The 59,645-nt window shown below is 39.8% G+C and overlaps 1 protein-coding gene across 9 annotated transcripts; it reads right to left on the bottom strand.

Annotated features, from left to right (window-relative positions):
* Nucleotides 1-19,962: 19,962 nt before the first annotated feature.
* On the bottom strand, nucleotides 19,963-40,961 carry TIAL1 (TIA1 cytotoxic granule associated RNA binding protein like 1). Of its 9 annotated transcripts, none has more exons than XM_044749882.2 (13): nucleotides 40,779-40,961; nucleotides 38,029-38,090; nucleotides 34,031-34,127; nucleotides 29,094-29,243; nucleotides 28,800-28,854; nucleotides 28,560-28,647; nucleotides 26,582-26,657; nucleotides 25,312-25,420; nucleotides 24,675-24,770; nucleotides 24,480-24,564; nucleotides 24,112-24,235; nucleotides 23,636-23,775; nucleotides 19,963-22,792 (listed from the first exon to the last, which is right to left on the bottom strand). In XM_044749882.2, the coding sequence occupies exons 3-13, from the start codon at nucleotides 34,040-34,042 to the stop codon at nucleotides 22,666-22,668; spliced, it is 1,062 nt and encodes a 353-aa protein (XP_044605817.1). In that variant the 5' UTR covers nucleotides 34,043-34,127; nucleotides 38,029-38,090; nucleotides 40,779-40,961; the 3' UTR covers nucleotides 19,963-22,665. The 9 variants fall into 9 exon arrangements, 8 of the variants coding, with proteins under 8 accessions (XP_044605817.1, XP_070338368.1, XP_070338358.1 ...); XM_070482267.1 differs by having other exon boundaries at nucleotides 29,094-29,192; XM_070482257.1 differs by lacking the exon at nucleotides 40,779-40,961 and adding an exon at nucleotides 38,599-39,227.
* Nucleotides 40,962-59,645: the final 18,684 nt, after the last annotated feature.

Raw genomic sequence — 59,645 nt, 5'->3', positions numbered from 1 at the left:
TGCTTCTTTTTCTCCTCGTGTATCTGGCTTTGTCTCTAAATTGGCCTTTATTTTTAGCTGTACTAATTGCTATTTTTCTAAACCGCTCCCCAGTCGTCGCCCCCCGCCCCCCCGCCGACCCATCCTTTTGCAGGATTTTCACTAGTTGGCACTTTCTTTTATGTGTTCTGTTCTGCGCTTCCCGTTCCGCTAATTTTTCCTCCCTCCCTCAACCCACCCCCTCGGTCCCAATTCCACCCCGTCGCTGGCCTTCTATGGTTGCTTCTCATTTCTCTCTCCTCTTCCGCCCCGAGTCTTTGTAAGTATTTCTAAGCGCTCTCCCTCTCTGCCGCCGAGAGCGGCTTTTCTGGCTCCTGAAGGTTACAGGGGTTTTCAGCTGCAACTCGAGAAGACCACGGTCGCCAGGAACGGGGAACCCAGCGGAAAAGCTCGATTTTAAAAACGTCTGCCCCTGTCGTTGGCCTGCCCGGGCGTGGGCTCTCCGCAAGCTTCCACTCCGTTGTAATGGGATCGAGCTGATACTATAGGCAGCAAAAGTAGAACTTTTCAACTCTGGAGCCAAATGAGGTCGCTGCATTCTCATAACAATAACAAGGGAATTTGTGCAACACACCCCGCCAGAAAACTTCTCTGGAGACCGGCGGTAATTACAAGTAATTCTAACACAGGAAATAAGGAGACCGGCACAGTGGGTAAAAATTGGACATAGGTAAATGTTATGCCAGTTGCCTGGTCCACCCTCGCAGTGTCCTGAAAAACCCTGGTGTGGCCTAGGACGCGCTTATGAATCCCTCTTGAGCTAAGGCAGCCAGGCCGTTCTGAAATGAAGGGAAAATAGAACAGCTTCAAATCACTTTTACTGTGCTGTTGGCTTATCAGATGCTGAGTAGAAAAATAAAGACCCATGGTTAAAGTTTAATGTACACAGTTTAAAATTTTTGTTTCAGGACATCAAAAGACTGTCCTCACAGTTCCTAAAGCTTGCCAAAAGAACACACACACACACACACACACACACACACACCCACACACCCACTCCCCACGTGATTTAGTTCTGCCTGCCCGTGGTCCCTGGGCTGGAGGTGCTTGCCATCTACACAGCATCGCCCACTTTCCTGAGCTCCTCTCAAGCCTTCACAAACAATGGTAGCCAATCTGGGCAAGAAGAGAACAAGCAGTTTGGCCCCTTCCTTACCTCTGCTTGTTTCACCTGCTGTCTCACAACTTTCATTCAGACCAGACGAGGAGCAGAAGCCCAGGATGTCTTCCAGCAAAGCAGAATTTCAGAGTGATCACTGACTTTTTAGAGTTATTTTTTTATTCTATTCAGAAACTTAAAAAATTTACTAAGCTGTGAATATATTATAGAGTCTCACAGAATAAAATATTTTATATAAAATATATTTTAGAGCCTCTTATAAAGAATATTCTAGGCTATTTGAGGCGGGTGAGATATAAAATAAGTAGATAAATAAGTGCCTGACTTGGAGTCGAGAGACCTGGATACCAATCCCCGCCATTTAGCAGACCAGCTGTGTGTCCTTAAACACAGCCTCATGGGACTGGACAAGGAAAGGATGCCACCTACATTCTAAGGGTATGTGTTCACCAGCAATAAACGACACCACCTGGCACAGTGCCAGCACATGTAGACATGCAAAAGCGTACTGGAATCTGAATTACTCTCACTCCCCTTACGACGCTGTTGCAATACACTTTACGCACTCTGAAAAGTGGCATTTTTAAAAGAAATTATGTGAAGTTGGCAGGATTAGTAAATGTGATGCAGCTAATACACAGTGAAGGGAGGAAAGTGCATTGTTACAACCTCTCTGGAAGGCAAGAGAGGAGAGGTCATATTTGGCAACATGTATAAGAGCCTTCAAAATGTTTATATCCATTGGACCAGTGAATAATTCTACCACTGGTAACTTATGCCAAAGGAATAATAAGAGATGCAAAGATTTATGTGTAGACTTGAACATCATAACTCTTCTTTTATCAGTGCTGTTTATAGTAGCTATAAATGCTCATTAGTGGAATTACTAAATTGCAGTATATTCCTATGATAGAATATTTAACAGTTGTAAGAACTGTGTGAAGAATATTTGGTGATGAAGGAACACGCTTATGATGAAGTCTTCATTGTAAAAATCAGCACACACATATAGAGAAAATTTTCAGTGGGCGAGAGGAGGAAATATAGTAGATTCATGTATAGAAAGCTTACGGGAAACTATACCAAAATGTTACTAGTATTTCTCTTTAGATGGTGGGATAATGGGTAATTTTAAACTTTCATTATTATATTCTCCTGTTTTGCAAAATTTCTGTAGCGTATATCTTTTAAGTTGGGGAGAATCAGTAGTTGGAAACTGGTCAAAATCTCTACTGGGTTTAATCTACGAATGTTTAAGTCCCCATTTTTACATTTAGTTTTTCTTTCTTTAAACTCTCAATTTCCCATGGAAGCAGCAAGCAGACACCAACTGCTTTTCCCGTCTTTGATCTCCCTTGCATTTTTTTTTTTTTTTTGAGGAAGATTGGCCCTAAGCTAACTACTGCCAATCCTTCTCTTTTTGCTGAGGAAGACTGGCCCTGAGCTAACATCCATGCCCATCCTCCTCTGCTTTATACATGGGACACCTACCACAGCATGGCTTTTGCCCAGTGGTGCCGTGTCTGCACCCAGGATCTGAACCGGCAAACCGTGGGCCGCCAAGAAGCGCAATGTGCCAAATTAACCACTGTGCCACTGGCCCAGCCCCCCCCCCTTTGCATTTCAAGTCACACATTCATGGCGTATCACAGCTGGAAGGATCCTTGGAGATCAGCATATTGTACTGCAGATCAGGAAACTGAGGCCCAGACAGCTTTAGCTAGGACATGATGCTGGGTTTCCTGAGTCCTAGGCAGGTGGTCTTCCTAGGACAGCACTTTGTATCTTGTGCCATGCTGCATCCATGGAGATGCACCTAAACAGGAAGATCTTTCTGTACATTTAAGATTCTAATTGGGAACAGGGCAGATTAATCACATCAGCATGCAGTCATACTTGTATTTCTCCAATCTCAAAACAAAAATGAAACTCCGCTATTGCCCTATTTCACTGAAGCACTTTTCAGCAAAGTGCCTCAAATGAGTTGTCTGTACTCAGTCTTCCATTCCTCTCCATCCACTCTCCTAAACCCTCTCTGGTCTGACTTCCATCTCCACCACCCCACTAAACTGCTCCTGCAAGGTCACAGTGACTCCCACCTTGGGAAATCCAAGGGTCAGTTCCATCTCTGTCTTACTTGACCTACTATCAGTATTTGACCCTGTTGATCCATCCCTCCCCCTTGAACCACTTTCTTTCTCTGACTTCCAGGACACTATGCTCTCTTAGTTTTTCTTCTGCTACATTTGCTGTTCCCACTGCCACCCCTCCTAACTCTTAAAGGTGGGCGCCACATGTTTAGTCTTTGGATCTCTTCTCTTCTCTTGCACACTTACTCTCTTGACCATCTATCTCATCAAGTCTCATAGCTTTTAATACCATTTTTTTTTTAAAAAGACTATTTTTTAGAGCAGTTTTAGGTTCATGGCAAAACTAAACAGAAGGTACAGAAAGTTGCCAGATACCCCTTAACCCCCAACACACACAGTCTCCTCACTATCAACCGTCCCCACCAGAGTGGTACCTTTCTTACAACCAATGAGCCCAGATGACATATCGCTATCACTCAAGTTCATATTAAATACCATTTTTATACCATAGAACTCCCACATTTCTGTCTCCAGCCTGGCCCTGCCTGCTTGACATCTCTTCTTGAATACCTGATAAGACATCTCAAACAGAGTGTGTCCAAAATGCATCCTCCTCTTCCTGCCCACACCGGCTCCACCTGTAGCCTTCTCATCTTGATTAAAGGCGGGTTCACCCTTCCAGTGGCTCAGACCAATTATCTTGGAGTCATTTCTGCTCATCCTTTTTCTCACACCTCACATCTACTCCATCAAGTAATCCTGCAGGTCCTACCTTCAAAATAAACCCAGAAGCCCATGCTTGCACCATCCCTATCTCCACAACATCACCCTCGTCCGAGCCACCACCCAGTGCCTGGATCACTGCAGCAACCTCCTCACAGGTCTCCCCGCCTCCACCCAGCAACCAGAGTAAACAAAGGAAGTCTCACCGTCTCAACCCTCTGCTCCAAACAGCACTGGCTCCCATGTTGTCCCAGGAGAAAGTCCAAGATTTTATAAAGACCGACAAGGCCCCACGTGCCCAAGACCTCCTCCAATCCCCTCTGACTGCCTTTCCCACTTTCCGCCCTCATCTGCTCCTGCCAAAGCTCCTCTTTATCCCTCAGCGCTCCCCCACCCCCGCCCCCACCTTGTGACCTTTGCACCAGCTGTCCCCTCTGTCTAGAACACTCCACCCTGGGTATGCACGTGGCCCATCCCCTCGGTTTCTTCAGGTCTTTATCGCAATGTCACCTCATCAGTGCTTAAAATGGCGGCCCCCGCCCTGTCCTTCCACGCCCCTTTTTCCTTCATCCCTGCCGTTTCTCCATAGCACATATCACCTTCTAATGTGCTATATTTACTTATTATGTGTGTTGTCTGTTTCTCCCTACGGTCCTACCTTCACCCTGCCTTCCATTCACCCTGGAATGTGAGCTCTGCTGTCCCAGCGCCCAGGAGAGGGCCTGTCACACAGGAAGCACTCAACAAAAATGTGCTGATGAATCAAGAGAAGAAATAGTTAGCTCCTCTCTCCCGAAACTCCACTAAGATGACAGAAAAGGCATTAAAAATAAGATGGTTTTTTTTTTTTTAAGATTTTATTTTTTCCTTTTTCTCCCCAAAGCCCCCCAATACATAGTTGTATATTCTTTGTTGTGGGTCCTTCTAGTTGTGGCATGTGGGACGCTGCCTCAGCGTGGTCTGATGAGCAGTGCCATGTCCGTGCCCAGGATTCAAACCAACGAAACACTGGGCCGCCTGCAGCGGAGTGCACAGACTTAACCACTCGGCCACGGGGCCAGCCCCAATAAGGTGTTTTTTTTTAAAAAAAGATTTTATTTTTTCCTTTTTCTCCCCAAAGCCCCCTGGTGCATAGTTGTATGTTCTTCGTTGTGGGTCCTTCTAGTTGTGGCATGTGGGACGCTGCCTCAGCGTGGTTTGACGAGCAGTGCCATATCCGAGCCTAGGATTCGAACCAACGAAACACTGGGCCGCCTGCAGCAGAGCACGCGAACTTAACCACTCGGCCATGGGGCCAGCCCCAAAAATAAGATATATTTTTATAATAAGGTATAATCCCACCCGGACAAGGTTTACAGGAATGGAGGCAGTAATGGAGAAGAGATTTCAACCAACCTGAAGCAGATAGAGAGGCAGAAATTGATTTAAAAGGAACTGCAATCCATATGCAGGCAGCTGGGTGCTGGGAAGGAGGCCAGTTTACCTTGTGAGCCTCAGATGAGCCCCAAACTGAAAGGCACAGGGCACAGATAGCAGGGCAGGCAAGAGATGGACACAGGGGTGAGATAACAGTCTGTATAAGGGGACTCGGGCACCCTTCCACCCCAGCCCAGGAAGCCAGAAATTATTGTGAGAAATATGGAAGCACAGAGGCTGTGGGCGTAGGGACCCCTGGCCGAGCGAGCTGAGGTGCAGATGAGGCTCTGGGCCAAAGGAGAGTGAAGTGAAAGTCTATGTCTAGAGCTGTGAGGCTCCTTCCCCTCCCTGCGCCCAGAAGCCCAGCAGCCAGATGTGCTAGAAAAATTTAATATCTCCCTCCAAATAAATAAATAGATAAAACACAATAGATATTAACATTTAGGGGTTCCCCAAAGTTAGCATGCCCAATCACAGAGAAATACACTGTCCTCATGCCTCTTCCACATTCATACAGCTTTTGACACCTCCCTCTCAAAAGGAGGGGTATACAAGATCACAGACATTTAAGGAATGCCTCCAACATGAGAGAGAGAGACGAAAGTAAACAGAAGATAAGAATTCAGGGGAAAAGCAACAGAGAGAGTAGAATAAGTCTCTTTTTAAACTATAATTATCTTAGAGAGAGAGAAGCTATTGCGCCCATAAAACAAGAAAGAAAGGTTGGAATATAAAAAACAGAGAACAAAATATTTCAAAAAAGGCTTGGAAGAAAGTTGATGAAATCTCCTAAAAATCAGAAGAAATGAAGAAATGCACAATAAGACAGAAAGAAAAAAATTAGAGAATCAGTCCAAGTAACAGGAGTTCCAGAAGGACCTTAAAGAGGAAATAGTAGAGAGGAAATTAAAGATGTAATTCAAGAAAACTGCCCAGATTGAAGAAAAGATCTCCAAACTGAAGGAGCCCACAAAGTGGGCCTATAACAAAGTACACCAGCGTGAGACTTCAGAACATAGACAATTTCCAAAAATCTTACAAAGAGCACACTGCTGGTGGGAATGTAAAATGGTACACCCACTTTGGAAAGCATTTTGGAAGTCCCTTAAAAAGTCAAACATACACCTAACATATAAGCCAAGCATCCCGCTCTTAGGTATTTGCCCAAGAAAAGTGAAAGGATACGTCTATCCAAAGACGTTACATGAATGTTCATACCAGCTTTATTTGTAATATCCCTAAACTGGAAACAACCCAAATGTCCATCAACAGTTGAATGGATAAACAAACTGTGGTACAACAGAATGAATAAAAAATAATGAATTATTGATATATTCAACAATATGGATGAATCTCAAAACAATTATGCTCAGTGAAAAAAGACAGCCCCAAAGTGGTACATACTGTGTAATTCCATCTAGGTAAAATTCTAGAAAATGCAAACTCAACCATGGTGACAGCAAGTAGATCAGTGGTTGCCTGTGGATAACTGGGAGTCGGGGTGGGGAGTGGGGTGGGAAGGCTGGATTTCAAAGTGACACGAGGAAAGTTTTGGGGTGATGGATATGTTCATTATCTTGATTGTGCTGATGGTTTCGCAGGTGTATACTTATGGCAAAACTTAAATCATATACTTTATGTATATGCATTTCATTATATGTCAATTATACGTCAATAAAGTTGTTTGTAAAATCACTTATGAGTTGAGAATGTAAAATGGTGCAGCCCCTTTGGAAACTGCTTGGTAGGTCCTCAAAAAGTCAAATATGGATAATAAATAAATAAATAAATTCACAGTATAACTCAGAAATTCCATTCTATATATCTACCCCAAAGAAATGAAAATAAATATCCACACTAAAACTTCTACACGAATGTTCACAGCAGCACTATTGATAATAGCCAAAAAGTGGAAACAACTCAAATATCCATCAACTGATGAATAGATGAACTCATGTGCTATATCCCTTTAATAAAATATTATTTGGCAATTAAAAATGATGAAGTCCAGATGCATGCGACAACATGAATGAACATAAAAAATGTTATACTACGTGAAAGAACTATCACAGAATACCACATAATGTATGATCCTATTTATATAGTAAAGTCCAAAATAGGCAAATCTGTAGACAGAAAGTAGCGTAGTGGTTACCTAAACCTGGAGACAAGGGGAGAATGGGGAGTGACCGTTCACTGATAGGTACAAGCTTTCTTTCGGGGATGATGAAAAAGTTCTAAAATTAGATTATGGTGATGGTTGCACAACTCTGTAAATATACTAAAAACCATTTAATTGTAGTTTTAAATGGGTGAACTCTATGGTATATACATTATATCTCAACAAAATTCTTCAAAAATTTTTTTTTAATTTACAAAGATCAAAAACAGGTCACATACAAAGGTTTAGAAATCAAATTGTCACTGGACTTCTTGGAAAGCTGCTGGAGTATATGCAACAAAAATGAGAAAATGCAAAACGAGAGGGAAACGCAGGCTCCCAGGAACAAGGGACCCAACGTCAGAGACACAGTCCCCGCTGGTATGACGGTTGTGCGGCAGAGCAGGGGAAGCCAGTCCAGGCAGAAGGATGACAGTGAAGGCTCCAGGAGCCTCATTCGATGAGTCTGAACGTTCACAAATTGTATTGACAAGCATTTGATAACTCTGTTGCTGTATGTCGTTAAAATTAGTGACAAGTATATAGAAAACTAAGCAAAGAAAAATCCGGCAATTAGTAACTCCAGGAAAAAAAATTAAAAGTACAAGAAAGAAAACAATCAATATATGCTATTTGTGGTCAGCTTTGACAGTCATAATTAGTAAACATTATTAACTGAAAACTTTGATATATTTGGGGGAGAGGGACTGAGGAGAATGAAAAGTAAGAAAGCTAAACTCTCATCTACCACATGGGAAGTCAGCAGAAAAATCCCGAAACTGTTGCATGAAGAAACACCAGTATTGTATATTGTTCATGATATATGGGAGTAAATATCAGAAGAAACAGCTAAAACTAAAAAATGGCGGCCTCTGAAGAATCAGCAGTATGCCTAGGAGAGGATGGTGAAGCGGAATGCTACTTTTCATTGACTTTTGTTACTATTTGACTTTTTAAACTATTACACATATAGATCAGTTTAATGAAAATAAAAATTAATTTAAAAAAATTCTAGTAATCACCACATGGTGAGTATATAACAAAAGAGGTAAGACTTGGTGATATCAACAGTAATAGTAACAGCTGGGTTTCACTGAGCACTTACCCCATGCTCGGCACCATTCTAAGAGTATTTTAAATACTGTTCTCACGTGACATCCCCCTGGAGGGGTCTCAATCCTGGGACTGCCTCTTGTGGCAGTTGGATCACCAACTGCAAGTAAAACTGTGGCTCTTCGTGGATTAAAAAGCACATTCACACATATTTGCATTTGATCTTCAGTAAACCTTGTGATCTAGGAATTTATGGATGTAGAAACTGAGTCTTAAAGAGGTTTGCAGAACTGCTCAACATCACAGGGACAAGTGAAAATGGAGGGCTGGAAGTCAGGTCTCTCGGCTCGCAGTGCTCCTTGCACAACTGCCTCACACCCAGGAAAAAATGATTTTTAAAATCACTGTCCCAGGGGCCAGCCCGGTGGCACAGTGGTTCAGTGTGCACATCCCGCTTTGGTGGCCCGGGGTTCGCCGGTTCCGATCCTGGGTGCAGACATGGTACTGCTCGGCAAGCCATGCTGTGGTAGGCGTCCCACATGTAAAGTAGAGGAAGCTGGGCATGGATGTTAGCTCAGGGCCAGTCTTCCTCAGCAAAAAGAGGAGGATTGGCAGCAGATGTTAGCTCAGGGCTAATCTTCCTCAAAAATAAATAAATAAATACGTCACTGTTCCAGCTGTTACTCTGTAACACTGTTCTCTTGCGTTATTTTTAAATGTTAAAGGAGAAAAGGGTTTGGCATTTCCAAGAATCTTAACCTGGATTTCACTTCAAATCTAGATATTAAAAAATCCTCTGAAAAGCAAAAAAAAAAAAAAAAAAAAGTGCACTTGCGTACACATCCTCACACATAACACATCTCAGGCATGACCACAACATAACAACAATGTCTTGGGGGTTTTGAACAATCGTACTGCAACATCTCCCACTAAGTGTTGTCCCAGCGTGATCACGCAGACACAATGAGGCAACCTGGCAGCCACCACTGCTCAGTCATGTCCAAAAACGTCTCCTTTGGAATGTCACATTCTCTTGAGAATTTCTAATAGTGAACAGTATCTTGTGGACCTAACTGGTTTTTGGAAACTGCCAAAACCTATCTGATGAAAATCTGCAGAATGAAGTGGGAGATGCAGCAGAGAGATGCTGGTGGGGGGATGTGAGGCACAGCTATAAAACAGTTGGGCCGGTTTACTGGTGTGACTTATAAACCATGCCCGAAAATGGCTTCACAAGAACCAGCATTTGGGAAAGGCTTACAGATGACTACTTTTTAAGACAAACACACATGTCACATTTTGGATATATGAAATCTGGCATGATTAGAAGAGAGTCACTTTTACAATAGCATTAAGTTACATTACTAACGTTTATGGCCATCATATAATACACTCACAAATGTTTCTTACTACTTAATAAAAACAATGGACATTTTGTGAAGTCATCAGCCCCATAAGACAGAATTCAATAAAAAAATTTAAGAAATTATTTTTTTAACCAAAGCCTAATTGATAAAGAAAAATACAAAAGTTTTAATGGTTTTTATTAAAAGTCTTCTGGTTATTCATCTATGCTTATAAACTAATCTCTAAAACTCTTTAAAATGTTTATAAAAATCATAAAATCCAACCAAGAAATAGTTAATCTTCAAAAGATAGACCATTTATCAAGATGTCCCCATTACGATTTGCAAATACCTTTTGATCAGTCATCAAGTTTCACCTAAATGCTATTTTATACTTGTTTTACCTGTGAACGTAGGAAATGTCAAAAAAAGGTAATAAACACGTAAGTCATCTGACAAAAATGCAGAACTGCAAATCATGTTGTTCTCGCTTAAATTTTAGCCAGATGGAAACTTTCCTGAATCACCACTTCCTCGATATACATTGACCAAGTTCTCAGGAAAGTACTTTGGCTCACAAGTTTAGTATTTTTATCAGGTGTTAAAGGAGGATTACACGTGAATTTTTGTACCCTAAAGAACACTGAAAGAATATACAAAGTCATAACTCAGATTTTGAAGATACGTCAGGTGAAAAATACATGTGTGTACACACACATATGAACACATAATTATATGTGCACATGTGTGTACGCATGTGTACACCTATCTACATATTTAAATAAGTTTGTAAGCAAGCTGAAAAGCAGGCAGGGTTGTTGGCACCACATCAGCTACATGAATGCATTTTAGAGACAGTCTGCACAGCTTACATCTCTCAAGAGTAGGCATGAATTCTACACAGAGATCTGGCAATCATCAGATCCAAAGATTTAAGCCCAAAGATCTTTCCATAAAAAGGAGTTGCCTTTATGGGGAGGCAAACACCACACATTCCTGGTTATCTGGATCATGAGATGATCTCTATGGATAAACACAGGAGAATCCATTAATGATACCGAGTTTTAAATGCTTCTAGTCATAAATACCAAAATACTTTAATAACTGTAAATCCCACACATTTACATAATAGGCTGTAAAGCGCCATTTTGGATCCAGCCCATATTTCGAAGGGATTTATGGACACAGGTGAAATTTGTTGCCAGATCCTATTTACAACCTCAAGCAATCTCGCCAGCTGAGGCCGAGCCTATTCTCAGCCACCACTACCCTTAACCTTTTTTAGTCAGGGCCACCAGAAAGTTTTTCCACCCTTAACATAAACAGCAGTAAATTCTCCAAGGGCAAACAAACCATTCTTTACTTTATAGGCTAAATGGACATGTGGCAGGTCGAGGAATACAGACTTTTATCTGCTACGTTCTGCAGGCATTTAGAAGCTCTTAGCATTGCTGAGATTGATGATCCACCTTGTTTCTTCAAGGCTCATATGTTTATCCCACTGGATTAAAAATGCCAGTAGATTAAAATCACTTTATGAGAAAATCCACTAATAAACTAATGATTAGCTGAGACCTTAAACTCACCTAACATCTTAACTAAGTTCTGTCATATAAAATAGTCACTTGATGAGGCAAAGACGTAGTTTCTCAAAAGGAAACTATCTGAGAACGGTTACCTAACAAAAAGAAAGCTGAGTCAGTTTACACAGAGACTCTCATTCTGGCAGAGGGAAAATGAGAAAAGTTTAGAGAGCAGTGACACACCTGAAAAGAAAATAGTATCTAGGCCCAAGCAGTAAGGATTGTTTATTTTTAATGTGACCTATAAAATAAAAAAATTATATACTTTATTGTGGTGAAAATATACAACATAAAATTTTCCATCTTACATTCACATTTATATATATTTACATTTGAAACAGATCTCCAGAACATTTTCATGCTGCAAATCTCAAACCATACCTATGAAACAATTGCCCTTTCCCCCTTCCCTTCAGTCCCTGGTAACAACCATTCTACTTTGTTTCTATGAATTTGACCACTTTAGATACCTCATACAAGTGGATTCATACAGTGTCTTTTTGTGACTGGCTTGTTTCACTTAGCATAATGTCTTCAAGGTTCGTCCCCGTTGCAGCATGTGTCAGACTTGCGTTCAAGGTGGAATAATATTCCCGTTATGCATATACATTTGGTTTACCCATTCATCCTTCGACGAACATCTGAGTTGCTTCCACCTGTTGGCTATTGTGAACAGTGCTGCTATAAACCTGAATGTACTAATATCTCTTCAAGCTTCTGCTTTCAATTCTTTTGGATACACACCCAAAATTATCATACGGTAGTTCTATTTTTAATTTTTTGAGAAACGACCATACTGTTTTTCACAGCAGTTGCATCATTTTACAATCCCACCAACAACGCACAAGTGTTCTAATTTTTCCACATCCTCATCAACACTTGCTATTTTCTGTTCTTTTTCTTTTGGATTAAAAAAATTATAGAGGAGCTGGACTCATGGCCTAGTGGTTAAGTTCAGCACGCTCTGCTCTGGCGGCCCGGTTTGGTTCTCAGGCTTGGACCTATACCACATGTCAGCGGCCATGTTGTGGTGGGGACCCACATACAAAACAGAAGAAGATTGGCACAGATGTTAGCTCAGGGTGAATCTTCCTCAACAAAATAAATAAATAAACTTTTTATACTCACAGTAAAGCTTTCAGTTTAAGTTACTGAAAATTTTTTTTGAAAATTGCGGGGCCAGCTCCGTGGCCGAGTGGTTAAGTTTGCTGGCTCTGCTGTGGCAGCCCAGGGTTGAGATCCTGGGCACGGACATGGCACCAATCGTTAGGCCACGTTGAGGCGGTGTCCCACATCCCACAACTAGAAGGACGTGCAACTAAGATATACAACTGTGTACGGGGGGTTTGGGGAGATAAAGCAGAAAAAAAAAAAAGATTGGCAACAGTTGTTGGCCCAGGTGCCAATCTTTAAAAAAAATTGGAAATTGTTTAAACATTTTTCAAGTATTTAAAAATGTATATAGTTGACTACATCTTTGTTCCCAGAAGTTGTAAAATGTTAAGATCTTTTTGTTAATTTTGTATTTCTACTTAACCTTTCTTTTGAACACCCTGTCCTTCTTCTCGTCCATCAGGGAGCAGATGAGTAAGAGTCCATTCCACAGTAAGCCTAGTAACAGCGGACAGTGGTAGAGAAGGGGAAGGGGGCACATGCATGACGGGGGCAGAAGGGAAGATTTGCATCCAGGCTCACTTCTCTCCTGGAGATTTCCTTTCCAACCACTGCCACAAGCACCTTCAGGAACACCAACAGGAGCTCCTGAAAGGAAGACAACTTGCCTGTTGCCAAAAACAGCTGAGAACACAGAGGCTGCCATCACCAGCAGTAGCCACCTTGGCTGCTAGAGGAAGCTCTCAATGGCCGGCGTGACTTTGGGAGATATCCAAGCAACAAGGCGAGAGGCACAGCAACTGTGCCTTGGAAAACAGGATGACCTACACTGCCTCCTTTATCCATGCACTTATCTTATCCTAACAGATATAACCAGACTGCTGCTCTGACTCTGTACATAATGCATGTTTCCATTCAGTCTCCAGCCCCACTTTATTTGCCATTAAGACCTTTGTATAACGGTTTTCAAATATACCTCATATATACTCACTCATTCATTCAACAACTATTCATTAAGCATCTATCTAATACATAGGCATTCTGAGAGCAGTAAATGAGACAAAATTCCTACCCTTGTGGAATTTATAATCTGGTAGAACTTCATTAGTCAAACAATCACATAAATACATATGTCTATTGTTTTAAGGACCAGAAAGAAAAAAATAAAAGGATAATCAAAGTATAACTGAGAGATCCTTAACTTAGGTGTGGGGATGAGGCAGAGTCAGAGAAGACTCTGCTGAAAAAAATGATGAGCGGATATAAATAGCCAGGTAGACTGTGGTAGAAGAGCTTTCTAGATTAAGAAGGCATATGCAAAGGCCCTGAGGTGGGAAAGCTCAGTGAATAAAAGGAACTGAAAGATAACCAGGGTGACTGGAACTTGCTGACAAAGGAGAGGGAGAGAAAGGCTAGACAGGTGGTAGGCAGGCAGGTGTGCAGGACTGTAAACCAGGACAAGGACTTGGGATTTTATGGTAAGTTCAACAGGCAATTACTTAGGCATTTTCAGGCTATGTGTTAGTAGATGTTTTTAAAAAATTAGTACAACTGTTAAAGAATAATCTCTAAGATTTATTAAGTGAAAAAAGAAAGGTGCAGAATAGTGTATACAACATGCTGCTATTTGGGGGGAAAAAGGGAGGGAGAATAAATGTTCACATGTAAATATGTATCTCTGGAAAAATACAAGACACTGGTAACACCGGTGCCTCCACAGATGGGAACTAGATAGCTAGAAGAGATGAGGGGCAGGAACAATCTTTTACTGTATATCTTTTTGTATCTTTTGAATTATGTATCATGGTTAAGAATTACTTGTATCACAGTAAATTAAATTAAAAAGTCACGCTGGCTGTTGTGTAGAAAAACTAGAAGGGTTAAAAGCTTAGGTAAGACAAAGGTAAGATACCAGAACAGTTAAAATGAAAAAGACTGGTAGTATCTAGTGTTAGCAAGGTGGGGAGTAACTGGAATTTCACATGCTGCATACTGCAAATTGATGCAATCATTTTATGAAACTGTTGGTGTGGGGGATTGGAATTGAACACCCCAAAATGTGTCTCTTTGGCACAAAGATTATTTTGGCCTGGTTACTTTTAAAAACTGGAGACATGAGAGAAACTCTGGAAAGAGGAATTTACTTACCCTTTGTAAGAGACATTTACATTTGTAAAGGAAATCTCCATCTGTAAAGGTGTCTCCCTCTCTGTACCACGAAGAAGGGGGTATGACCTTATCTCCAAAAACTCTTATCAATACAGAAGGCAAGGACTTAAATCTGCGGGATAACCTTACTCTTGTTTACTATGCTTCTCTGGTAATCTCCCATAACTGACCCCTCCACCCCCAACATCCTCCTTTGCCTTTAACTGAGGATGGTATTTAAGATGAGCGCCTCTGCCATTTTGGTGAGTTGCTCAGTTTTCCTGAGTCTCTCTCATGTATACACGTTATAAAGCTTTGTTTGATTTTCTCCTGTTATTCTCTCTCATGTCAATTTAATTCATAGCCTGGCCAGAAGGACCTAGACTGGGTAAAGGAAATGTCTTCCTCCCCTACACTGGGCAGCATCTGCTAACACTATCAGACACATAACCTACAACCCAGAGTTCCATTCATAGGCATACACTCAGTATCTATGCGAACTCACATTCCCCAAGACATTCATAAAAATTCATTACAGTACTATACATAACTCCCAATGGAAAACCAAGTGTTTAATTAAGAGTAGAATGAGTAAATTATGGCACATTCACACAGCACTACAGCATTGAAAAACTCAGGTACATGCAAGAAGAAACTCATAGTAACCAGAACAAAAGAATATATACTGCTTAATTCCATATTTATATAGTTAAAAAATAAACAATCTAATCTATGGTCACAGAAATCAGGCTAGTGGTTATCTTAGGGGAAGAGTGGAGGCTAGAGACTAGTAAACACCACAAAGGCTTCTGGGGTACTGGCAATGTCTTATTTCTCAATCTCAGTGCTCATACATGAATGTGTTCACTTTGTGAAAATTCAGAGTTGTGCACATATGTGTACTTTTCCGTGTAATGTTCTAATTTTTAAAAGTATATATACCAGGTAGCAAGCTCTTGCAGTAGTCCAGCTGAAAGAAGATGGTAGTTTAGACTAGGGTAAGAACAGAGAGTAGATGAAGACAAGATCTACAAAGTCACATGTTTTTGTTTTTAGCTGTTTCCACTTTTGCATTTTGTCACCAATCTAGTAAATGTAATAAAACCATCAGCAAATTTAATGCCAAAACAAACTATCTGCTTGAAAGAGGTAATAAATTTGAGTAAGGTTATAAATACTTTAAGTAAACGCAAGTAATTTCCAGACATATTAGAATTTAAAATCTTTCCATTTGACAGCACAATTAGATTCAGGGCACATTTAAGACCAAACCAAACTAAGAATATAGACTGATAAGGCCTTCAATAAACATTTACCCTTCATGACAGAAGGGCAAACCAAATTTTAAATAACACCATTTTAATTGTGCACTCACACGAGGAATACGAGACCATGAAAGACCAACTGTTAAAATTACCACCTGCAGTTTTCTTAGGACTGCAGCAGGTCTTTTATAGGGTAAGTTGTCTTATCATTCTCACTTAAACAATTAAGAAATTTCCTTCTATTATAACCAGTTTATCAGTAAATACGCTGAAGCACACACTGAATTTAGATGTCTATGTGCTATTTATAATTGCCGCCACAAGAATCTCTCCCAACTTGTCTGTTAGACTCAGATGCTGTCTGTCCAGGAACCCAGTTCTGCCTTGCTGGTAACCCCTTTTCCCAAAATTAAATAACCCTCCCCAAATTATCTGGCACCATGGCCCAGTATAACTCACACTCTTGGAGTGCTATGCAGGAGCAGATATGGTTCCTACCCGGTGCACCCAGGTACATTATCATCAGGAGTGCATCCTAATCACTTTTGAAAGATGCTTGCAAACTATACTGGGTAGCAATCACAGAGATCATGAACTCCAAAAAACTAGTTTTTCTAGAAAATGTCTGACCATGGCCAATAGGATTTTCTTCCCCTGATAACTAGAAGAGGAAAAAAGGAACTCACATCAATTGGTTTTATTTGAGATTACCTTCACACACAACTGTGGAGCCTCAGAATCTGCATTTTGACAAGCACTCAGTTGATTCTGATCAAGTTCTACTCAAGGAAAACACCAGGTGGTGTTCTGATTTTAAGAGGGAAACTAAAATACATGTTTACTTTCACTTCCTCAGTCGCATTAATGCATTCAGCATTTATTGAACATCTATCATATGCCAAGTACTGTTATCAAGTCCTAGGGTTTGTGTAGTTACCAAAAGAAAGTCCCTGCCCCCATGGAGCTTACATTCTAATGGAGGGAAACTGACATAACTGAAGATAAAAAAGTAGCGAAGCAACCCAGGAATGAGGTTATCCATTTTAAAAAATAATACAGACTCCTGGTTACAATAAACTAAGTGTGGATTTTGAGGGATCTCCTAATTCCATCATTTTACTGAAAATGCTCAAAGGCACTATTTTAAAACGGCAGCATTTGCCCAACATTCTAATACACACGTAGATACATTAATAAATAAAAAACACAGCTTAAAGGAAATTGAAAAGAAATGATCAGGTCCAGTAAATAAAACAAAGATGATGGTAATCATTTATTTTCAATAACTTGAGAAGTCTCCTAGTCTTGATAAAATGTGCATAGTCTTAAACTAGTAACATATTAAATATCAGCACACAAGCCCTGATTACCATGCATGGCTTACTGCAACTGCCCAGGATTGTGTATTCCCAGGTCAGTGCTCTTCTCAATCAGGGACTTCTCACCGCTTCATCACTCTAGTCATCTCTCCTTCCCGAGTCTGAATCCTCATTAAACAGGTAACAGACAACCAAGTAGGAGCTGGGTCATATGTTAAAATAGAACCTAGCCAAAGGAAATCAGTTAAAAATATTTTTACAAGTTTAGTCCTCTCCAGAAAGAATCAAAGATTCTTACTTGGGCATTCTCAATTTTGTTTAGCTATGTTGAGACTCATAAGTTAGCTTTATTTTTGTGTGCAAAAGCAATCATATATACCACATATGGGACAATTCAACTCACAACTTTTAACTAGTAAAATGAACTGAGAAAATCTGAAATTTATACAACATTAGTATCAATTCTCACAACAGGCACAGTTGCATATGGCTACATATTTCATGCCCATCTTGTCCAGATGGTTTTGGACTTTTCTTCATTGGTATACCAAAACTCAAGGAAGAAGGAATATAGGAAAAGAAAAGTAAATAAAATCACAGTTGGACAAGTTATGGTATCTACCGGTTGTATACAGGAAAACTTGGTTTACCTCAAAAATGCAGTTCTAGAGGTTCTAGAGTACCACCTGACAACTGGGCTTTTCACAAACTCTTGTCAGTTCACAAGAATGAAGCAGAGTCAAACAGGAGGTCCACCGGCAAGCTAAGCCCAGCTGCAAGACCAACAACTGGACAGCTCAATCACAAGATGACTTTGTAGCATACAATGATCCTGGCTTTCCTCTAACAGTGATCCAACAGCACTTTAGTTTTATTCATGTTTGGCAAACTCTCCAAACTGACTTCAAGATACTACATGTGGATCACTCTCTCAGAGGAACATCTCAGAAAAAGAAGGGTTAGTGAATTTCAAAAATAAATTCAACAATTTGGAAAAGTTAAAGTTTAGCATATGTACTAGAACTGAGTTGGAACATTAAGGAAACCATTTATTGAATGTACACCTTTGGTCAACCATTACCCTAGTTGACATTGTTTAAAAATGAAACTATGAACGTTCTGTGGATTAATCTCTCTTGCCTGGAACAAAAGCCTAACTCAAGCCTAACTCGACAAAAGGGTCAACTACTCTTAGTGCTCCTCCCTCTTTCTTTGCCTAAGATAAAAAATAACCAAATACATATACTTCTCCCTCCTCCATTTCCTAGATAGAAACTGAACTTCTTCCACATTCAGGCAATGCTAAAATCAGAAGTCACTCTTATCCCTAAAAGAGATATTTACACAAAGAACCTTGTGAATTAGTTTCTGGCCTCTCTGTACTAATTTTCAAAATAGATGCAATTTAAGTAGACGGGAGCCCAGGTTTCACATTAATATGACATTTAAATACCACATTAATTAACCACAATTTGGAATAACACATTTTTTACAAGTCATAATTATTCACATAATTTCCTTGTTTAAAAATGGAATAGGGGCCGGTCCCACGGCCAAGTGGTTAAGTTTGCACGCTCCGCTTCAGTGGCCCAGGGTTTCGCCAGTTTGGATCCTGGGCGCAGACATGGCACTGATCATCAGGCCATGTTGAGGCGGTGTCCCACATGCCACAACTAGAAGGACCACAACTAAAATATCCAACTATGTCCTAGGGGGACTTGGGGAGGAAAGAAAAAATGGAATAGATGGCAATCTAATTCATAGTAACCTATGTGAATAAGTAGGATATTTTCTTACTTCACACAGCAGAATTCATATTTAACAAAACCTGCCTACATCTGTACCACCTAAGAGAAGGCTAACATAAACTGGTAAGTCTAAGTTTTGTGTATTTCCAATACACACTAAAAACGCAAATTCAATGTTTATAATGTATTAAGTGGAAGCTCAAATGCTGACTTTTTTGGGGGCGGAGGGTGAGGAAGACTGGCCCTGGGCCAGCACCTGTGCCAATCTTTCTCTGTTTTATGTGGGATCCCACCACAGCATGGCCTGATGAGCAGTACTAGGTCCACACCCGGGATCTGAACCTGCGAACCCTGGGCTGCCAAAGTGGAGCGTGCAAACTCAACCACTATGCCACCAGGCCAGGCCCCCAAAATGCTGACTTTTAATAGGTAATATTTAATTTGAGCATATCTACAAGAAAAGTGTCTAGATAATTTATTCTTTTTCTACTTTTTTGTTGAGTGCATCTTTACTTATGATACTACCAAAGATCAAAATAACCGCGGTAAAATAGTGGTTTCCATTATTTGTGGACTCTAAAGTAATAGGATTTTACTATATTAATATTCAACAGAGCCTACAGTTTTAGAAGGATGCAAATTTCTTCTCCTCCACATACAGAAATTAAGTTTTAATTCAATAAAGCTAATGGACTTTTAACACATACCGAAAACAGAAATAGATCCTGAATATATGTATATTCCACATACCTTACTAACAAAAGAAAACAAAATTGCTTATTTCATGGCAGCCTTGGAAGGAATAATTATATAATAAACGACAATAAGAAAAAGCCACTTATCATATAGTCTAGTCTTTATTGAAAGACTTACTTCAACTGTGGTTTACAGCTTTGGCTTAAATTGGCCAGTCATTTTAGCCTCTCACTGCCAGCAGACATAAAAATCAAGTGGGAACGGCACGGGGGAAATACTAGTAGAGAGATTATTAGAGCAAAGATGGCGGTCAGAAACACAGCACCAAAATAAACCTCAAAATAATTACGAAATAAGAAACATTTTCTTGCATGCCAAAGGATCTCTGCTGCTGTTTTTAATGAACGTGGAAAAGGCAATGATTCTCAGGCTTAAATTGGATCAAGATAGCACTAACTTCGCTTTGTGCTTTAAGCGTCTGGAGTCTGATAGCCTGACAGTTGTATTCTAAAATGGTGTATTTCATTTGGATAAGTAGTTTTATATTTTAAAAACCATTTAATATGAAATAACTTTCATTAAGTGAACTGATCATGAAATCTCGTTCTCTTCCAGATTAAGATGAAGGACACTTCAGTCATATGTTTACTATGGCAATATAACTAATCTGGATAATTTTATTAAACCATAGAATATACAACCAGGAAACACTGCAGTGGTATTTAGCTGTTATTGCAATAAGCTATTTAATTTACTGGCAGACCAAAGAAGGCAAACTGAGAATTTAATAGGCTTTTATCAATATATATTAAAAAAAGTCTTTAGTTGTTCAAGTTTCACATATAGTCAAGAAATTTTTAACTAGGAGGCATAATTGATATGAGTGTTCTCCTTAAAAAATATAAAGTAACTTTTCCATAACATCCCCCAAGACACTAACCATGAACAAAAGAAATAAGGGTAAATTTGATAACAGAAGAGGGTAATACATGACTACTGTGGTTAAAAGTAAAGTGCCATAAAAAATTTGGCCCAAAGATGAAGAACTTCAGACGCTGTGAATTTTCCTGTTTAATGCATTTGTCTGTATTTCTAAATGGGGGAAGAAGGAAAATAACACGAAAATTATTGTGGCCACCACTTTATAAAACCATCATTATTTTAAAGCTAATTTTAAGACTTCAAAAGTTTAAAAAATAGTAATTTGTGGGTGCTTATTGCATCTTACTGCTTAACTGTGAAGGGTTTTCTCATTTTGGTGCCCAGGCCTGAAAACATTTCAAATACACTGCCTAAACATTTGCACCCCCTAGCTGTCAGAATTCAAATACATAAGATTTTCTCTCTTTTACATTCCTGTTACTACGGAAATTTGAGGCAGGTTTATCCACACAGCCTGAAAAATACCTCAGAAGCAAACTTCAATCTTAATGTCTACCCAAATGATTCATTTACAAACTCCACACACACAACTCAGCCCTGCTCAGGCTGCTCATCCCATGCACACCACCCACAGGGAGAAAAAATTAATTAAAAATCAAAGTCACAACTCTGTGTACTATTTAAGCTGAATATCCAATTATAAATTGGTACAACAAACTGTCTAAATAAGATGTTTTAGCAATCTTGTTAAAAAAATTCTTGGGCAAAATATATCTAATTTTAAAAAACACCCCAAGATTTTTAAAAACACTTGTACTATACAACTTATAGGAACCTTGAAATAGGTTTACAAGGTTTTAATTAAGGTATTTACATACCAAGTCATGTAAAGCAAAAAAAAAAAAAAAAATTAATTTCCAGTGACATTTTAAAATGTGCTAACGCATCAAATATTTCTATGAAATTAAAATTAAGGCTTTTTCTGTATAGTGACTTGTATAGTTTTAATTTTACATAGTAGCCACACTTGGAACCGTCAGTCTCAAACACTCTTACCAGTCCATTGCATTCGATGCAGTGGAGGGCGCTAAGTGTTACTTCAAATAATTACATTGCTTGCTACTTCTATGTTGAAGCATGCTTTTTAAACAGTGGAGTTATTCAATATTTACAATGTATATCATTTAAACTTCATGTAAAAGCACAAGTATGACTGTCTGACTTTAATACAAACACCATACTTGGAATTTTCCCCCCAAAATGAAATGTAATTTGCTACAGTTTTAATAATCAACACTTTTTAAAGTTTTAAAAATATGTCAATGTGGACCACCAACATTCGCTCAAGTAACTCAGACAACGCTGTTCCTTATTTAGGCTGCAAAATTTCTTTGTCAGTCTGGCTTCAGTTTCTTTAGTCACAGAGAAAGTAAGTATTTCCTCCAAAGCGACTCCAAAATCATGCATTTCTTCTCAATATCACACTTTTTTCTGCTGACTTCAAATCTGGTCCACCTCAGGGGAGGGGAGGGGAGTATCAAGGTTCAGGATGAACTTATATGTGATTCCCAGTTTTTCACGATCCTCCCTTTTTTGCTCTTTTAAAAACACAGTGAGTTAAAATACTGAACAGCAAGATAAAAATGGAATAGTATCTAAGAATCAAAAGGTATTACCCATTTCTCCTATTATATCAAAATTTGTAGTCAGACTTGTCTTTATTGACTTTATTTTAGTTTTTGTACACAAAGAAAAATCATGTTCATATCCATCATGAACAAAAACTTAAAAAGGCAGAACTAGAAGACATGGGTCCTTCACCAAAGCAAAGCTGTGCTAAAGGTTCCAAACATTTCAATTTTTAAAATAAATATTTTCATTTTCCGATGTCTACTTTCATGTCTTCAGAGTGTCACAGGAAACTGAAGCTATCATGAATTACAATTTTGTTTAGAGTCCCAGCTCACTGTGTTTGGTAACTTGCCATACCATATCCAGCTTGGTTAGGAGGAGGTATTACAGGGGGAGGAGCTTGTCCTTGGGGAGGCTGAGCACCAAATCCACCCATCCAAGCAGCAGAAGGTGATTGACTTGGAAGGAAAAAAAAAAAATCTTCAGCAAACACAAAGAAAAAGTTACCTATACATTTATACAAAAATCAAGCAGACCCTAATCATAGAATAGACAATGACAAATTAACATACCTACAGTAACAGAGAGTAAAGAAATGATATATATCCACACATGTAGAAAATCTATTTCAAGTTCTTCAATTTCTGTTAACCACAACTTAACACAATGACTTTTCTGAAGAGTATCTCAAAACAGACTTTTTAAAAAATGACAGATGATTCAACACCCATCATATACTGCACACATGGTTTATCAATTTAAAAGAAATTTTAAAAACACAAGTTCATACTGGAAAGAGACGGAAGAAGGAACCAGTGAAAATAAAGGTCTGAGCTGGCCTAGGGGAAAAACATGTGTAAGGGACCAACCTACTCTATCAACAAAGGAAGAAAAGCACGCTACTTTGTAAGACATTAATCTCTGTGACTTCTCACACAGCCAACAGGTATAAATCACTAAATTTCTGAACATATCTAGACAAAGATCTTTTCCATGCAAAAATAAACACGTAGATAAAATAGCATATTAGAAATGTAGGGAAAAAATGTAAATCAAATTTTACCAACTGCTTATAGAGATAGTAGGACACACCAAATGTTACCCCAACCTCCCTTTTCACCTAGGTAATAGAAAGCAAATTTTTAGCATCATAAATCACTTTTCATAAGGTTTCTACAATGCTTATAATGCCAAATAGTTCAATGTATTTAATTTAAATAAATTCTCCCTAAGAAAACACATTTTCTAGTTTCTTTTGTCAGAACCACATCTATTTCTATATTGGAAAAACCCAAACTTACTCTACTCCAAATCCTTGTTGATTCCACGGTTGCCCGTATACTCCATAAGGTGGCACTTGCCACCCATTTGCCATATACTGTCCATACTGTTGTGGGTTTCCATAAACTTGGCTCCACTGGCCCCACTGACTATAGTCAACCTAGGAAAAAGCAAATTAATATTTTAGGGAACAAGTAAGAAACACAGTATTTGAAGAAAGTGGGAGACAAGGAAGAGAAAAACTAAGTAAGCACCCTTATGTGAATAGGACTCTGTTATTTATCATTGTCTAAGTTTATTGGGGTGGTGACACCTGTGAAAAGAAAGTATTAAGATTCAGTTAATACCACAAAATAATCACTTTTGAAATAGCATTAATAAAATCAACTGAAAGCAGCTATATGCTTTACTTTTTTGTTTATTTTACAGTTTCTAAAGCTTTTATGTAGATATGTAAGATGGAAACCTTAAAAAGTGCTATGAAAAATCGAATTACCTGTTGGAAGTTTTTAGTCATATCAGGAGATTCTTTACCCCAATAGCATTTAACAACATGTCCTTCAATCGTAGTACCATTCACCGAAACAATGGCATGGGCTGCACTTTCATGGGTTGAAAATCTGAGAGGACGATAAAAAGGTTTCTTGTCTTTGATTTTTTTAAAAACTTAACATAGTAAATAATACAGAAACACATTAGTTTATAACTGTCAACTTGGTATTTTCCTAAAGTACATCATGTAGGTAAAGTTCGACATTGCAAAGAAGTAATAAAATAACCAACTCTGATACCTGAGGGAATCAAATAAGATGACAAAGGAATGGATCGAATGTAAGGGTGATAATACTACAGGTAGAATTTTACCTGACAAATGAATAGCCCTTCTCTGGAAAAACTCTTATTTCCATAATTTGTCCAAATGGTGAGAATGTCTGTCTCATAAGCTGATCTGAAAAACAAAAACATACAAATAAAATATTTAAGGCTGTTTATCATGAAACTGATACTAATAGTGATGAAGCTCCACAGAGAAAGAGACCAGAAACCCAAACACTACACCTGTTAGCCCAGAAGCAATTCCTCCACAGTACACAGTACAGTTTTTTGGACTTGACTGGTTTACTACATCTTCAAATCTCAACTGCTTAGTGTTATCTATAAGCAGAAAATAAAAAAAAAAAACATTGACAGTTATACAGTATAAAACTGATTACTACAATACTATTAAGATATGCCTCACTGGGGGAGAAAATAGAATTTTTTTCTTGATGCTATGATCTGATTTATAAAATCAGCTGATTCACAGCTCCAAATATACTTATATCGAAGCCCAATTATTTCTTTTATTTTTATTTACTTTTTAATTTTTTTTTGAGGAAGATTGGCCCAGAGCTAACATCCTTGCCCATCTTCTGCTACTTTATGTGGGACACCTGCCACAGGATGCCTTGATAAGGAGTGTGTAGGTCAACACCCGGGATCTGGAACCAGCAAACCCAGGCCACCAAAGTAGAGCGTGTGAACTTAACCGCTGCGCCAGCAGGCCGGCTCCCCAATTACTTTTAGATAATTAAATTCAAGATGAAATGAATCATGCAATGCTAATAAAATTTAAACTTTAAGAAATTAAGACTACACTAACACACGATTTTGTGAAGTACTCATAATCTGAACGTATACAGTAGACATAACTTACTTTCTTGTGTACTTTTAGGTGCAGGTGGTTTGCGTGTGGCCCAATTGGTTCTGATTTGACGACCACCCAACCACTGACCTCCCATATGCACAATTGCATTTTCTGCATCCTATGGAGAAAAAAGAGAGAGAAAGAGCAATTATAAACACAGGCAACAGTGATACATAAGACCTAGTAAAATGAAATAAAATGCTGGCACTGCTGTATCCAATCAATCTTATCAGTAAATGAATTCACTAAGCATTCTAAACAAACAAAACTGAACTTAACATCACAAAGAAAATGCTTTGAACTTGAGGGATCATAAAAGCTATTTTTATTTACAGATTTCAATACCAGGACAGCGCTTAAGCATCAAAGAAAATTTATCATAATTCAAATACGCAAGGAAAAAATCACAATCCTACTGATTAAAAGAAAGCAGAAAATTCCACAAGACAAAGTTGTCTTCAAATATCTTAATTTTACAGTTGATCTGTGATGTAACTTTTACTGAAGAATATATAAAAACTCTAATATTAAGGTCTAAATCACCTACCCCTAAAAATCTATATTCTAGTAGCAATGGATTATTACTATGACACAAGATTAAAAACTCATTTTAAGATGGAAGACTTCTGCATTATGATTTAGAATGCTATAAAATTGCTGTCAATAAAAAATGAGTTTAGATTATCAGAATTAATGCGAATTTGCAATGAAGCTAAGCAAAGAGTAGACTCCTGTCCTTTATCTTACTGCTTCAATAAAATGTAGGTAAGTTACATTGCTGAAACTGTGCTAAATGCTAATACCAAAGCTCATTTTGTTATCTGACGTTACAGTTAATGCAAATGCTTCGCTATTTTGGTACCTCTTCTTAAAGAATACATGCAAAAACCAAGATGAATTGCTTATATTTTCATTTACATAATTTGTTGTAGTCATTAACATCCCAGCTATAAAAATACGGATAATTAAAAAATTAAAACTAAGATTTTCATGGTTAAGACTAAATATAATTTAACTTCTCTCCAAATTTGGAGATTAGCTCATTAGCTTGAGCTTTACTTATACATCTTACCTTCACCAAAGCATAAATGCAACTTTAATACTCTTCCTTATAATCAGCCTAACTTTTCCCAGCTATTTCCAAGCTCGTGAAAAAAGAATGGATTATATTGAAACAGACAAAATTACATATAAGTTTTGTTCACAGTTAAGATCCAAGAGTATTCTTCAAGTTTCAGATTAATGACTAAATTTTGTATTAAATTTGAGAAGAACGTACCAGTTTGTTATAAAAAGATACAAAACCATAGCCTTTGGATTTTCCAGTTGCCATGTCTTTAACTACTCGGGCATCCCTGTGAAAAGAAGCACAGCTAAATGAGGGAAGTAAGAGTCATCCTCAAAATAAAAACTAAAAGGAACCACACACACTGTATTGTGAGCATTTTTTTAAATAAAATTCCAGTTAGCCCTAATTAACTACAGCCATTCCTGAACTCTCCCTAACGCTTCTTTACCTGTTAGAAAAAAGCAGTAGGACAAAAACATGTAATAAACATGCAACCTAATCAAATAGCCTGTACTTTCTAAACTAAATGCTCAAATTTGAAGATTAATAGGAACAATATTTTCCTTTTCTAATATTCTATTGGCTAGTGTCCTCTAAGGTTTACTGGTTCTATAAATTACTGTAACAATGCTAACTACTTTACCATGCAATCTCTAAATAGTTAAATGTCTTCTGCCTAGTGATACAAAATATATGAAATATTAAAAAATTGAAAAAGAGGAAAAAATAGGAATTAAAAAGGCATACATGGCCTGTTAACAGATTTCTTTATTTTTCTTGGTCAATTCTCTACCATCATTTTGGAGTTTGGGCAGCTGTAAATTTTGAAAAATTGACATTTTCAGAAATTTAAGAAAGGAGAATAAAAAACTAACAACAATGCTAAGCACACCAGTACGAAAACAACAAATTTACACAGAAATTTTAGTGAGTAAGTTAAAATGATTGGAAATATAGAACTCCACTGAATATAGAATGTTAAAATGTAAATACTAAAATATGTATATATAAATAATGTATAATAAGAATAAATAGAAATGAGAAAAAAATCTACAACTGAGTTCCAGTGTGCACAGTTCCTTGCAGTTAGCCTTCAAGATCCTGTCCATTCTTATGAGCAATTCTGCAAAATAACCAGAATGCTATTACTTTTAATTGTGACTTGGACTTTAGAAAAACTGCAGGTCTCAGGTATAAATAAAGATTGAAAAACAGCAACCTGTATTATTTTTTATACTGATTTTTAAAACAGTACTACTTACCACATTTAGAGATTAAAAAGCAAAGCAAATACCAAAATAGAAAATTAAGAATTAAATCTTTCAAATAAATTAAATCTACAGAACAACAAATTGAATAGAGAAAAATATTGTTGTTCTTAGTTGAAACATATTCCTGTAAAGTAGTACTAAAACATTTAACTCAAATCTACAGGAAATAAATACATAAAATCAAACTGATTTTAATCAGAAAGATAAATTGTGATAAACATTTTATAGAACTTGTAACCACTTTTAATTTTTCCATATATTTGATCAAGTACAATACAGTGAAATTAGAGCATAAACTTTGTTAAAAATCAAACCACATTTGGCCTTAACTAGCAAATTCAAATGACACTAACAACAAAACATCTACTGATTAATCCCACATTTATGGTTCACATACTGAAACATTTTAATACTATAAGAATATTACTTTTCAGCTAAAATATCAAAACACATTTCTCATTACAATTAAACATGTACATTTCCAATTTAACCACAATATACCCAAGGATTTACCTACTTTCCCCCATTTATAAACTCCTCCTATAAAAGTTTAATACACAGTATAAATCACGTTTATTTTTAACTCATTATCTTTAACCACCAAATTTTTAAAACATTTGACAAAAAGCTGGACTTTATAATAGGTTTTACTACCCAAACATTTGCTTCAGAGATAACAAACAGAATCACTTAAAATTTTTTAACATATTATACACAAGATTAGATGAAAACAAGACCCCAAAACACTGAAATGACATTAACATTTTCAACATCTACTAATCAAAAAAATAAACCAAACAAATAAACAACAAAAAAAATCACACTAACTAGGGAAAGAAAATCCTAATTCTGATACAAGTTAATCATATACAATTTTGCCTATCACTATTGAGTATAGTATTGATTATGATACTTACGATATTTTACCAAAGGGGGCAAATGCTGATTTAATATCTTCTGTTGTTATTTCTGGACTCAAATCCCCAACAAACACATGGAAGTGATCTGAAATCAAAGCATTTGGTAATCAAATCCTCAGGAAGTCAGCTCCTAACCCTTTTTCAGGCAACACTAAGGGAAGAGACCCTGTTCATGTTGGAGGCGCTGCCAGGATCACTCAGAACTCTTCCACGTTACAACGCAGCGGTAGTACTTACTGGAAGTATCTTTTTTCTGGCTACTTGGTGTTGTTGCCCAGTTTACTTTGACCTCCTAAAAATAAAGATTATATTTAATGAAATTATTAGGCATGTCATTATGAATCATAACACTTACCACTTATTAAATCACTTATCAAGCAGGATTATCTTTGAAAAAGTACTAGGCTGAATAAAGCAAAAACATCACTTGGCAGAGCTGCATATTTGCTTAAAAACTTGCTAAGAAAGAAAACCACTAATCCGACATGCAAATACATATACTCATAAGGTGCCATCATTCTTTGATCTTACCTTTCCCAAAATTTTTCTCCCATTCATAGCAGCTAATGCAGCAGCTGCATCTCTGTGTTCATAAAATTCCACAAAGCAATATGGGTCATTGCTTGTATGCTGCAAAACAGAAAATCCAACAGAAGAGTTGACCCTTCTGCTATCGGGTTGCTGAGAAGAAAATCCAGGAAAAAACATTACTGACAGCTAGGAATGTACAAGGTGAGATTGCATAAGCTTATGAAAGCCTAACACTTTAAAAATAAGATTTACAGCTACACCTGACTGTGCACCTCAGAATACTGATGTACTCAAACAGAACTCAAAAACAGTATAGAATCATGACTATCAGTATTAAATCAAAACATAGAATTCTGGCAAATTATGTTAAAGATAAAACAGAAGTTTACAGTAGACCAAACAAAACCTCGAGTTCAGATTTGAGAGATAAGGACCACTCCTTACCACTGCTCTTCTCTCCCAACATTATTTTCAAAAGGATGAATTCTATTTATGCATCATAATCCTTCATAAACTGTATCCCATGACTATAAAAAAATACAGAAATGAACCAACTTTACAAACTTTACTCCTCATTGAAAAAAGGATTAGTACTACATATGATGAAGCAAGACTATGTATTTCTTTTCTGGGTAAGGAAGGAATGAGAATAAAAACAGAAAAATTTCAGATTTATAACCAGCTATTGAAACGAATTCCTTATCTTTCAAAATACTCTAATGCACTGGAGATTCTATATACTTTGAATTTGGTCTTCCAAAGACCAGAAAAGTACACTAGTGATCAAGAAGAGAATTTCTGAAAATGTGTCTGAATAAAATATTTCAGCACAAAGCTACAATTTTATATCACAAAAACACCAATATAAGAAATCTTTACTACATATAATCTAAACCACCATGCCTGACAGTAGTTGGCCAATGGGTATTTCTAAAGACAATGAGAAAGTAAGTAGTACTACTTAAGTTATAGCAAGCATATCACCTAACAACCAAAACGGAAAAGAATTTTATAAAATTACAATCTATACTGAATAGCTACACAACTGTACAAATATATTTTTCATGTAAAGTCAAAAACATTCATCACTGTTCAATGTGAAATGTCCTAAAAAAAGAATATTTAAAGTGTGGAATTCTAGTTGCGCTTACAAGGGATAAAAATACCAGATAAAATAAAGATCTTTTCAACAACCACTGTTTTTCATTCCAGCAAAGTTTTAGAAGAAAAATCCAAAGTAAGACGCCTAAAACAATAGTGGTGAAGCAACCAGAAGGCATTTCCTTGAGGGAAAAAAAAAGTGTGATCATTAATAGTAACAAGAAAACTATGGGCTCTCGTACAAAATTCTATTGTCGTAGCCATATGAACACTCTTCTTATGAGGTAGAGAAAGGAAATGGGAGAAAAGACTCCAAATAAAAATAGGTACTTAAATTTCTTCTTGTAAAAGAGTTCAATTTACCAGTGACATTCACTGAAGAAAGGAGTTAAAGATAAATAAGCTAAAACTGTGCTACTCAATTATTCCTTTTACTCCTACCTCTTCTGCCCTGATGGTCTCTAAGGAAAACACTGATAACTGTAGCAAAATATACAGGGGTGCAATGGTAGATCTATGAAAACCGGTTTTAGTAAACTAGTCTACTCATGTATACAGACTTCAAGTTTATTTACCTAGTAGTACGCCAGATCCTATTCAATGCATGTAGTCCATGTACACAGACACACACACATTTACATATTCACATCACACCGCATTTCATCCAAGACACCACTGATTTTTGTCACATTCCAACGGCCAGAAATGTTAAAATTTTTCTAATGTTTGCCTTTGAATCAATATATACATGTTATTATAATATATAGGGAAAGCTAGAATCTAAAGTAAACAATATCTAAAGTAAAAAACCATACGACAGGGAAAAAAGGATTTTTCATATACTGAAATGAAATTTATGAAAGGAAAATAAATGCCTGTATAGTCTGTACTGGAGTTCATGCCCTTTGGAAACTTTCCATGTATCTACCACCACCAAGTGACACTGTGAAAATCAACTGTGTCCTTACCTTAGTGTTGTCACCAATTTTTGTTGGATGACATAAATGTCAAGACAGAGAAATACGAGATTTTAAACTATTTACAAGTTCAAATGTAGGAGTTGTAGAATATGGATAAATTATGAAAATTCATTTCAAATCCCTCTACCTCTTAAACAGCTGATTGTACACACAGGTTTTTAAAAAATACTATTAAAATAAATCTTTATCAAAAATTTTCTAGTGACTCTATTTTCTCACATCCCATTTTTTCCTAAACCCACTCCAGTCAGCTGCCAACCCAATCAGGCCCTTGAAAATTTGTATTGAGCTCACCAACAACCTCCTTGCCACCTCTGTGATCCCTCTTCTGTCCTCATCTTGACTTTCAAGCAGAATTCAAAACAGTTGACAATTCTCCTCCTCCTCTAAATATTCTCCTTTAGATTCCACCCTACTCTCTTGGTTTTCCTGTTTCCTCATTGGAAGATCTTTCAAAAGATAATTCTTCCTCCTTAACTCAAACTCTAAATGTCACTGTAAGTGTGGAGATGCTCCAAGGTTCAGAACTAGGCCCCTCTATTCTTCTCTCTCAGCATTCTCTCTAGATCTCACCTAGTCTCATGGCTTCAAGTACCACTGCAAGCTGGTATCATTAGCACTGATCTCTCTAGAGTTCCAAACTAGTTTATCCCGACTGCCTCCATACAATGTCCATTTAGATGTCTAATGTTAAATTTAACATTGCCAAAACTGAACTCCTGATTCCCATCAATCCCCCCATCCATCCTGGGCCTCCCTCTGTCATGCCCATTTTAGCAAATAAATAGCATTATCATCCACACAATTGCAAACAAGAATTTCAGGGTCCTTCCTGATGTCTTCCTTTCCTTTATGTCCCAGAGCCAATCCAGTCCTATTGATTCCACCTCCAAAATATATCCCAAGTTTATCTACCTCTATTTCTACGCTACCACTCTAAAGAAGACCCCCATCATGCCTCACCTAGACTAATGAAATAAATCCAGCTGGCTTCCCTCCTTCCATTCTTGTCCTCTATAATCCATTCTCCATGCAAAAGTCATTTTCCAAATAGAGTCATCTTAAAAACACAAATCAGAGTACCTAATTACCCTGCTTAAAGCCCCACTGCAACCAGACTAAAATCCAAACTCCGTCGTGGCCTGTACTGCCCTAGGTAATTCCAAACCTTGCCTGCCTACCTCTTTAGACTCATTTCCCACCCCTCCCCTCCACTCACCAGGCTCCAGCCATCCTGGGTTTTGGTTCCTCAAATACACCAAGCTCATTAGCAACTCAAGGCCTTTTTATTTGGGGTTCCCTCTGCCTCCAGCTCTTAACATAGATGGCACTATCTTGTTATTCCTCTCTTTCAGCTCGAAAAGACGACATCTTCCTTCACCACCTAACCTAAATAGCACCAAACCTCCAACCATCATCACAGAACTGTCTTATTCTCATCATAGCTCTCATTCCTATCTGGAATTATCTTGTTTATTTGTTTATTAATAATACACTCACTAATACGTAAACTCACAGGTACCTCGTTTGTCTGGCTCTCCATTATATCCCCAGTGTTTTAAATAGTGCCTAGCACAAAGTACATTTCTGATTAATGAAAGAACAAATGAATAAATAATCAAAGACAAGAAGGAAAGAAGAGAGAATATACCAGAATAGAATGAATATCATCATTACTTAGGAAAAATCAAAAGGCTAATTTGCTTAACAGACTTTTAAAAGCTCCCCTCTGTCTCAGGTTATAACACAAACCCCTTAACAGAGCATGTGGCCCCTGCTGAACACTCCTGCCTCATCTCCTGGCATCTCTTATGACTAATCCTATTCCAAACTCCAACCATGCTATGGTTTCTATCTTTCCCTCTCTTTCTCTCTCAAGCACTCCTGCTCTCTCTGTTTACCAGACTGGAGCAACATTCTTCTATCTGCAATCCCTTCTTCCTTGAATTTCTTTCTATCCAGTTTCCATTACTACCCTTTTTGGTTTCAGCCTAGACACTGACTCCTCTAAGAAGCCTCCCCTGACCTAAGATTGTACTGGACCGATGTGCTCCCACAGTACTTGAAGCTGTGATTCCGCAGCATTTATTATCCTATATCGTTAGTGCCTATTAACTACTCTGCCTCCCTTATTAGACTGTAAAATTCTATGGGGCCAAGAAGCGTCCTACCCACCACTGTATCCCTAGCACTTACCGTAGTATCTCGTACACAGTAAATAGTCCAAAAAAATGTGTTGATGAATAAACAAAAAGGAAGAAAACAAACTGAAACACAAGTCACTGGGCACTGCTACACAGTGTTAACCAGGAAAGTATAAAAAGTAAGTTTTCTTTGAAAAAAGGAAAACAAAATTATTACTCTAACAATTTAAATTCCTATCTACATAAAGCTGCTCAGTCATTAGCACTTAGAAAAAACACATAAGATGCTTGGTGCTGCACTATACACATAATAATCTAATGTTCTCTTACATACAACAATTCCTAACCTCTAAATATATACTATCTCAACAGGGAACATTCTTAGTAGAATTGTATGAAATATCACCTAGTTTTTCAACACTCTGAGATAAGCTCTAACAACTTTCTACAAGCAGAATCACTTGAAGATAACTACATCACGAAGAATGACCATTTGAGACTAAGAGCACAGAAACTTTGTCTTCTCAAATAAAACTCCATACTAAACCGTTTGTCAGCCAAATCAAAGTAATAAGTCAACAAAACAAACATGAATCTCTCCATCAGAATAACTTCAGGCTTAAAATGATACTTAAAATTGATACTAATAAACTCATGTATCTCAAAATATTAAACATCACGCTGTCAGCAGGTGGAACTGGGAAGACCTTACCTCTGTTATCATTTTACAGCTTTTACAGGGTCCAATCTGACTGAATAACTGAAGTATAAGGACTTCTGTCACATCTCTGGAGAGGTTACCTACGTATCTGTACAAGAAGGAAAAAAACAACATTATCAGCAATTTTCCTTCAGCTTCTGGTTTTAACACGTTATCATTTAACTCATCACCTTTTATTTCATATTAACTTCCTGTCTTCAATAAAATTTTTCCAATTAAGCCTGATCCTAAGAAAGTAAGATTAACCCTTACTTAGGAAAGCAACAATTGTTCTTAGGCCGCTAAAATACCACTTCATCAGACTTCATAAACAACAAACCAACGTGACCTTGCATACCTCAAAAGCATACTATTCTGTATCCTATATACCATTTTTTTCATCTTGTTAGAATAAGAATTTAAACCAGCCTCAAGATAATTCCAATTTCTAGACGGGAAACACAATTTAAAATAATGTATAACATACACACAAATAATACCACAAATATTCACTAAAACACCTGATCAAAAAGAATCACAGAGATATATTATATCTAACATAGATATAAGGTGAGTTTCTCTTAGACGCTCAACCAAAGCCACTACATGAACAAAGAACAGAATTAAAGTCATAGCAAAACGCACAGAGATTGGAGGGTTTTGTTTTGTCTTGCTAAATGAGACTGTTATTGACGATGTGTCTCCACTGTTTTGTTTCAGGAGAGCAGGGCAAAATTATAAAAGTTCCTAGGTCTAAAATGCATCAGAATCAACAAAATGTATCTTTATGTAGACAACAAATGCAGATTTCCTTAGAAATTCAGAGTAAATTTAAGATAAATCCAGGTATACTTTTGACTATGCATATTCAAAGATTCAGGATTTTTTTCTTTAATTACGAATTATATTGTAGTTAAATTACAAATATGTATTTTATATAAGAAATTTAAAATACAGACAAACAAAAAAAAGAAAAAAAAAAGGAACACCACTCCCTAGAAATAGTCATCTTGATTTCTCTTGTACCCCAGATTTATCTTAATTTACCTTAATAAACTGCCAAACTTTTAAGTCTTTCTGGTACTCAGTGTATAATTCCTAAAATTCACATCTGTTATGAACAATCTCATAAACCAAACAATATCTGTAAAATTAACATAGTTTCTTCTGGAAAGTAAAAGGACGTAGTTTTATTTTCCTAACTATTATATATAACATCTGGAAACTGAGTACTGAGACCAAAATAAGCCTTGCATCTATGGTTACCATATTAAATATATAACGGCTTTATGATGGAACACTCTGAAAGAGAAAAACAGACTGAGAAAGGTAAGGTTAAGTGTAAAAAAAAAAAAATTATCTGATTAAGAATGAGTAGCAATTTTCCAGTTCAGCTAAGAATGTCACTGGAACAGGCACTAACAGTAATTTTAGTTTACACGCTCTACAACTGAAACACAAGTGCAATGTTACTTAAACAGAAGACTAAACCCGTGACAAATTGGTTTAGGTCCACTATGCCATCTTTTCCTTATACTTAAAGTAGAGCAGACCCATCAGCAGGCCATGAAGTGACACACTTTTTCCAGCAGTAGTGAAAGGTTACAGGATTATGAGCTGGCCAGACAACTGCCCGTCCCTTTTTAACTCATAGGTGTTTCGAGCCTGTATCCATGGAATAATTTATTTTTGTATAAGGTAGACCTATCTATAAGGAAAATGAACAAGTTACCTGGTCTCCTAAGTCTTATACCCATCTAACCTAAAGTGCTAGTTAGCTCATTTCTAAGAGAATAAAAGAAGAGCGGCTAAAACGGATTTTCATGCACTGAAGCTAACTAGTAACAAAGTTAAAACAGAATTATCATTTTAATATAACAAATCTTAAATGATTTACATAGTTTTAAATTTGTATTACTATTTAAACATTAATTTGTTCAGGAAAAACTGCAAGGGCATTAACTACCTTCCAAATCTAAGAGTCACAATTAAAGCTGTTACTGTTTCATAAGATTTTTATTCCAAGTCAACCTATTTCCAATCTGTTATAGATTCTGAAGAATTTCTAGAGGCACATGTAGTTATATTAATTTACATTTCAAGCACTGATGCCAAAGAGCAAAATGTTACTCTAAGTTTAGAATGTCATGAAACACTTAGAGAAAAATCCAGTTTTAAGGTTTCCTATGTTTCAAATATCTCCACTGAAACTTCAGTGGTAAACAGCCAACTAAACTCCAAAAACTAACATAAAAAAGGCCTTAAATAATAACACGAAGAACATCTTAATTTACCATGATAAAAAGGATATAATTTCACCTAATTTTACCAAATCACAGATTGCCTTTTCCTTTACTCAGAGTTCTATAATTCATTCATTTACATACGCCTTCATTCATAACCATAAATATTTTATAGCTTTAAAATATTGTACTTTACAACTTAAGTACCTCTACATTATCATAAAATTATGTCCCAAATTCTGTCCCAAAATAAATACTAACAAAAATATTTAAGACAAATGTTTAACACTCGATCTGGTAAGAACAGCTCTTGGTAGTACGCTGAAATGATATCTGTTTTCTTTCTAAGTTATAGTTTCTACACTTCACTTTCTTTCTGCTCTGGTTATGAAATAGCCAACATATTCTAAAGTTCCAAGTGTGTAAACATAAAATTTCTATTTGAAGAACATATACAAAATAACAGAAAAAGACAAATGGCTCAAACTCTTGTATTGGGAGGTCAATTCAAAGAGGAAACACTTAGGAAATTCCAAAACGATTTTTCACTCAAGTAAAAAAGGGCATACCTTAGGTCTATTTTGTCTTTTAAGAACAAGAACTGTAGGAACTAAAGCATTAAAAATGGAAAATGATGCCTTTATCTCTAGTATCAGGGTTAAAATCCAAATTGAGACTAGAAAGTTGGCAGTTTCACAGTGGGCAAAAGTTCACATTGCCAAACTACTTCCTATGTCCAACTGGACAGAATTTTAAGTTAAGAACATCATGCCTTTCAGAAGACTAATCACACTTTTTCAACATTGAATGCATTCTCACCCTGAAAAGAAGAGCCCCACCCCGGCTGAAATTGCCAGCACTTGTGTTACAAGATACTATGGCTAAATTTCTATGAAAGTAACATTTTTGCTTTTGTTCTTGACAAGTTCCTATATAAGAGAAGATTTTGCAACAATATCCTTCAATGGGCCTTTAATGAACTACTCAATTTGTCAGTATTTCATTCTAGGAAGGAGGCAGATCAGAAGAAAGGTGCAGGAGATACAAGTCAATCGACCAACTACATGAGGGATATCGACACACATACACTTTAAAGAAAACAGAAAATATGATTAAATTGAACGAGGGGCATAATTGCAGACACAATGTAACCAAATCCATGTATGTATAGCTAGTAAATTTTATAATGGGATTTAATAGTATTTTCTTCTGCTATTGCCCTTAGATGTTCAGATTATACTCTATATCACTGGCTTTTTTCCCTCTTTTGAGCGAGCCTCCATCAGGAAAAAAGAACAGCCTTAAACATGGTATTGCATAACATGGTATAATCCCAGATCCACAATTCCTACTCATTTTGGTGCATCAGACAGATGGAAAAAATGAATTAAACTACAATAGAACAGCATTATAATTTAATGTCGTGTTACAGATTCCAATAAACCAGGGATCAATCACTGCACTCAAAGCCACCCACAACACAAGGCTGAAACCTGGTCCTATAAGGCGGGTGTCAGACAGTCCACTTCCAACACCAGTATTATACCGCATGATCTTGTTTATTTATTTATTTCTTTTAGATCACAAGATACCCAATACACATTACCCCAAAATAAATGTTAAATGAGAACAAAGAATATCAAAAAACAGACCTTTAAAGCAACTGTATGACAAATAAACTTTAGGTTCAACAACAAATTCTATACCACTTTAAATACCATCAAATAAATTAGTAATACTGTAGGTAATGAATATTTAAAGACCTACCTAGGCTATAAACACCATATTGTTTTCTGATGATAGAACCATATGTCTTAGCTTGTGTGTGTCTGCAGGAAAAAAACCTCACTAGTAACACACAGGCATTTTAAGGAAACAGTTTAAGATAAGCTTTGTTAAGAGCACATTCTTTTAAAACATACTAACCACTTGAAAACCTAATCCACAGATCACAGTGTAAAATAAAAGAAGGACCTCCATAAATAAACAAAACAAAACCCTACTAGATATCAACCTCTAAAGTCATGTTCAAAGTTTTCATCGTGTTACTTGTATCTAAAAGAACCCTTTGAGGAGAAATATGTAAAACGAACACACACAAAAAAACTAATATGCATTATTTTCATTAAAATCTGACAAAAATCCCAATTGTGAAACATTTGCTTTTATCTCAAAATTTTACATTTGAAAAGTTTAAAAAATAAATAAAAATCAACAGACAGCACCACATCTGACAATCATGTCTGCCTATAATTTTAAACCAATCAAGACTTTTAAAAAACGGACTTAATACTAATTTAAAGAAAAGAAGTATAATCAGTGTAAAACATTCGATACCTCTTACGTTCCAGGCAGTGAACTAAGTGCTGCAGGGGTAAGACTTAAGAAGATGCAGCAGTCCTTGTCTACAAAAAAACAAAACCCTTCCCATGGAGAAGAGTGGGAGAAGGAAAAAGAAGACAGAATAGTAAACAAGTACTGACATACGGGTACAAGAAGCTCAAGATATTTCTTTACTCATATGTATACACGTCACATTTTTCGATAACTGTAAACATAGACAACTTAAGTGTGTTCCAGAGAAAGAACAGGAGACGGGAGGAGGTAAAGGTAAGAAATATGTGACAAAGTTAACTTATTAGTCTACCGGAGAAGGTCTAAGGTAGGACAGAGATGAAGACAAGGTAGATGCAAAGATAGTTATACGGATTAAAGGTACTGAAACAGCATGTTATTTAGCACTGCAAAACCAGGAATTCCTCCTCATAAGGAACAGATAGGTACAGTCAACGAGAAATGTGCCATAAGAATTTAACAATTATTCAGTAGCTATTATGATCAATGATAACATTTCAGATTCTTAGACACAATGTAACTTTTATCTTTGTTAAGCACATGCTAGCTAGGCACTAAATCCAGCTTTCCCAGATGCTTCCATCAAAGTACACATCACTAACTAAATACCAAGTCTTGGCTTCAACAGATGTTCAAGTCTGTCCCAATTCTCTCTTTTCTGGGGAAAGAAGGCAGAAATGGAAGACAGAATAAAACATGAATATAAAAGTTCTACTAAGTAGGCTTTTCCTTCAAGCATTTGATGTGCTTAAATTGGCCTCGAATTCTCAAAACAGGATGACAAATACTTTAGTGAGACATTAGAGAAATACGAATAAAGAGTGCAAGGCCCTCCCCCCAAAAAAGCAAAACAAAAAACCAAACATATATCAATAGTGAATACAGATATCTGTTTTTACTGAGCGGACTTTCTTTGGTAGGAGTAAAGAGATGAGAAGCTAGTCAAATTCCCTTAGTATCCACGCACATTTATCTATCCCCCCAAAAGTAATTTCCCCATCAGATAGCAGAGCCAAGTGAACTATGATCATATCAATACCCGGCAGAGGCAAGAGAAAACACAGCAGCAATCTGACTCCGTGTACTCGAGGTACGTGTGCTGAGCTTCCAGAGGCTAGGAAAACCGAGGTGCCCAACTTTAAACATTTATTAGAAATTACTCAGACTTAAAAAAAAAATGCAGGAAAAAGAAAGGAGTGCCACACTATCCGGAAAGGAATGCAAATGCTGAGTCATCACTCTTCATTAGGAAAGGAAGGAAAGTCGAAAAAGCGGTGGGAAGATGGAATTCATTCATTAGATGGAGCTTCAGGTAAAAAGCAACAGCAAGATAGAAGAAAAAGCGCTCAAAAGACACACATCGAACAGCGGATAAAGACATCATTTTATCCAACTCCGAAGGTCTCGAAGCACAGACAGATTAGGAAGGGGTAACACCAAAAGAGCAAAAGCAGTTTAACAACTGGTTGTCAGTCTAGCGTAGGTAGCGCTCAAAGTAAACTTCGTTATCCAAGAAGGGAAAGACGCTCCGGCAGCAAGAGGCATCCCATTTGCACTTCAAAAGTAGCGGGCGCTTGGCGAGTGTTTCTGACAGCGTGGGCGGGGGCACGTGGGGCAGAAAGAGTAGGGGCTGGAGTGGCCGCAGAGCGTCCGGCTTCCTCGGAGAGCTCAGCTTGGGAGAAGAGCCGGGAGCGACTGGAGCTGGGGACGTGGAGGGCGTGAGTGCTAATTCAACGGGTCCCGCAAGGGATGCGGCTGCGGTCCCACCCCCAGACCCACCCCCACCAGGCCCTGCCCCCGTGGGGACCCGCAGCTCTCGGCCCAGCCCAGGGCCCCCAAAGCAGAGGGAGAGCAGGAGCTCTCCCGGGCCTGACAGCATCTGCGGTGCAGAAACCCGGCCTGGGAAGGGTGTGCAAAGAAGGGCGCGAGAGGGGAAGGTCGAAACAAGCCCCAGACCCCAGGAAGTGACTGTGTTTGGGGGAAGGGAGGGCTTCCTTCCCAAGGAAAAGGGGACAGAGGAGGAATGCACTTCGCGTCCGCGCCACCGCGGCCAGGGAGCCGCCGAGAGTCCCGGCTTCGGCCCCGTTCTCCTGCTCCCTCCCTCAGCGTCCCGCGGCGCCCGGGCCTCTCGGCGCCTGGCACCCCCCGTCCCGGGTACTCACAGAGTCCGGGGCTGCCCGTCGTCTTCCATCATGGTGGGTGCGACGGAGCGATCCCGGGACAAGGGGGAGGGCAGGGCTGGGGAGGGGAGGGGGTGGGGAGGAAGGGGAGGGGGGCTCCGGGCACCGGCTGGGGACAGAGGAAAAGGCACCGAACCCTGCTCTCGGGCTCTCTCCCCCCAGCCCGCTCCGGACACTGCGCTCCAACCAGGAGGAGCAGGAGGAGGAGGAGGATGAACAAAATGGCCGCCGCCACCAGCCAGGCAGGAAACGGGGCAGAGCGCAGGCGCGGCCCGCCAGGTCACCCCTCAGGCCAGCCGCGACGGCCTGCAAAGGGGACAACTGAGGGGCGAGAAAAACGGGTCGCCGAGAAAACCCTGTGTCCGGTCACGACGGACCACGTTGTCGCTGTGCGCCAGCTGGCAGGCCGAAGCCCAACCAGCTCAAGAACAGATCGGGTAAAAAGAGAACCGCCGTGCAGCCGAAGTCTCTGGGAATTGTGGTCCTGGAAGTGAAAGAGGCAAACACTTCTCCAGCGGACTTCTGGGAAATGTAGTCCAAAGGAGACGGCCAAAGGAGACGGCCGGCGCCCGCGCCGCGCTGGGACGCGAAGACGAGACTTGTGGGTAGTGTAGTCGTACGTGAGGACGTGCGGCGACCAGGAAGTCGGCGTGCTGGGAGGGGAGGGGGAAAATAAAAGCGACGTTAAAAGGCGGGGAAACGAAGTGGGAAAAACACTGCCCGGGAAGTAAACTACAGGTCCCAGGGTGCCTCGCGCTGGGGGCTGTCCTAGGAGTGCTCCAGGCATTTTAAGGCTGTTTAGTTGGCTCATCCTGAGCTGCTGCTCCGCCTCCGACTGGCCCTAGAGCGGTTTCTTCAACTGCGGCTAAGGCTGTGTTCTGACTCCGCGTGGTGTCCCAGCCCGCAGGCCTTTCTGGTCCTCCTCTACTAATCAAAACAACCGGCCCACGGTCATCAACCGCCGCCCCGCGCGACGGGCCGGAGGAGTTGGTGGGACCTGGGGCCGGCGGTGAGCTGGGAGCTGCGCTCGCCACGGCCCTTGGGGTTTCCCAGGGGTCGGCTGAGTCCTCTGGGCGCGTTTTCCCGCAAATAGGTATTCTCACCCTAGGTAGCCTGCTTGTAGATGAACAAGTTTTAGAGGTTTCCCCATCCATGGTCTCATCGAATAAGGGAGTAAGAAGGGCAGTTCTTCATTAAAATCGAGTCATTGTACGGTGCGGTGATGATGCCCTCCAACGACCTTATTTAATTATTAGAGTGAAAAAAAATCTTTGGGCAGAGACTTAAGGTTTTGTTTACGGACATCCATCGTGTGGACGGGGAAAGCGGTCTTGCTTGAAAATGGGGGAAGCCGTGTTCAAACTGGCTCTGTTGCCCTGTGGAATGTTTTCTCACTGAGGACAGTTCTCGGTGCGCTTTTTTCCCCCCCGCACCTAAGCGTCTTCAAGAGAACGTCATTGAGTTCGTCCCCGCTCTTGTAGTTTAGTGAAGGGTGGTGTTGGGGAAAGATTTTTCAGCCTGTTGCCCGAGCTTAAGGGTCCCAGTTAGTGCCTTCAGAGTTGGTTCTAGAAACGTTACTGAGGACCGGACTCTGCAGGCGGCTGTGCTGTTGGTACCACTGAATCCTAATCCTGTAAGGGTGGTCAACTGCAGCAAAAGCGTTGTAATGTTGATTTGAGGAGGTGACGGAGATTTCAACCTGGAAGTCTCCATAGAGAACATGACAAGGGACTTGAGCCTCATAGGAGTCAGTGGGAACAACAAAAGGGCACGGAGGTCAGGATCCTTGCTAAAGTATATAGTAGTTTTTTGGGGAGGGGGGAGCAGGGAGTGCGTGGAGTGGGGGTCCTGAGAGCTAAGAGAGGTGGGCAGGGGCTTTATAGAACCATATTGTTAAGGACTTAGACCAAGCTGAGGGGTTGAGCTTTGGCTTCGAGACAGTGAGGAGTCATTCAAGGGTTTAATTTTTTTTTTTAATAGGACCTAGGTATACAATTGGAATTATCATAATCCAGTTCATCATTGATCCATGCCTGGCCCCACTGTATTAGTTTCCTATTGCTGCTGTAACACATTTAGTGGCTTGAAACAATGGGAATTTATTATCTTGCAGTTCTAGAGATCAGTTTTCCTGGGCTAAAATCAAGGTGTTGGCAGGGCTAGTTCCTTCTAAAGTCTAGGGGATAATGGATTCCTTACCTTTTCCATTTTCTAGAGGCTGCCTGCCTTCCTTGGCTTTTGGTCCCATCTACCATCTTCAAAAACAGCTAGCATCTTCTTTGCTCTCTGACCTGTTTCTGTCCTCACACTTCTTTCTGACTGGTCTTCCTGCCTCCCTCTTACACTTACAAGGACCCTTTGTGATTACATTAGGCCAGGATAATCTCCCCATCTCAAGACTCTCAAGTCACATCGGCTAAGTCCCTTTTAACATAAGGTAACATAATCAATAGTTCTGAGGATTAGGACATCGACATCTTTGGTAGGCCATTATTCAGCCTACCACACCCATCTTTATTAAGTTACTTTTTAGCCCTGAGCTAACATCTGTGCCTATCTCCCTGTATTTTATATGTGGGACGCCTGCCACAGCACAGCTTGATAGTGTGTAGGTCCGTGCCTGGGATCTGAACCAACGGGGCTGCCAAAGCAGAGCACATGAACTTGAGCATTCCACCACCAGGCCAGCCCCTAATTTAGTTACTTGTAATAATGTAAGAATAGCTGTAAACTCTCCATCCTAAGAAAAGTTACAATGACAGAAATTTACAATTGGATGTATAGTTTGCCTCCCCCACATGCTAACTCATCCTCCTGTCTCCCCTCGCCTTGGGTAACCGTCATCCTGAATCCTGTCTTTACCATTTCTTGTTTTCCTTTTTACAAAGTTTTATTCCATATATACATATATATACCTAAAAAGCGTGTGTGTATAAACATATATTTTTTAAATTGTTTTTAAATGTAATAAAAAGAGTACGTCCAGTACACACCTATAGAATAGCTAAAATCCAAAACGCTCCAACACCAAATGCTGATGAGCATGCAAAGCAGCAGCAACTCTCATTCATTGCTGATGGGAGTGCAAAATGGTGCAGTCACTTTGGAAGACATTTTGGCAGTTTCTTACAAAACTAAACTCCTAGGTATTTACCCAAATAAGTTGAAAACTCATGTTCACACAAAAACCTGCACATGAGTGTTTACAGCTGCTTTATTCATAATTGCCAAAAGTTGGAAGCGAACAGGATGTCTTTCATTAAGTGAATGAATAAACTGTAGTACATCCAGACAATGAAATATTAGTCAGTGACAGAAAGCCACAAAAAGACATGGAGCAATCTTAAATGGATATTGCTAAGTGAAAGAAGCCAGTCTGAAAAGGCTACAAACTGTATGATTCCAACTATGTGACATTCTGGAAAGGCAAAACTATAGGGGTAGTAGAAAGATGAATGGTTGCCCCGGGGATGGGGGGAGAGGACCAGGTGGAACACAGAGCATTTTCACAGTGGTGAAACTATTCTGTATGGTGGATCCCCTAGAGCTGTACAACTCAAACAGCAAATCCAAATGTAAACTGTGGACTTCAGTTAATAATAATAATGTTTCAATATTTAATTGCAGTTGGTTCATCGATTGCAACAAATGTACCACATAAATGCAAGATGGTAATAATACTGGAAACTGTATTCCTGAAACTGCTCTAAAAAATAAAGTCTGTTACAAAGGAAAAAAATATGCATTTGTATTCTTTTGAGGCTTTTTTTCCGCCGAATGTAACATGGGTAAGACTCAGCCATATTTTATGTATTTACTTCATTCATTTCGCTGTTGTATGTCTGATTTCTCATTGATGGGCATTTGGGTTGCTTCCAGGTTTTTACTGTTATGAACAGTGCTGCTATGAACATTCTCATACATGTCTCCTATTATAGATGTGCGAGAGCTTTCTTTAGTCTATTTAGGTTTTTACCTAAAAGAAGAATTGTTGGGTCACAGGGTATATGAATATCCAATTTTAAAAGATAATGTGAAATATTTTTTCCAAAGTGAATACACAGATTTGCACTCCTGTGAGCATTGTGTAGGAGGTCTTATGAATGGATCCACAGTCTATTCCACACTTGCTTTTATCAGACAGTTTACATTTTTATCAGTTGAAGTGTTGGCTCAGCATGGTTTTAATTTGCATTTACCTAAACAATAAGATTGAACATCTCTTCATATTTATTAGCCATGTGTGTTTCCTCTTCTGAAAAATGGCTGTCGATATCTTTTGCCTATTTTTCTATTAGGTTATATGTGCTTTTCTGGTTGATTTTTAGGAATTCTTATGCCAATCCTTTCTCAGTTATCTATACTGAAAATATCTTCTCCAAGTTTGTAACTTGTTTCTCTCTTTTTAAAATGCCTTTAATGAACACAATTCTTAATTTTAAAGTGGTCAAATCTATTTTTGGATGTGTGTGTGTGTGTGTGTGTCCTGTTTAAGAAATATTTCCCTACCTCAAAGTCTGAATTATAGACTCTAAAAGATAGTCGCCCGTATAGTCTTCTAAAAGTTTTAAATTTGTATTTGACATTTAAGTTATTAATCCACCTGGAGTTAAATTTTGTATACATGTATGGTAGGGATCCAATTTCATATTTTTCCATATGGATAACCATTATTTTTTAACTCCGTTTATTGAACCGCTTCCCCCAACCTTTCCCAATTGATCTGATATGCTCCCTCTGTCATTATGCAGATTGGGTTCTCTAAGAAGAAAATACCAAGATGGAATTCAATGCGCAAGAGATATATTGAAGAAAACTCTTATAAGGGATGGAAGGAGGAGGAACTGGAGTAGGCCAGGATGCCCACAATACAGGTTGGGCACGTGTAAAGAGAGAAGGAAGGAAGGAGGATTGGCTAGGAATTGCCTCAGACTCGGTATGGCGCTTAAAAATGTCTTGGCTAGGGCACTGGGGAGACCCAGAGCAAAGATTGCACCTTAAAGGAGTCCTATGTGGGCAGAAATGGCCCCGCCATCTCAGTCACTGGCTGAAAGTGGCCCTGGGAGGGAGCACGGTCTTTGCGTGAATGCTGCGGTGGATATAAAGTTGCTGCCATGGGCTGGCCTGGTGGCACGGTGGTTAAGTCCACACGTTCCGCTTCAGTGGCCGCGGGTTTGCTGGTTCAGATGCCGGGTGCAGACATGGCACTGCTTGGCAAGCCATGCTGTGGTAGGCGTCCCACATACAAAGTAGAGGAAGATGGGCACAGGTGTTAGCTCAGGGCCGGTCTTCCTCAGCAAATAGAGGAGGATTGGCAGCAGATGTTAGCTCAGGGATAATCTTCCTCAAATAAAGTAAAAAATAAAGTTGCTGCCTTCTGACCTGGAGAAGACCTGGAGGCTGTCCACTAGCCACACTCCTTGCAGCAGGTTCTCCTGGAGGGAGGTCTGAATAGGGCACATTCATGGCCACCAGAGTCACATGCCAGAGTTTCACATGTGCACCGGTTTGTTTTGGGGCCTCTATTCTATTCCATTGGCCAACTTCTCTATGCCTGTGCCAGTACAAAACTATATATTCATAATAAATTCTAATTCTGGTACAGTTCGTCTCCTCCTTTCTGCTCTTCTTTAGAAATGTCCTGGCTATTCTTGGTCCTTTATTCTTCCATAGGTAATCAGAGGTTTTAAGCAAAGGAGTAATATCAGATAAGTATTACAGCAAGATAACTCGAGCCGTTGTATGAATTATTATAGGAATGAAAGATTTCAGGCTGAGAGAGCTTCTGAGACATAATTTCAATAGTCCAGGCAAGAAATAAAGTGGTATAGATTGAGTGGACTTAGGCAGTAGCGATGAGAAAAGACAGGGGTTATGAATACAAGACAGCAGGGAGGCAAACGGGTGGGAGAAATAAAAACCTGAGATAATTCCTATGTTAATGGCTTGGCCATCTGCCCAGATTGTGGGGCCTTTCACCAAGTCAGGAAGTACAGGAGGAAGAACAAGTTTTAGGGACAGTTAGTTTGATTTTGTATTTGCTGATGGGGGCATGTATTTAAAGCTGCCCAATGTACAAATGAATATAGAGGTCTGGAGCTCATATTGAAGCCCAGGCTGGCTTTGGGAGTAATAAATCTGTAGGTGTATGAGAGAAAGTATCACCTGGGGAGGGTTGAGAACGTGAGAGGACACTAACATATAAGGAGAAGCCAGACAAAGAGGAACTACCTAAAAAAGATTGATAAGGAATAATCAAAAGGAAAGGCTGTTATCCAAAACCCATTAGGATGGTTTCTGTCAGAAAACAGGAAATAACAAGTGTTGGCAAGGATGTGGGGAAATTGGAACCTTTGTGCACTGTTGATGGGAATGTAAAATGGTGCAGCCACCATGGGAAAGAGTATAGTGCTTCCTCAAAATTAAAAATAGAATTACCATATGATTCAATAATTCCACTTAACATATATCTGAAAGAGTTGAAAACAGAGTCTCAAAGAGATACTTGTCCACCCATGTTCATAGCAGCACTATTGACAACAGCGAAAAGGTGGAAGCAACCCAAGTGTCCATCGATGGATGAGTGGATAAACAAAATGTGGTACAGTCATGTGCTGCATAAGACGTTTCAGTCAACGAGGGACTGCATGTATGATGGTGGTGTTACCATGCCAGGTTTGTTTTTACCTGCTGCCCAGAAAGCCAAACACCAAGACAACGAGGTTTGCAGCAGAGACAGAGTTTAACCACAAGGCAGCCATTCAAGGAAGCAAGAGCATTGAGTCTCAAATCTGCTTCCCCGAAAATAGGGGCTCAGGGATATTTATGGGATGGGGGAAGGAGGTCTGAAATGTGGAGATAGACGATTGGAGGTGAGGAAAAGTGAGATAATTGATGATCTGTGCAAGCGTAGTCAGACTTCATGCCTCTTCACAGGACCCGTGTTCACAAAATGGTGGTGTTAGCATGATCCAAGGGTGGAATTTTTAGCCTCTTGATGTGAAAAGGTCACCTGTTTGACAACTGCCTGGGCCCAGTTGATGAGTTGGTGGTCTCAACCAGCCTGGAGTGGACAAAGGGGTTCTAGTTCCTGAGAAAGAGCTCAAACATCTGCTTTCATGGTGACCCAGGCTCCAGGGAGATGTTGTCTATAGGAGCCTAGTGGGAGTTGATAGCATACTGCCTAAACAGCACAGCTAAAAATGGGTGGGTTAAACAGCTAAAAGCTATAATCAGTAATTGCAAAAAAGGAAAAAAACCTTTACTTCCTAGCTACTTAATCATCAGTGGCTAACTCTGACTCTCTGCCAGTTTCAATTGTCTCGTTAGATTGGTACTATATAGCCTAGGTGTGTCGTAGGCGATACCGTCTAGGCTTGCGTAAGCACTGTAGGGGAGGAAGAAATTTTCCTCTACTCTTGTAGGTTCTTCTGGCTGGTCTAAGAATTAAATTGACATGAGACAAATTAACAGAAGAAAAACAAAAAAAGTTTAATAACATGTATACATGGGAGAAACCCAGGAAAACTAACTTGCCAAAATGGCCAAAGCCCTCACCTTAAATATCATCCTCGGCTAAAGACAAAAGAAGATGTTGGGGATGGGGGCAGTCAGGGACTTCAAAGGGAAGGAAGGCAATTCATAGGTAGGTGGAAAGGGCCAAACGTTTAGAAAACGAGTGTTTGGCTACACAGAAATAGAAGAACACAGAGGGGAGCCCAACAAACAGGCTTTTCTAGGTTCCTCCCTGTCTACCATCCAGTTCATGTTATGCTAAGGTGATAGCTCACTTCCTGAGACAGGTTTTTAAAATCTGAATTCTTTTAGGCAGTTAAGGGGGTGGTAACAAGAAAACTTTCTGAATCTTTTGTTTCTTAAAAATAATCAGCCTAGGGGGCCAGCCCTGTGGCCAAGTGGTTAAGCTCGCACGCTCTGCTTTGGCCCAGGGTTTCACCCATCAGATCCTGGGCATGGACATGGCACCACTCAACAGGCCACGCCTCAGCAGCCAGTGCTTCGCTGGTTCAGATCCTGGGCGAGAATATGGCACCACTCATCAAGCTGTGCTGAGGCGTCCCAAGTGCCACAACTAGAAGGACCCACAAATAAAATATACAACTATGTACCAGGGAGCTTTGGGGAGAAAAAGGAAAAACAAAATCTTTTTTTTTCTTTTTGAGGAAGATTAGCCCTGAGTTAACTGCTGCCAATCCTCCTCTTTTTGCTGAGGAAGGCTGGCCCTGAACTAACATCCATGCCCATCTTCCTCCACTTTATATGTGGGACGCCTACCACAGCATGGCGTGCCAAGCGGTGCCAAGTCTGCACCCGGGATCCGAAGTGGTGAACCCCGGGCCACCAAAGCAGAATGTGTGAACTTAACTGCTGCACCACCGGGCCGGGCCCAAATCTTTAAAAATAATAATAATAATGATAATAATAATAATAATAATAATCAGCCTAAAATAATCGTCATGTTAAAGAGACTCATTTTGGAGTGGCAAATTCGTTCCCTTTCAGTACACTCTATGATGTTCATACAACAACAAAGTCAACTAGCGATACATTTCTCAGAGCATAGCCCCATCGTTAAGTGACACATGACTGTATATACAGGCAATAAAATATTATTCAGCCATAAAAAGGAAGGAACTTCTGACACATGCCACAATATGGAGGAACCTGGAAGACATCATGCTAAGTGGAATAAGCTAGTCACAATGGACAAATATTGTACGATTTCACTTACATCAGGTACATAGAACAGTCAAATTCAGAGAGACAGAAAGTAGAATGGGGGTTGCCAGGGCTGGGGAAGAGGAAATGGGAGTTGTTATTTAACGGATAGAGTTTCAGAGTGGGGTGATGAAAAAGTTCTGGAGATGGATGGTGGTGATGGATGCACAACAATGTGAATGTACTGAGTGCCACTGAACTGTCCACTTAAAAATGGTTAAGATGCGGGCTGGCCCAGTGGTGTCAGGGTTAAGTTCACACGCTCCACTTCAGTGGCCCGGGATTCGTGGGTTTGCATCATAGGGGAGGAAGACATTTCCTCTACCCTCTCGGTTCTTCTGGCTGGACTACGAATTAAATTGACATGAGACAGAATAACAGGAGAAGATCAAACAAAGCTTTGTAACATATATACATGAGACAGAGCCAGGAAAGCTGAGTAACTCACCAAAATGGTGGGGGCTCTCCTCTTAAATACCAACTTCAGCTAAAGACAATGGAAGATATTTAGGGGGGTGGTTTGGGCCTTCAAAGGGGAGGAAGGCAATTCACATGGAAATGGAAAAGTGAATGTTTAGTAAATAGAACTTTGATAAGAGTGGGCTTGGCAAGACTCCTCCCAGTCTGCCAGATACCCAGAGTTATCTATGGTAATGGCCTGTCCTAGGGACAGGCGTTTATTTTTATTTTATTTTATTTTATTATTTAATTTTTTTGGAGGAAGATTAGTCCTCAGCTAACATCCTTGCCCATCTTCCTCTACTTTATACGCGGGATGGCTGCCACAGCATGGCTTGCCAAGCAGTGCCATGTCCACACCCAGGGTCTGAACCCGAAAACCCCGGGCCACCAAAGCGGAACGTGCGCACTTAACTGCTGCACCACAGGGCTGGCCCCCCTAGATTTCTTTTATTCACTCCTTTTCACTGGCTGTCAAGGCCTGCCAGAGGAAAAGTGGATAAACTTGCCAATGGGCGCAATTAAAGCTTACAGTTTCTGACGTCCACTGGGCCCTTAAAGCTGCTCAGTGTTCCCTTGGTCCCTCAGTTTTCTCCTCTGTCAAATATACTATATAAAATAGCACCACAGGATTGCTGTAAAAGGTCAGTGGCATAACACATGTAAAACATTTGGCTCAGGGCCTGGTGCAAGGCACTGAAGAAAAGTCGCTTTCATACACAAATTCTTCCCGTCTTTTTTTTCCAAAGATTGGCACCTGAGCTAACAACTGTTGCCAATTTTTTTTTCTGTTTTTTCTCCCCGAATCCCCGCAGTGTGTAGTTGTATACTTTAGTTGTGGGTCCTTCTAGTTGTGGCATGTGGGACGCCGCCTCGGCGTGGCCTGATGAGCAGTGCCAGGTCCGCGACCGGGATCCAAAACGGTGAAACCCCTGGCCGCCAAAGTGGAGCACGCAAACTTAACCACTCAGCCTCCGGGCCGGCTCCTGTTCCCAGGTCTTTATCTCTCCACTTCCTGAGCTCCGTACTTGAATTTTAAATAACCTCCTGGGCTCTTTACCCCCCTTAAAATTCCACCTCCGAGTTTCCTAGTTTGATGAAAGATGTCATTCTCACAAGCTACAAACATCAGCCATCTACTCCACCACCTCTTATTCCCTACATTCCTTGGATCGCAGAGTCCTGTCCATTTCCTCTCTGACTTATCATTTAAATCTGTCCCCTCTCCCTCTCTCCTTTACCACCTGGGTCTATAATTTTCTTCAATTGTTGGAATACCTTTCCTTCCTGGTTCTTCATGCCGTTATTCTCTCCCCATTCTAATACACTATTCATTTTGCCACTAATCTTTCTTTTCCTTTTTCTTTTTTTTAAAAATTGGACTTTGCACAAAATTTGATTTATCTCAATCCTTGGTTCGCAACACACTGGCATCATTGGTCCATGTGTAGCCCTTTTTATTTTTTTTTATGTTTTAATGAAATAATGAACAACCATGATCTTACCATCTAACCTAGGAACTAGTACATTGATAACAACTTATAGGAACTTAGAGGTTTCTTTTATTTGCCATTCCTCTACCTTCTCCCCACAAACAGATGTAAGCCTTATCCTGAATTTTGAGTTTACCATTCCTTTAGTTTCTAAATTAGAGTTTTAATGTATATATGTATATTGTTTAGTTTTCATTTTTATAATTATAAAAAAGTATATAATGTTATATGTTGTCTTGCCTTTTAAATTCCTTCATACCTGTTACCCTGGCTGAAATTTTTTAAAAAATCTGACAGTACCAAGTGGTGGACAGGATGGGAGCAACTAGAACTCTTATGTTACTGGTGGAAATGCAAAATAGTATAACCGCTTTGGAAAACATTTTGACACTTACTTATAAAATTAAACATACACTTACTATATGGATCTAGCTATCTTCAAGTTATTTACCCAATTTAAATGAAAACTTATATCCACACAAAACCCATGTGGCAATGTTTATAGCAGCTTTATTAATATTCACCAAAAACTGGAAATATCTTATGATGGTTAATTTTATGTGTCAACTTGGCTAGACTATGGTGCCCAGCTGTTTAGTCAAACATGAGTCCAGATGTTGCTGTGGGGGGTATTTTGTACATACGACTGACATTTACAATCAGTTGACTTTAAGCAATGGAGATTACCCTCAATAATGTGGGTGGAATTCATCAAAACAGTTGACGGTCTTAAGAGCAACAACTGAGATTTCCTGGGGAAGAAGGAATTCTGCCTTGAAAACATACCTAGAAGTCCCGCTTGAGTCTCACCCTGCTGGCCTGCCCTACAGATTTTGAACTTACCACACCCCACAATCACATGAGCCAATTCCTTTAAATAAATTCTCTTTCTTTCTAGAGAGACAGATAATGGATGGATATAGATATTGATAGATGATGTAGATATATGGATGTGTGTCTGCATGTATATGTATCTATAGCCTATTGGATCTGTTTCTCTGGAGAACAACAACTGATATGCATCCCAAATGGCCTTAAACTTCTGAATGAACAAAGTGCTCCATCATCTACACAATGGAATAACTCTTAGCAATGAAAAGGGATGAAATAGGCATGCAACAACAGGACTGAATCTCCAATGCATTTGGCTAAATGAAATAGGCCAGATTCAAAAGGCTACATACCATATGACTCCATTTAGATGAAATTCTGAAAAAGGCAAAAACTGTAAGGATGGAAACAGATCAGTGATTGCCAGAGGCTGAGGGCTGGGGGAGCTGACTACAAAAGGGTATGGGGAGATTTCGAGGTGTGGTAGAACTGATTTATAGCTTGATTTTGTGATAGTTACGTAACTGCATGTAAATTACACCTTCATAAAAATATGCTAAAAAACGAATAGGAGGCAATCATGTAAAGAAAATTACTCTATTGAAAAGGAACTGCATGGTAACACAAACCCACTTACTTTTAAATGTATTAATGATATATAGAGATTGAGAATAATTCTGCAATATAGTAATTATCTTAACAATTATATGTCATGTCCATTAAATTTAATTAAGATATGTACCCTGTGTAAATTAAATATGCTTTGATTTTTAAATTTATTATTATTATTTTTTTAAGATTTTATTTTTTCCTTTTTCTCCCCAAAGCCCCCTGGTACATAGTTGTATATTTTTAGTTGTGGGCCCTTCTAGTTGTGGCATGTGGGATGCTGCCTCAGCATGGCTTGATGAGTGGTGCCATGTCTGTGCCCAGGATCCGGACCGGTGAAACCCTGGGCCACCAAAGCAGAGCGCGCGAACTTAATCACTTGGCCACAGGGCTGGTCCCAAGATTTTTTAATTTAAATTGTTAAGAAATTTATACCAAAAAAACCCCACCAATAAACTGATAAAAGCAAACAAAAAAATCCATGTTGTTGCATGTGGCTGTAGTTGACTTTTGCTACTGTATAATATTCCATTATGTGACCATTGCAATTTATTCATTCTTCTATTAACGCACATTCTGTGCTGTTATGAATGGTATTGCTACAAATATTAAATAAAGTATTATTTAACAAAGTATTTATCCTTTTCCTGAAAATCTTCCACTATCCGCATCGCCTATAGGATAAAACCCAAGAGGACCCTCGTGGCTGCATCAGTAGGTTGTCTTGGACTCTGGCTTCTGTCTGCGTTCAGCCAATGGGGAGCACTGGCCAGGCTCGCCAGATAAAATACAGGCCACCCAGTTAAATTTGAATTTCAGATAAACAACAATAGTTTTTTAATGTAAGTATTTCCCATGTAATCTGGCCACTCTCATACTAGCAAGGAGGAGGAAAGCGTAAGAGGCTATTTATTCTCCCAACCTCCTGCCTGCAGAGCTGCTACAATGGGCTGGCTCCGTCCCCAAAATCATAACTCATGTCCAGCAGTCCTCAACATACAGCTCAGCAGGTTCTGGTAATTCGTCCTTCTTCTTGCTCCCTCAGGCCTAAAAGTGGTAGTTAACAGCTTCCAGCTATAATTAGTACCAGGGGACTGGACCAACTGCTCCTTCTTGCTCTTCCTACACCCGCCCACACTTTTGTAAATAGATCCTTGATTGAGTTCTTTTCAATTCCCCAGTTTAGGTGTGTTGTCTGTGTCCTGCTGTACATAGATGAGGCTGTTCCCAGCTCTTTGAGACAGAATACATAGATCTTTCCTTTCTTTCTTTCTTTTTTTTTAAAAAAACATTGGCACCTGAGCTAACATCTGTTGCCAATCTTTTCTTCTTCTCCCCAAAGCCCCCGAGTACCTAGTTGTATATTCTAGTTGTGAGTGCCTCTGGTTGTGTGTGGGGGACACCACCTCAACATGGCTTGATGAGCGGCGCCATGTCCGCGCCCAGGATCGGAACTAGCAAAACCCTGGGCAGCTGAAGCAGAGCCGGTGAACTTAATCACTTGGCCATGGAGCCGGCCCAGATCTTTCCTTTCTTGACCCTCCCACAGCAATTTGTGTATACTCTAGAACCCCAGAGAAGGCCAGAGTACAGGGCTTCTCTGTCGGGTCCAACGTATCAGATACAGTTAAGCCCCTCTGATTCTTATTCTCCTACTAGTTGGTCAGTATTATTTCCTTTGGGGCAGGGAAAAAACTGTTCCCAGGACCTCACACCTTCCTTTCCACTGCGCCTTTGGTCTGAGCTCTGTACTCTGAGCTCTCCAGGCCTTTGGTCTCTGAGACCACAGGAAACCTTTCTCTCACAGTAAGACCAGCTCTTGCAACTGAAAGGTGTGGCTTTCAAGATCACTGTCTTAGTTACATGTTTGAAAAATCCACTCAGAAGCTCTGTGAACTTCTACGACAGGCTTAGCCCCTGACACACTCTCCCCTGAGACCAGAAACGTTATTGTTCTTTTGGATGAGGGCTGAGGGGCAGTCAGAAAATATTGGGATAGAATAAAACCTCAGTTACCTCCAAATTTTATCCCATTGTGTAGTACTTAGTATAGTAAAAGTTCAGTGCAATTGTGCTTCAAAAAGATTAGGCAAGAGTTAATAATAATAACAATAGTTATCCCCTGTTGAACAGTTTATCTGGGCTGAGCACTGTGCAGATTACAGGTCTCCAACAAGCCTGCGAGGCTGCGAGGTTTGTTTTGGTTCCCACCCTGTACCCTGTGATGCCAGGGCCGGGAATCTGCAGGCTACGTTTCTCCTTTGTCAGCTGGCCAAAATGGGGCCCCAAGACAGAGTCTGGAAGGCAGAAGGAGGAGAGAAGGGACTCGTTCCTTTCTATTTGCTTGCTGATTCCCTCGGAATGGCAGATTGGTGCCAGTTTCCAACTTCTTTCCACATTCCCAGCACAGCCAGGGGGCGCTCACTCTTCACATGTCTGAGCCCCAGTTCCACGAGACCCCTCCTCCAAGCTCCCGAGGTAGCAGCAGTAGCTAGGGGGCCCTTCCTCTAAACTTGTAGGTTTTTGTGATTGACTGTTACACTAATGACCCTTGCTGGATCCCGTCTCCTGAAATCCATGCACCCCTGTAGTCACCCTCCACCATGACTAGGCCAGGTGACCTGCTTTGGCCAATGGGACATCAGCAAACAGTCAAGCAGAGGCTCAATGAGCACTTGTGCTTTGGGACTTCGTTCTCTTGGACTGTTGCTGTCACCATCACATGAGGGAGCCCAGTGTAGCTTCCTTGAGGGTGAAAGAGACAGAGAGAGAGAGAGGCCCACCCACCCAGACGTCCCAGCCTACCTCTAAGCTTTGGAGTGATTTGTGAAGCCGCAGTAGAGCACTGAAGCAGTTCTGATAATCCCAACCTCTTCCCTCCACCAAGGGGATGGTTACCGCTTCCTACAGCTGTTATCTGTAACCTCGAAATACCCGTTTTGTTTGTTCAGTCCTCCCATACGTGTTTAACAATTTCCCCGTGTTCCCCCTGTTAAATCGATGAGTGTAATTTCTGTTTCCTAACTGGACCCTGACTTATACAGTATTATTAAATCCATTTTACAGATGAGAAAACTGAGGCTCAGAGAAATTAAGAAAGATGCCGAAGGTCACTGCTAATAAGGGCCCCAGGCTGACTCCAAAACCCTTGTTATACTTCGCATTAACTTCATTAATCTACAGCAATAGCTAATTGTGCTAAGTAAGACACCGATTGTTATATGTCATCCTTATTATGATGACGACCATTTGAAGTTGATGTTACCGTAGGAAGGGTTCTATTCGCCATCGGGAAGGCTCCAGCTCGTGAGCCAGCAGAGGGAGCTCTGTCCCTAGGACCCAGCCAGCAGTTGGCTGACCCAGAGTGGAGTAAGAATAACAACAGCCGTCTGGATCAAAGGGTTTGGACAAGCGCTCCAGCATAGGACACTGTAGGCTCCTGGGAGGGAAGGGAAAGGAAGAACTGTGTTGATTTAAATTTAAAAATATTGAACTGGAGCTGCCCAGCTGAAGCCCACAGTCCTCCAGGAGGAGGCATTCAGGGTCCCTTCCTGTCCTCCTCCCACTTGGCACCTGATTCCACCCTGATATTAAGAGGAGTTTCTCTGGAGTGGGGCGCATTTGCCAGTGGACAGAGTTACTAAGTAAAAGGGACCTTGGGTGTGGACTGGTTCTCTTTCCTAACTCCCTTCCTGTAAAATAGTGACAGGAGTAAGAAAGGGCAGGCTGCGCCCTCCTGGGAGCAAGCTGGACCATCCTGCCTCTTCTGCCGCCTCCCTTCCTCTCCCGTCCTGACTTGCTCCAGCTCTGTGCTCTGACCTGCCTCAGCTCTGTGCTCGGCTCCAGGGCCTCCCTGGCTCTTCTTGCTCTCTGGGTACATTCTCCCTGATGGTGATGGGTCTGTGTGAAACTGACTTTTCGTCCCATCACAGCAGCAAAATCTGAGACTCAAGTGTGAGCTCTGGGGGAGTAAATACTAGAACTTAGAAGCTGTAAGCAAGTCTCACAGCCCAACCAACCAGGGCAAAAGGGGCAGCACCTGTCCAGCCCAGCTTACCCCTCTCGCTGCACTGGGGATTGGAGCAAACCACGATCCCTTGGCCTCCCAGTTACCTACCATTGCCACCTGCTTTGGAACTAGGTCTAGGTAGAAGTGATAGGCCAAAGGTGGAATCTGGGCATTCCTGACTTCCCCTAGCCAAAATGCCATTTTAAAACATCATGTAACATATAACACATATTAAAGAATATGTATAACATATGACATTGTCAAGCATAATAAAGTGAATTCTTAGGAACCCAACCTAAGAATTAGCCTATTACCCACCCCCAGGTATCTACCTATATGCTTCTCCTCCTCATGGCCTATCACTCCACCAGAAGTAACTTAGGATACTCTGAGTCTGTGCTTCTAATTCCTTATTTCAAATACTAATTTACAGAATTGTATTTGTTCTTTAATAACATTGACACTTTTTAAAAGTTTAGGCCCTCAATTTGGATTTGTCTTATTGTTTCCTCATAATTATATTCAGGCTAAATATTTTTGGTAGGAATACTGTATAGGTGAAGTATTGATCCCCAAGGCATCCCATCAGAAGCTCCATGGTGTTGGTTTGTCCCATTATTGGTCATATTAAGTTTGATCATTGGTGTAGATGTTGTCCACCCGATTTCTCCTTTGGAAAAATACCTCTTGGGCCGGGCTGGTGGCACAGCGGTTAAGTGTGCAAGTTCTGCTTCAACGGCCCAGGGTTCGCCGATTTGGATCCCAGGTGCGGACATGGCACTCCTTGGCAAGCCATGCTGTGGTAGGCATCCCACATAGAAAGTAGAGGAAGATACACAGATGTTAGCTCAGGGCCAGTCTTCCTCAGCAAAAAGAGGAGGATTGGCAGCAGATGTTAGCTCAGGGCTCATCTTCCTAAAAAGGAAAAATACTTCTTACTCTTTGTAATTAGTAAGTAATCTGTGAGGTAATAATTTGAGCCCATGTAAATATTCTTTTCCCCAACATTATTTCACCAGTGGTTTTAGCATCTATTGATGATTCTTGCACAAATCAATTCAGTGGTTCCAAAATTTTCTAGTAACTTCTTTTTTCACCAACCATTCCTCCCACTGCTTCAGTATTTGATTTGAGGTAACATCCTTTTATTCCCAGTTAATAACCATAAGGCAATCAAAAAGCTTATTCGCATATTTCACCTTCATTCTTTACTTTATTTTCTCTCAGCATTTTGAAGATATTGTCTACTCTTTTCTGGCTTCTACTATTGGTAGTGAGACATCTTCTGGCAATCTAATAGTCATTCCTTTGTAAGCAATCTGACTTTTTTCAAGAAAATGAAAGCCCCGACTTGAAAAACAAATGAAACTTTAAAAAATGAAAGACATAATTGCTTAAACTTAATGGACAGATTAAACACCAAATTTGATACAGATATTGAGAAAAATGAATGAAGTGGGAGACAGATTTGAAGAAATTACCCAGCATGCAGAGAGAGAGAAAAAAGATGGAAAATATGAAAGAAGTCATGAGATATGGATGAAAGAATAAAAAGTCTAACACACATTAAGTTAAAGTCCAGGAGAGAACAGAGAGAAAGAATGAGAGGCAATATGGCTGAGAGAAGAGAAGGGGCTGAGAATTGTCTAGAATTTGAAAGACATGGATCCTCAGAGAGAGATGTATCAGTTAGCTAGGGCTGCCCTGACAAAGGACCACAGACTGGGCAGCTTAAACAACAGGAATGTATCTTCTCACAGTTCTGGAGGATAGATCTCTGAGAGCAAAGGATTGGCAGGGTTGGTCTCTTCTGAACCTCCCACTGTGGCTTGCAGATGGCCGGCTTCTCCCTGTGTTTTCACATGGTCCGTCCTCTGTGTGTCTCTGTGTCCCAGTACCCTCAATTATAAGGAATCGGGCCCATTCTAATGACCCCATTCAACTTAATCACCTCTTTAAAGACCCTGTCTCCAAATACAGTCACATTCTAGGGTCCTAGGGCTTAGGACTTCAACTCGTGTACTTTGTCAGGGAGGGGTACAATTCAGCCCATAACAATGGGAATCACGATATATAACAAGTGTGACAAATAAAAAGAAATCCACATCCCAACACAATATAGTGAAATTGCTGAATGCCAAAGACAAGGAGAAGGTCTTAAAAGCAACCAGAGAGAAAACCTACACTGGCTTAACAGTGGACTGGCTCCCCGCCAGGCCTCCTCAAGGCCAGTGTCTAACAGCTGTCAGACTCAGCTCCCAGCCTGTCTCTCCAAGAGGTCCTGCCCTGAGGTTTGCCTTCTCCGAACTTACACACCGCTTGTTTAGTCCCAAGTATGTGACGTGCTCTTATTGTTCACCGACAGCAGGGGGCCACTGGCGAAGGTCACCAGGTAGAGCCAGACCTTAAGTCTCTCTCCCACACAGACGAAAAATGAAAAATCCACTTGGGTTACATCACTGCTGTAAAAATCACATGTGAGTTGAGGTAGCTTAAAACTGGCAAGTGCGGTCTGGTGGAATGTCACTGTGGGAGATGGGTCAGCCTGAGAAAAGAAAGGCGGCATAGACTACATAGCTGACAGCTTTGCCAAGGCTCCCAAAGGCAGGTGTCTGTGGTGCCAACAAAATCGTGCCTGCTGCCCCTGACTGTAGTGCCCACAGTCACCAGTGCCTGAGCCCTGGCATCTTACAATTTAATTCATCCTGTGGG

The sequence above is a fragment of the Equus asinus genome, chromosome 2 (genome assembly GCF_041296235.1).
Source record: "Equus asinus isolate D_3611 breed Donkey chromosome 2, EquAss-T2T_v2, whole genome shotgun sequence".
In the NCBI taxonomy this organism is placed as follows: Eukaryota; Metazoa; Chordata; class Mammalia; order Perissodactyla; family Equidae; genus Equus; species Equus asinus.
This window is presented reverse-complemented; position numbering and strand designations above follow the sequence as displayed.

Bases quoted from the DNA above. Each gene is read 5' to 3' on its own strand.
- TIAL1 (XM_070482244.1), bottom strand. From the start codon at position 40,810: ATGATGGAAGACGACGGGCAGCCCCGGACTCT. The intron at 28,648-28,799 runs GTAAGTACTACC...CTTTGATTTCAG, and splicing joins CCAGAAAAAAGATACTTCCA to ATCACTTCCATGTGTTTGTT. The intron at 24,565-24,674 runs GTGTAGTGTTTG...TTTGTTTTTCAG, and splicing joins AATTGCTTCTGGGCTAACAG to ATCAGCTTATGAGACAGACA.